Source organism: Hibiscus syriacus, unplaced genomic scaffold (assembly GCF_006381635.1).
Source record: "Hibiscus syriacus cultivar Baekdansim isolate YM2019G1 unplaced genomic scaffold, ASM638163v2 tig00112243_pilon, whole genome shotgun sequence".
Classification (NCBI taxonomy): Eukaryota; Viridiplantae; Streptophyta; class Magnoliopsida; order Malvales; family Malvaceae; genus Hibiscus; species Hibiscus syriacus.
Window position 1 is genome coordinate 108,521 of NW_024063280.1, and position 71,749 is coordinate 180,269.

Consider the following 71,749-nt stretch of genomic DNA (forward strand, 5'->3'; position numbering starts at 1 on the left):
ACTAATTTATGGAAATAACATTCGGATCAATCTAATATTTGAATCGTGGTGTATGAACCACACGGCAATTAATGAAAGATAAAAGCAGCGGTTTATTAACTTCACGTGGTGTATGACCCACACGACTATTAACGAAATATAGGCGAATAATTTAATGATCATCTGATCCGACTATTCGTTATGTTCAAAATTCATTTATTTTCGTTAAAAAATTAATGACAGTCTGAGTTGGATGTTAATCTATCGTCTGAAATATGATAGTCATTTGAGATTTTAAGATAAAATTTTATCATAACTCAAAATGTATATTAACATCTAGCTCGTATTCTCATCCACTGTTTAATAGAAAATGATGAATATTGAACATAATAAATAGTTAAATGATTATTTTATAATTTTTAATAGTCAATACATATATCCGTCTGTATTTACCAATGGCGGATCTAAAATTTATATTAATAGATTCGAGTATATTTAATATTTTTTCTTCTAAATTTTCTTTCTTTTTATTATAATTTTATAGATCCAAATTTGGTAATTTACTTCACATGCTGACAAGGGAAAGCATTAAACTGTACTTCATCGATTACATCAAATTTGGTATTTGTTGGAAATCGGTGGTCAAGAGGAGACAACAGAAATTAATGTTTCGATTGCTGTGCTTTACCCTTCACTGTCAAACAATAATTAATTACATTGCACATCATAAATATATGGGTAAACTATACTAGGGACCATCTAACTATAATTCGTTTTCATTTCAACCATTATTTTTGAATTTTTATCAATCATGTCACCCAACATTTTAAATGTATTTAATCGGACCGCTTGCCGTTAATATTTAACTGAATTGTTGATGTTTCAGTTAATAAAATTAGTATACTTACATATTTAATCCTCAATGTTCATACATTCTATCAATTTGGTCATAATTTTAATTCAATTAAATAAATTTAATCTTCAATTAGATGGTGACACATGTCACTATAAGATTAAATGATATTTTATTATTTTTAATTTTTAATTTATTTATATCCAATCAGATAGTGAAATACGTCACCACCTTATTCGATAAGAGAAAACTTGAAAATATAACCTACTTCCAAGAAGAATTGAAGCTATGACATATAGCGAAGTAAGGCTCGCCCGGACCACTAGAGACAATGCAAACACTTTAACCCTTAAATCAAACTCTATATTCAATTAAATTAACGAAATTAGAAATTAAATTTTAAAAACTATAAAATATAAAAAATATTATATTTATCGATTGATTTAATATATCAAGCACTTTAACCCTATATTCGTCTTGTAAACTCTTAAAAGATATATTTCGTAATATACAACTTTTTATTTCATCAATAAAATTATAAGAATACGTCAATATTAACCGTTTATTTCATGTAGGATAAGAATATACTTAATTATATGTCTTTATTTCATATCATATTAAAAAAATTAATATTTTAAGTTACGTCTCAACCTAAAATAATGTATTTTTATCACATTTTCTGCAATCTACAAGATAATCTAAACTTGGATAGGAAATTATAATAAAGTTTCTCAACCCATAAAAGTTCAAATATTATTGGGTAAATTATACAAACCGTCTCCTAATTATAGAGTATTACATTGTTGAGTCCAAAACTATTAAAAGTTATAAAATAGTCCATGATTATAGGGGTTATTTTGTTGAGTCCATCAATTATTAAAAATTATAAAATGATCACCCAACTATCATATATTCCAAACTCATCATGTTTCGTTAAAAAATTGATGGTCGTCTAAGTTGGATATTAACATGCTGACTCCAATATGATAGCCTTTTGAGATTCTAGAATCATATTTTATTATATCTCAATCAATAGGTTAACGTACAACTCAGATTGTCGTCAAATCTTTAACGAAAAATGACAAGTTTAGAGCATATGAATAGTCGAGTGACCATTTTGTAACTTTTAATAGTTAAGGAACTCAACAAAATAGTGTATTATAGTAGGGGACCATTTGTGTACTTTACCCCGTATTATTATAGATAAAATACAATTCATGAATTTTATTTGACATTTAAAGTTTACTAAAAATAATATAGGCGAAAATACATGATAATTTTTAATTACGTGGGTTGATAAAATCCTTTGAAAATACATAAACTAATTTATGGAAATAATATTCGGATCATTCTAATATTTGAATCGCTTTTTTTTTTAATTAGAATAACCTCTTAACAATATTCTTTTACTATTTTAGTAAAAATACTTCTAAATTCAACAAAGTTGGTTTAAGTGGTAAACAATTTGATATTGTTTAAGGAAGTTTTGAGTTCGGATTTTTTTGTATGCAGAAAATCCCCGCAGAGAAACTCACCAACCAAAATCAGGTGTACGACCTGGGTCGGTCCGAATTAGCTAAGATTAAATGAAATAAATTCATGTATTTGCAAGAAAAGTACAAAGGCGATGATAAATTTTTGGATTAAAATCCATAATTATGGACACATATTTTTAATGTTTATTGTTATCATAAAATATGCCAGTTAAGTGATCAATTATGTTATAAAGTCGTAAAGTATTGGAAGTGTCATGAAAATAAAATTTTAGATACTATTAAAGTTGTATTTATAATTAAATGAGGGGTAGATTTATAACTACAAACAATAACTAATTCTTAAATCAACTATATAAAGGATTTATGGTCCCCAAGAAATATACAATCTCGTATTTACTTTTATCCCCGTCAAAGATTTTGTACTCAAGGGAACTTTATCTTCTTGAAAGATCACAACAAAAAAAGATTCACTCATTTTAACCTATCAATTAATTTAGGTATACTTCCGCATCTAGTATTTTATTGTTGATGATTTGACATGATTATATTCTGGTTTGATTTCATAATTCTTTGATTAATTAACGAGTATATATTTATAAAACTCTATTTAAACACTTTAAAAAACTTATACATAAACCACGTGAAATTTAAAAGAATAATGACAAAAACTTCTTGATCTTTTTGATCAGATTTGAATCGGTACAATAATCAAAAACAATTTTTGATATTGGGGCTTTGAATATTTCATAAGATAACAATTATCTTTGGCACATTCCATGTAATCATCTTGAATGACATAACATATGACTTGTTAATAATTCAACACATGTTGAAATTTTTGATCATTAATTAACTAATAATTTTCTTTCTATAGATAGAGGTTATTTCGATTAAAAATATAAATATTTAGAATTAAAATATGGGTAAAGTGTAGTAATGGTCACTGAATTTTTCTAAAGCTTTTATTTAGGTCCTCTAACTTTTAAAACTTACAATACAATCCCCCAACATTTAGTCCGTTTGCAATATGGTCCCCAACTGTTTGACGCCGTTACACTGTCGTTAGTACATTTGCAATATGGTCACTGAACTTTTCAAGTGCTTGCATTTAGGTCCCCCAACTTTTAAAACTTGCAACACAGTCTTAAATTTTATTATAAACCCTAAATTTCTTTTCGATCTCGAATTTCCTTTTTCGTTTCTCTCTTTTCATTTCCAGCGTAACTTTTCAGTTGGGGATGCATGAGAAATTATAATCTAACTTTGAATTAAGTGGAGGTGTTGACTTGAATAAGGGTTCATTGAGAGAAGACCCGACTAAAGGACTATTGGGACCATCAACGATTCAAGGTGTAATGTTAGATACAGGTCATCTCATGTTAGATACATGTAATCTCAGGTGAAGCATAGATGTTCGATGAAATGCTTGTGAGAAAAAATGGGGTTAGAAATGCAGAGTTGACAAATACTACTAAGATGAACTAAATATCATTGTTGAAAGTCACCAACAGAGTTGGAATTATTTTGTATAAATGGCATATAATAATTTCTTCGTTTAATCATTGTGCTTAAAGATTTTCCAACAGATGATCAAATATAATGTAATCCCAAACAACGCATTCACCTCTCAGTCTCTTTCGCAACTCGAAAGGCATCATGACAGGGTCAAGTAGCTGCTCCAAATATACTATCATGTCATGATGACTTTCGAGTTGCGTGCATGCATAATTTATTCTAAAGCTATAATTCAATACAATTCAACTGTAAAATTTCCAAAACATGTAAAAAAATTAATTCGTTCACGATATATCAGTCTCATAATCAACATGAACTTATTAAAAAGAATACGAGCTCACAGGACGCCAAAAACCACAGGTCAAATCAATACAATTCCCAATAAACTAGTACAAGCAGTCTTTCGGATTGAGCCTGGCGATTTCACTATGTCGCTACCCACAACCAATTCCCTATTTAAAGAAAAACCAAACAAGAATATAAAAAAAATTTAGCCTAGGATCATATTTCACTTCTATTCTGATGGACTGAATATCTTTTTTAAGGAGTACTAAAAGTTTTGATTAAGAAGAAAGAAAGAAAATTAGATAGTTTTGGTTCAAAACTAACACTGTATATCCAGATCATTGACATGCAGTTCTATAAACATAAAAATTTCAACAAAAAACACACAATGTGAGCTTAAAATGAGAAAGTGCGAAAGAGGAAAAGCTTACTTCCGGATAGTGCAAAAGAAAAAATAAATACATTCTTGCAAGTAAAGGAAAGACTAAGAAATAAACGCAATCGGTGTTGCGTTCCATAAATTTTTCATCCATTTTTTCTTTGTAAATAAAAGCTGAAAGACAGAGCACTGCTTGGGTTTATAATTTTACAAGGCGGAAAATTGAAAAACAAAAATCAAACGAGAGGTGGATGCGCTGTTTGAGATTTGATAATATTTGATCATCTGTTGGAAAATATTTAAGCACAAGGATTAAACGAAGAAATTATTATGTCATTTATACAAAATAATTTTAGCTTTGTTGGTGACTTTCAGCAATGATATTTAGTTCATCTTAGTGGTATTTGTCAACTCTGCATTTTTAACCCAATTTTTTTCTCACAAGCATTTCATCGAACATCTATGCTTCACCTGAGATGACATGTATCTAACATTACACCTTGAATTGTTGATGGTTCCGATAGTCCTTTGTTCGAATCTTCTCTCAATGAACCCTTATTCAAATCAACACCTCCACATAATTCAAAGTTAGATTAGAATTTCTCATGCATCCCCTACTGAAAAGTTACGGTGGAAATGAGAAGAAAGAAGCGAAAAAGGAAATTTGAGATCGAAAAGGAATTTAGGGTTTATAATGAAATTTAAGACTGTGTTGCAAGTTTTAAAAGTTGGAGAACCTAAATGCAACCGTCTGAAAAGTTTAGTGACCATATTGCAAACGTACTAACGGCAGTGTAACAACGTCAACCGACCGGGGACTATATTGCAAACAGACTAAATGTTGGGGGATTGTATTGTAAGTTTTAAAAGTTAGGGGACCTAAATGAAAGCTTTAGAAAAGTTCAGTGACCATTACTATACTTTACCCTTAAAATATTGAAAAAAATTAAAATAACCATAGTGGAGCTAATTTTAACATTAAGCTTTTTTGTTATTATTATTAGGTCCATCCAAAACAGCTCCGTTCATCCTTATAAGCGGAAAACAAAGGTGAAATGCGTTCAATGTTGAAGAAAGAATGGGCAATGAATTTGTTTCTTGCAGCTTCCTCCTCCTACTTTTTGTCTCGGTAAGATAGAGTATTTTGGGTCAAAACTTTTAAATTATCGTATAATTTAAATATTTTTTTACAAATTTTATTTTTTGTTACCATGATTCAACTTTTTGACAGCTTGCTCCCCGTGTAACTTCGAATGGGGCCGATGTTCTACGACTTCACAGCATGGATTCCGACGATAACCATAGCGGTGGAGAAAAAAACGGACGCGGTTCATCATCCGGCGGCGGCTGGGCCGTGAGCATGGATGATCCGAATGATCCTGCAGTCCAAGTGTTCGCCCTCATCAAAGATCTTGTTGTTGGGAAAACAATGCCAATCTACTTCCCCTACATAAAGGATCCAACTTCGTTTCAGTTCTTCCCTAAAGAAACAACACAACACATCCCCTTCTCGTCGGAGGCGATCCCGGAGCTTCTCCGGTTCTTCTCCTTCTCACCGGACTCAAAGCAAGCCTTGGGGATGAGGCAAACACTCGAGGTTTGCGAGAAGGAACCGAAAGAAGGAGAGGTCCGAGGGTGTGCGACCAATGTAGAATCACTAGCTGATTTTGCACGAGGCATCTTGGGATCAGACTCGAAAGTCGAAATTCTAAGATCGTCTCTGCTTTCGAACCCATCGACTCCACTAGTCCAAAACTACACCATACTCGAGTTCGCGGAGATGTCGACCGGGGATATCGTGCCGTGCCACAGCGAGCCGTATCCGTATCCAGTGTACTACTGCCACTTCCAACTGGGAGCAGAGAGCAAAGTGTTCAAGGTTCACTTGAGAGGTGAGAACGGTGAGATGATCGACTCGGCGTTTCTGTGTCACATGGATACATCGACATGGCGGCCCGGCCATGTCGCTTTCCGTCTTCTCGGAGTCAAGGCCGGGGACACCGAAGTGTGCCACTTCATGGCGGCACACGATCTAGCTATGTTTCCTGTTCCGAAGTAAGAAAAAAAAGCTTGCATCGCAATGCATGTACTGGAAATAAAATTAAAATAAAAAGTAGTAGTACTACTTAATCTCGAATTAAGTGAAAATATACTCCACATTAGGTAAAAGGTGGTAATTTATCTACTAGGAGAATGGTTAAAGTATCTCTGTCAATATATAAACCTATTATACCTACCAAATGGAAGGGTAAATTTAGTTTTTATTTCTAACTTAAGCTTCAGTAACTTCTACCGGTGGTTCATGAAACAGACGGTTGCTCGAGAAACGCGACCGAGCCAGTGCAGCCAAACCATCCGCCACCCCGTTAAATTCACGCGGTGCATAGCTAAAAATTAAATGCCTACTGCATCTAGTAAACTTAAGGATGTGTGTTGTCACTGACGAAAATCCGCTCGAACCCGGAGAATATTCAAGTATAGATAATGCAGTCCTACAATCCGTTTCCACAATAACCTTATAGAAATTCAAGTCTCCATATAGTCGAGAGTCCTTCAAAAATGGCTCCTTGTTTCGCATCTAGTGGGGAGGAAGCTCCGATGGCTTCGACAAATCCCACGATCCAATTTTCTCCCGAATCTCTTAACAACCCACCACGTCTTCCATCAAAATAAAAACATCTACATAAATTCGTTCATTTCTCCACTTAGTTTCAAAAAGTCGATAAACGAAGATCTAGGAAACCCTCGAAGTAGAAATAATGTGAATGCATCATTTTACTGAATAATTCCCACAAATTAACACAAACTTTGATTGCAGCTTCTGTGATAGAGATTCTCCAGTTCAAGGATTTCAATCACGGTTGTGGCCACGTTTTTTGTTGTTTTTATCGCGATTGCAGACATAATAGATGTTGTTGTACTAATTACGAATACCGCGATCGTGCAATAACAGTTTCAGATGATACCGTTATCGTTATATAAGACCACTATTCTAGTAACGGGCCGCTGTTTAAAAAAAAACTCAAATAATAACCCATGCTATACCCAAGTGTGGCTGGAGCAGATTCTACTTTAATATATGATGCTTTTTTTTAAGAGAATGAGAGGTCTGTTTAATATCAAACTATTACATCTTAGGCTCTAAATTTGTTATTTATTACCTCTTCTGATTTAGGTAGAGAATAACAGTCGATGATTTTAAGAAGAGAGGTGAGTTAAGGACAATAAGTGTTGTTTGGTTCAGGAAGAGATATCCAGAGAAAGAATGTTGGAAAATATACTGTTGTAAAATAAGACATTAGCACTAATCGGAAAATATTAAATAAAATAATCAAATAGGAACATAAGCGTGTCGTGATATTAACCACTGTCTTAGAAGCGAATTCGTCATGATGTATGTAATCGCTACAATGAACGAATGGCCTCTCGAGGTTAGCACGACTCTCCAAAATTCGTACGCCCGAAAGATGAAGTGGACTTTGGTGGTACTACTCTTAACTCAATAAAACAACACTCATAATATGTTTTTGAAACTCAAAGAGAGTGTTTCTAAAGCAAACATTTGCTTAAGGATGATCTCTCAAGAGAGTGAAATTGCCCACTACTTATAAGCTAAATAGTGAGAGCAAAAACATCATTTCTAATGCACAAATTAAAATTATTTAGAATGGAATTAAATGTCATTATGAAATGAATTACATTTAAGAATACTCATTTTGTCTTGCATGGGGTTTATATAAAGACCCTGGTGCTTTTGGTTCACGGAATGTAAGATTACCAGTGGGAATAAAAGATTACCAGAGAATAAGATTACTGCGAATGTTGTATTTTGTGTTTGGTTGGTTTAGCAGGAATGTAAGATTACCGTGTTTGGTTAAAGGAATAAAAGATTATTGGAATGTATATTTGACCAAATTGTCCTTATTATATATTTGTATAATATTACAAATTGTAAAATATTTATATATTTTCTTTAAAAAATTAAATTCATAATATTTATATAATTTTTTTTACAAAATTAAAAATATAAAAAAGGTTTAATGAAAGGGTAACTTTTTTTAACCCCTGAACTTCATATAAAATTTTAATTATAGACTTTTTTTGTAAATTTAAAATAATTTAAGGATAATTTGTAATTTAACATTCGTAGAATTTTTATTATTCAATGACAGAAGAAGGATATTTTTAGAAAAAAATAAAAATTTAAGGGCATTTTAGTCCAAAACGCCGGTAATGTTACAATACCTAAGGGAAGGGAGGTAATGACATTCCCGGTAATATACCCAAAAAAATCTACTATTGGTAATAAAACATTACCGGGAATGAGATTCCCGGCCAACCAAACATGGGAATGTGGGATTCCCATCCCATGAGAATCTCACAATCCTTGAACCAAACACCCTCTTAGAGTTGGTGTCAAACCTAGGATTATGATGATTACTCATAAGTCAATAGGTTGAATAGATATAGCCGTTTGACAATGGATTTGGTTATGACACATCACGTGGATCTGTTGTAAGTCATATCAAAGGATTATGACCAAGTAAATAATATGTGTCTTCGGAAGATTTGATCAACGAAGGAATTCTCCCAGAGGTTTATTTAGGCAAAAGACTGATCACGAAGACGATTTACGAAAGAGATTAGAGAAGATATAACATAACTTAAATATAGAAATTGCAAATGCTGCTCATAATGGGTTGATCTTCTTGGATGCAAGTTTTGGTTGCAAATATTCAGCCATGTCTTGAAGCTTAGCATCTTGTATTGATTAAAAACAAATTGCTACTGCTACAGGGTTATTTCCAAGTTTTGGGAACAGGTTGCATGTGCTGAACTTTGCTAGTAACTTCTTTCATTTTCATCTTTTCTTTGGGGTGCTCATGTCATCTGCTTATCAGCTTGTTCTTCGTATAAATGTCATGATTAAATACATGCCCCCATCCCAAATGATGCAGAGATTTTGTGCTACTTTTTAAAACGAGTCTCCTAAAATATTTTATACTAATAAAGATTAATTTGTTAAATTTAAAATTATGATGAATCTACGAGGTTTTTTTATTTATTAAAATTCATTACGAAAAACGACGAAGATACTGTTAAAATCTTCGTTGATGACTTTTTCTACTATTTTCCTTAGAACTAAACAAAAAGTTTATTTTTCCTTTGAACGAAAATGTCTTTAGGGTACAAATGTTATATATAGACAAACCTAATTGAAATTTATGTTTGAAGTCCCTAAATTTTGAGACCTTACGATGGATCACATGTTACCGTACTTGTCATTGGACAAGCCGAACTAAACAAATTAAGATAATCTCGTTATTCACTTATGTTTAACCTTGTGGTTGTGGGATCGAGTCCCACGGTGGGTAATTCATAATTGCCGGAGATCTTCTACGGAAGTTGCTCTCAACCTAGCATTGAGGGCAGCCTACTACCCTACCTCCCCCTTACCCCATTATATATAAGAATAGGGTCAGCTAATTTTTTTTCCGTTATTCACTCAACTTCTTAATATGATCGTTGTCAATTTTGTTATCAGTTATATATATTATCTGGTAACTATATCTATCCACCTACCAATCCATCAATAGCCACCAACCCTAGTATCGACACCAATCACCCTATCTTCCAGTGTCAAGGACATATATACTGGCATAAGCAAGACTAAAAGAGAGCTTTAATCTCACACCCATTGTTTAGTACGCAGCAAATCGCTACAATAGAATTAGAGTATCTTACAAAAACCGATATTTAGTCAAACAGACTCTATTCTATATAAAGTCTATCTATAAGTGAAGAACATTAGTGAGTGTTATTGTAGTCATTGTCGGTATCACGGTTGTACGCTAATAATATCGAACAACACCTTTATCACTGTATAACGATCGTTATTCCGATATCAGATCTTATTTAAATTCCTATCACCACCCCACTGGTAATCATCCCAAACCGCCACAACCTCCGCTGGTTCCGTCGTAGGGGATCTCTAATGCGACGACGTTCGATCGGAAAAAACTACGCTGGTAAGCAAAAAATCGAATCTTTGAACACCTCAACGGAGCCTCAATACGAAAGAGGCTAAATCAAATATAAATTGGTTAAATGACACCATAAATCTCTCAATTATTAATAACATTAGAAATGATTTATCGAATTTTAAAACGTTATAGAATAATTATTCTATTGATTGATGGTAACAAATAAACCCTTTTTTTCATGAAATATATAACATACGTTAAATTTTTAATTAGACAAGAGTAAAACTAGATTTGATTCAAAAAATAACTCGAATTTCATATATTCGAATTGACTTAAAAAATTTCAAATAAAGTTTGATAAAATATGACTTGTCAACTCGAAAATTTTTAATTTGAATACTCACCCTAATTCTTCGATCATTTTAAGTATATTTTGAACAAATTTGAATCACATACTCCTTTAACACTATATAATATCAATTTAACTTCAATTCTTATTTTTAATAACAAATTTTAATTTTAATTTTTTACGATTACAGTTAGATTTAAGTTTAGTTGTGTAAATTAAAATAAAAATGAGATAAAGTGCACAAATGGTTACCGACCATAAAATGTTACTTTGTTGAGTTTTTCTATTATAAAATGCTACTTTGTTAAGTCTACAACTATTATAAATCATAAAGAGGTCTCTTGACTATAGGGCAATACTTTGTTGACTCCTTTTACTATTAAATGTTATAAAATGGTTACTAACTATTCATATGTTCCAAACTCATCCTTGTTCGTTTAAAAAACCGGTGGCTATCTGACTTGGACGTTAACCTGTGTGACTGAGATATGATAAAATCTTATCAAAGAATCGTTTGAGTTGTACTTTGTGGATCGATTCACTGTTTACATTATATTGTTGAGCCAATGTTTTAAATAATATGTTGCTGAACATTAATATGTTGCCGAGCTAAAGCAATAACAGTGCCAACATACATCATTAAAATATGGTTTTATCATTTCCCAATCAGCGGGTTAATATCCAGTTCAGATGATCGTTAATTTTTAACAGAAAAAGACGAGCTTAGAATATATGAATAGTTAAGTGATCATTTTGTAACTTTTAATAGTTAGAGGACTAAAAAACAAACTACATAATCATACAATTTACATACTTTACGCATAAAAATAAAAAGGTATGATCGATTTAACTTTCGATCTGATTTCTACAAAATTGATGGTAATAAGAAGTGAAAGGCTTAATATAAGAATAGTACTTAAACTATACTTAAAATTGATTTTTGGTGTTTAAATATTTTTTATTAAAAATAAGTGCTTAATGTTACCTCGGTTATACTTTTAGATAAGAACTATTAAGTGATACATGCCATTTATATTTTTTTGAAAAGAGACGTGTCACATAACAATTCTTTTTTGATGGCATGCACCTAAAAGTGTAACTAGAGATGACAATTTAACCCGAATCTAATGTGTTTCGACCCAATCTGATACGTCGATTTTTTTAAATTGGGTTCGGGTCGGTTTAGATTTCTTAAGTAGAAATGTTGGGTGGGTCGAATTCAGGTAGAGGGTGAGAAAATCTGACCCGACCCGACCCAACCTTAAGATAATAATGTAATATTTTTAAAAATTATTATTTAATTAAATTCTTTTTTATTTGGTCGGAATCGGATGAAGTATATATATATTTTCGGGTTGGATTGACCAAAAATCTAACACTAACCCAACCCATTGTTTATTTTTAATAAAAAAATTATTTAAAACAAAAAATTAATTTTAAATATAATTTAAACAATTATTCTTTTATTATGCGAAATTATTTCCTTTCCTAAAATTCCTTTGATATTTTCATGCAAATACATAAAGCCGCTAATAATACCTTTTGGTATTTAATTTCCCAGAAGTTTGTTCCAAGAAAAAAATTCCCAGAAGTCTTCGCTAGCAGTCGTCTCTCTTTAACTTATTACTCCTCAAAGCCCGATCTCTCTTAGTGACTCATCAATGTCGGATGTAATCCCATTTGAAATTATATAGAAAATCGATTGGGAAAACATAGTTTCGGTTTGCCCAGATGGATGCCCTTTTCAGATCTCGCTTTCGCATTCTGTTCATCCTCGCTTGTTTGTTGATTTGTGGTTTCGCTTTCGTTGGAGCTCAAAATCGAAGGCCGAAGAACGTTCAGGTTGCGATTCGGGCTAAATGGTCGGGTACTCCATTGCTCTTGGAAGCCGGGTCGGTTCCCTTTCTTCTTATTATTATAGCTTTAATTTTGGGTTTGTTCTGTTTATGATTCTATTGTTGTGGGATTTGTTTATTTGTTCGTATTCGTATTAAAGTTGCTCTCTTGGGGTAAAAGGATGTATTCTTTAGTGTTAATTTAGTTTCCTTAAGCAATTCTGCATCTGTATTTTTTATGCTTTTCTGATTGTTGCAGTGAATTACTGTCTAAAGAGTCGAAAAATCTTTTTTGGGAGTTCATTGATGGCTGGCTACGTGTTGCGAAAACTGAGGGTGATTCTCATTCGGCTAAAGATTGCCTTGTTAAGATTTTGAAACATGGCAGCTCTGTTTTAAGTGAATCATTGGCATCGTTATTTGAATTCTCCTTGACTCTGAGATCGGCATCCCCTCGATTGGTGCTTTACCGGCAACTAGCGGAGGAGTCTCTTTCTTCTTTTCCGCTGTCTGACGATGGTTATTCACATAATGTGAGTGGGGTTTATGCTAGTGAAGCGGCGGGAACTAAAAAGTTGGACCCCTTTCTTGTTGGCGCAAACCCGAAAAGTCCTGGCGGAAGATGTTGTTGGGTGGACATTGGTGAGGAATTGTTCTTTGATGTTGCAGAACTGCAGTCTTGGCTTCAGGGACCTAATGAAATGTAATGTTTCTCTATATGTATGTGTTTTATTTTTAAATAACATCTTTTAAGTTGGAAATGGCGAAAAATTACTTATGATTGAACACTTGTTACTTTCATTTTTTGGTTGTCAGCAGTGGAGACTCCTTTCAGCAGCCTGAATTATATGAATTTGATCACGTTCATTTTGATTCAAACCTTATGAGCCCTGTTGCTATTCTGTATGGTGCTCTTGGAACAGGATGTTTTAGGGAGTTCCATCTTACTCTAGTTCAAGCTGCCAAAGAGGTCTGTTTGGTGCAGTTGAATTTGTTGCCATCTCATTCTTTACTTTATATTTTTCTTAACTCATAAAACCAAATAACATATCTGAATTTTGCTATAATGATAATTCCTGTCCTTTTTTCCTTTATGAACAATAATTAATAAGCAAGGATCAGATGAAGTAAAGAACCTATTGTAATCAAATTTTGAATTAATGACTTATTTGAGATCCATCTGGTCCGTATTGGGAGCCTTCATCATTGGTTTTGAGCTGACTCAATATTATCTAATTGATTCATTTATATGCTTGGTTTACTGGTCTGTCAGAATACTATTTGCATAAAGTTCCGTTCCCGTACGATGCTTCCTTTCATCTGTTTTTAAGGATTATTATATCACTTTCTTTGATGCAATTTCTGTTATAAATTTTTTGATTTACTTCTTATTTTATGTCCAGGGAAAAGTTAAGTATGTTGTCAGACCAGTATTACCTTACGGTTGTGAAGGGAAAGTTGGTCCATGTGGGGCTGTTGGTGCAATGGATTCCTTAAATTTGGGCGGGTATGGTGTTGAGCTTGCTTTGAAGAATATGGAGTATAAGGCCATGGATGACAGTACTGTAAAGAAAGGTTAGCACTCTTGGTGGAGCAGTTGCAAATTCAAAAGCCACCCCTTTTCTTGACCTTTGTATCAATTTGGCCAATAGGTTTATTTTACCATGTATTTTTTTTTTACTTTTTCCAAGGCTTCTATGTATTATGTGTTTATATTCTATTGCTTTCTTTCAATTGCCATTATGGATCTTTGCATTTGAATTCAGTTGTGATATTTCCTTGGCAGATGTAGCAGTATTTTTGTGGTTGATGTTTTTGGTTTCTTTATATGGCTCTTCTTTAATCATACTGTTCTCTCTAATGCAGACACTTTTGTCTTGGTGTTCTAACTTGTTTGCTCTATGGCTTTTGGAAACTTTCAACCTTGATTAGTCCTTTAATTTTTTAGTGCTATTATTTCTTTTTTGAGGTTTTGCTCCTTATGAATACATTTCATTCTTCTTTATCGTTCTCAATTGTAGTACAACTTATTGGGAATGCCTATGGTGTTCTATTACAAATATGAATATCTTGAAAAAAGTTACGTATTCATGGAAGTTTTATTTTAGAATGTATCTTGTTTGCAGTCATGGAAGTTTTATTTTAGAAAAAAGTTGAGGTATCTAAGGACTTGAGGTTTGAATTGCAGGTGTAACGCTAGAAGATCCTCATACTGAAGATCTTAGCCAAGAAGTTAGAGGGTTTATATTTTCAAAAATTCTGGTTCGCTATAATTCACCTTACCTTTTCCCCCCCTTATTTTCTTCCCATAGAAGTTACAACTGTTTCAAGGAACATTAGTTACATCGACATATATGAATAAACTTAAAGCACTAAACCTTCCACTTTGGACTTTGGAGAGGTGTCAACACTAGTCATAATGATTTTCTAACTGTTAAATGTGAACCATGTCATCCTGAAGTTAATATTTTCTTTCATCTCCTTTTCAGGAACGCAAACCTGACCTTACATCAGAGATAATGGCATTCAGGGATTATCTTTTGTCATCAACAATATCAGACACACTTGATGTTTGGGAGCTGAAAGGTACTGTTTAGTTAAGGTTTTCTTTTTCTTTCTAGTTATGAACGTCTTGTTTCAAATTGCCAAAAATTTCCCCTTCGAACAGATTTAGGACATCAAACTGCACAGAGAATAGTACAAGCCTCTGATCCTTTGCAGTCGATGCAAGAAATCAACCAAAATTTTCCTAGTGTAGTGTCTTCTTTATCTCGAACGAAGGTAACTTCTTGGTGACTCTCTCAATGTTTTAGCAGCTATAGTATTTATAATATAGACTCCAACAATAAGGTTCCCAATTGTGTTTTCTAATCAGTTTATACAAATTCATGCATTTTTCAGCTCAATGATTCAATTAAAGAAGAGATACTTGCAAACCAGAGAATGATCCCTCCTGGCAAGTCCCTGATGGCTCTCAATGGTGCTTTAATCAATATCGAAGATATTGACCTTTATCTGTAATGCTCTTTCACCCTATTTCTTTTGCTCTTCACTGAAAATTTTATCTGCCGAGTGTTGAGAATTCACGAAATTTTTAAATATTTACATTTGGTGATTTGGTCCGTCTATACTTGAAGATTTTGGTAATTGTCTCCAAGCAGTTTTAACCCAAACTTATTTCTTAATATTTAAAATAAACAAACTGAAGTTTATCATGTAAATTTTATACTTCCAGGATTGAAAGAAATTATTGAGTGCTATTATTCTGAGTGCAGGATTTTGAATTCTGTCTCAGAACCCTATCATGAAATGTCAGTTAATTTAAAGAAGACTTCCTTGGAAGTAAAAAGAATTTTTGCAGCTTCATTAGGATTTTTTTATGAAAACCTGATGTTTGATATTGCAATATATTCTTTGAAAGCAATTTTATTGAGTGTTTTAATGTTATCCAGGAATATCACTCTGGAGTTTCTTACAGACAGTTCTGTGGCAATTTGTTTTTATATTAATGCTTTTCACCCTTTCAAATTTTTTTATTAGCTCTTTATTTATTATTACTTGAATGCCTTTATGCAACTTGATTGATGTAGTATCAATTCTGAATCTCTAATATTATGCTTTTGGATTAACTTTTTATAGATTGATTGACCTGGTCCATCAGGAGCTATCCTTGGCCGATCAGTTTTCAAAGTTGAAGGTGAGTTATTCTAGGTTTCATTTTGTTTGACATATCAGTTAAATCCACTAAAAGAGTGTTCCTTTATATCATATCCATTTATCTCAGAATATATAACTTCATCAATGGAATGTCTAAACTAGAAACAGTTTTTGTCCTTTTTATTCTCCTCCTTTCTTTAATTGAACAAATATGATCATTTTCTGCCTTGTTCAAATAAGTTTGAAAATGCACCATTTGGGAACAGAGGATGGTAGTGTAAATACCGAAGCAGTATGTTAGATGTGTGTTTTGTGTCTTCCAGTAAAATAAACAATTAATATCTAATGTTTCTTTCAACCAGGATTTGGATAATTAATTTCATATGAGGAATGTATGTGTATGTAATATATAAGAGCCATTTGTTGCGCTAATTTACTCATTATGAGTCTGTTCAGTCTGATGCATTTAATTTATTGTCAACAATTAAAATCAAATTGATTCTGTCATTGCTTACCATTGGTCTCATGCTTATTTCTGACCAAATTAGCATATAATTGTATATATTTGATGAATTTCTTTCTTTCTAGTTTTTAGAAAACCTTCCATTAAACAAGGGCTTCTTATGAGGTCATTTTGGCATACATCTCATATTCATCAGCCTCTATATACAATTAACTTATGGATTCTATTATTTTCAGCTCCCTGGTAGCACAGTACGGAAACTTCTATCAACTGTGACTCCTCCTGAGTCAGATTCATTCCGAGTTGACTTTCGTTCTTCCCATGTTCATTATCTGAATAACTTGGAGGAGGATGCCATGTACAGGCGTTGGAGGAGTAATATAAATGATGTATGTTAGTTTATCCTAAAATCTCTCTTAAATAGTATGATAATTGTACATGTGTGAGCTTCTGTTAATGATTGCCAGAAAGCATGTCTTCTGATGACATTTTTCTGCAGATCTTAATGCCTGTCTTTCCCGGTCAGTTGCGTTATATCCGTAAGAATCTGTTCCATGCAGTATACGTTCTTGATCCAGCAACAGTTTCTGGTCTTCAGGCATGTTTTCATCTGCCTTCTGGATGTTTGATCTCTCTCTCTCTCTAACACACACACACACACATACACACATATTGAAATATCTTGGTCACATAAGTTTTCTCACCATAGTTTTCAACTGGTATCTTGCAGTCTATCGACATGATTACATCTTTCTATGAGAATAGTTTCCCGATGAGATTTGGCATAATACTGTATTCTACAGAATTGATCAAAAAAATTGAAAGGAGTGGTGGTGAACTTCATTCATCTGATTTTGAGCGTGACAGTGAAATCGAGGATGATAAATCCTGTTTGGTAGTTGCTTAACTTCGTCAAAATGCTTTCTGTTTTACCTTTTGTTTAATTCGATAATATCTATGCCTAGCCATGGTTTCTCTTCAGTTATTTCAATACTTCATTCTGTTGTCAAGTATCATTGAGGTTTCTGTTTTGCGAAGTATGGTTCTTATAAGCATGGTCAACTGTAATTTCTTTGCAGATTATACGACTTTTTATTTATATCAAGGAAAACCACGGGGCTCAAACAGCTTTCCAATTTTTGAGCAATGTAAGGGTTTGATATTCATTCCACCTTTTTTATGCTTGTACCTTCTACTGACGATTTGATGTATACTATATTCCCTTTAGTTTCTTGTTATTGACTTCATTACAGTGTTTCTGTGTTGTTTATCTTCAATATTTTCTGAAAGGTTATATGCTTGGAAGAAAGAGATATTTGAAGTCAAATCATATGCCCTTGGCTCACTTAAACTTGTTATTGTGCTTGTTTTCATCCTATAAAAAACATCTTTTTCTCTTTCAGCTATCAATATACTCATCTTTAAATGTGCATATATAAGATTTTGGCATGCATATTGCAAAAGATGAGAGGATTTATGAGTAGACTTTTCGTATGTGAAATTTTAAATTAATGTGTCTATTTGCAGATTTTTTGGCAGATAACATGTATTTGACGTGATCATTTTATGTTGCTATTCTTATTGTTAGTTTTATCATCTCTACAAAATGCCATGTTATGCCTTGGAATAGGAAATAACTTGTTTCTGTACTTAGTACGCATAAACCAATCCTGTAAGTGGGGAATAATTTCATGAAAGTTGGGGGAGGTTGGGAGAGTGAGCGGAAGACTGAAGCCTACTCTATACTAGGCTGAGATTGCTAGCTTTTCTACCAGGAAGGAGAAAGTTAAAACTATGGATGATTTTGAGAACTATAATGGTTGTATGACACTCCTTGCATGATTCGTTTATTCCTGTAGCTGAGCCTGCTGTATCACTATTTATTGACATGGTGCATTTTAACAGTTTTGACTAAGATTTTTACGTACTTGTAATAGATAAATAGACTACAAACAGAATCCAGCGGCTCTACAGATGAGGCTCTTGAAATGCACCATATTGAAGAGGCATTTGTGGAAACATTATTGTAAGTTTTGAAGTATTATGTTAACTTATGCTACTTATGCATGCTGATCGTGTTTTCCTTATTTGATGCTCCAGTAATCTTCAAATATTTAGATTTGCTTTGTAAATCAATGTGCTGTTCCTGTAGGCCGAAAGTTAAATCTCCACCACAAGAAATACTGTTAAAGCTGGAAAAGGGACAGACTTACAAGGAATTGTCTCAAGAGAGCTCCTTGTTTGTTTTTAAGCTGGGTATCAGCAAGCTGCAGTGCTGCCTCCTGATGAATGGTCTTGTTTCGATTCTAGTGAGGTATCTATATTCCTCATTATTCAGTGCTAACATCTCTTTCCTAACTTGCAGGGTTTTGACTATTTAGTGTGTACCTTTATGTGTTTGAGTTTATTACCTTTTTGGAAAAATTATTAATTGGCACCTATGTTTAATGAATCTGTTTTACCAGGCTGTAGTTTTTTTTCCTCCTGAATGTGTTTTTCCTTGTGGAAATTATAATGGCATGCTAGTTTCTTTTGCATTTAGATTTTGAAGATTACATCCAAGTATTGAGTTCCTTCAATGATTTATATGTAGTACTTAATCGTTTATAAGTATCCTCTTTTGCTTTTTTATGTTCCTCTTTCCAATTATCGACATTTGTGTTTATTTTGCAGGAAGCTCTTATAAATGCCATGAATGATGAGCTTCCCAGAATTCAAGAACAAGTTTACTATGGGCAAATAACCTCTCACACTGACGTGCTGGACAAATTCCTATCTGAAAATGGTGTCAGTCGCTATAATCCCCAGGTAAAGTGCTGATTAGCTATTTTTGCAAAATGTTAGCAATCTATTACTATGATATGCTTGTCATAACTTGATATTTGGTTGGATGTAGTAGATTATTGTTGGTGGCAATGTCAAACCAAGGTTTGTGTCTCTAGATTCATCAATCCTTGGAGGGGAATCTGTGCTGAATGAACTTAATTACTTACATTCTCCTGAAAGTAAGCAGGCGTTATGTTTGTTATTAATTTCATTTTACTATTTTCTCTAGATATTTGCATTCTAACATGTTTAATGACTTGATCAATGCCAGCTGTAGATAATGTGAAGCCTGTAACTCATCTTCTTGCTCTTGATGTCACATCAAAAAAAGGGATAAAGTTACTTCGTGAAGGAATCCGTTATCTGGTATTTTTTATCATGCCTTCTGTTTGATTATTCTTCTCTTATTGGTGTTATTGTTGTCATCACCATCATCATGGATGGCCTACTAATTCTTGCACTATTTCCAGATTCAAGGGTCCAAAAATGCTCGTGTTGGTGTTCTATTTACTGCTAGTCAGGATGCTGATTTGTCTAGCATTCTACTTGTGAAGACCTTTGAGATCACTGCAGCCTCATATAGGTTTCCTAAGTCTAAATGTTTTTATATGCGTTTGTTTCTTGTAAATTTGCTTTAGACTGTCAACTCTGATCTGATATTACTTGCATTATTGCTGCTTTTGCAGTCATAAGAAGAAGGCATTGGAGTTTCTAGATCAAGTATGCTCATTTTATGAGCATAATTACGTTCTTAGATCTCCTGCTGCAGCTGAAAGCTTTCAAGCATTCGTTACTAAGTTCTATGAACTTGCTGAGGCAAATGAACTGTCATCTAAGGCATATAAATCCTCTCTATCTGAAGCTTCCAATCTGAATTTGAGAGAACATCTGTATAAGGTAATATTAGTTGACTTTTCTTTTTCTTTTATAGGATGTTCAAGTTCTCAATGGGTGCTTTTATTTTCTGGTTTTACACATTTTAATCCTGTTCCAGTCCGAGTTTCTCTTGTAAGGGTTGTTAGTGGTGTTGTCTGGATTAATGTTGATTTTTGTTTCTAATTCTCTTATTGACATTAATATGTTATATTGCCATTTATCCAGGTGGCACAATTTTTGTATATGCAATTCGGGATAGCATCTGGTGTTAATGCAGTCATTACCAATGGAAGGGTTTGTCTTCTCTCTCTCTTAAATGTGTCATAAATTTATAGGATTATTGTTTGACCGATTCCTTGTTTTCTGTTCCAACTGCCAATGCTTGTTTTTTTAGATGCTTATGGAACTGATGTAGTTATAGCGTTCTTATTTTTCTATTTGACAGGTTACTTCTCTTGATGCTGGTATATTTCTGGGTGATGATCTGCATCTTCTGGAGTCAGTTGAGTTTAAGCATAGAATAAAACACATTGCAGAGATTGTTGAGGAAGTTAATTGGCATGGAATTGACCCTGACATGCTAACAAGGTCTGTCAGTTTTCTGCTTTCTCTAGCAGTTATCTTCTTCATGTAATCTACATGCTTCCCCCGTTCAATGCAGTAGTATAAATTGGGTACACTCATATGGGTATTTGGGAATTCTTTTTAAATCAAGATTACTATGTATCTTTCCCTTTGCGTGTGGTTTTCTTGGCTCTATAACTTGCACCAGCCACTGATTGTGCTGATTTAGATACTTCTGATTGGCAGTTACCTTTTCAAGTTTGAATGGCAACCTGATTTTCGTTATTTATGGCAGATATAATACTGTGATGTACTTTTCAACATTTCATCTTTTTGGCTAGACATACCGAGTTCTGATTTTATTCATAATTTCAGTAAATATGTTAGTGATATTATCATGTTCGTGACATCTTCAATGGCTACAAGGGAGCGAAGTACTGAAAGTGCACGCTTTGAAATTTTGAATGCACAATATAGGTAGGTACTTCTAAAGTATTTTGTTTCCTATGAGGTTCTCTTCTTTTCTTTCCTTTTATTCTTGGCAGAATTATGTTCTCCTTAAAATCATGTTGCATTTCATGTCTTCTGATTCTCCTTTTGATAGTTATCTATTTTCCTATATCATTTAATAATGTAGTTCCTTTTGATAAATCTCCATAGTTTTGTGCTATATGACTGGGGTGGGATTTACAAAAGAAAAGCATGATGGCCATAGCATTTCTTCAAAAGTTTCATCTACAATTCCATGATTATTTGTTTTTCCTACCGATCTCTAGTCCACCACACTCTTAGATTTAGCATGCCTTTATTTCTGTGTAATTATTCATTATTTGTCAACTGAAGCGAATTGTGATCAACCCAATCAATTTTGAGGAAAGATATGCAGGAAAAAAGTTATCAAGCAAAAGGACGGTGTAGCTTGTATTACCTCCTCACCATGCATTTCATCTTTTAACAATGAGTTTCTTCCTTTTAATCCTTACATAATGTTTTGATGTAATCCTGTTTTAGTCACTTTGAGCTTCTACATGAAAAATGCCCATATTTCCGTTATGTTTCGATACAAAAAGATCCTCTTATGTAACCATATAATAAGATTTAATTCTTTTTGAAACCCTCATCTTATGTTCTTAAAGCTACATCTTGCATACTACTTTTTTTTATATGTTTAAATTTCATTTATCCCATTAAATTCCATATTTATTGATTACCCTGCACTTACTGAAAAAAATAGAGAAAAGAGGAGAGAGTTTACTGGAAGAGAGTTGTTTTTCTCCGCTATTCCTCTGTTATTCGAATAAACAAATAAATCTGGCCTATTAAAATAGGCTGAGTTACTTACAACAGTGGAGTCCTACTAGAGTCCTGCTAGGTGTTTAGTTTCTTATCTAAACAGATAGCTATCTTATCTTTTACTTTGGTAAATCTAAAATACAAGTTTAATACAAAGTAAAATACTAAATACAAAGTAGACGGCTATATCCTACAATTACCCATGTTTGTTGTTGATTTAATTGTGTCTGTTTTGTTCTGTGTTTTTGCTGCTAACTTCTTTGACTTGTCTTCAAATGTCTAACTCGTACCTTTTTTTCTTTGTGAAATGTTCTGTGCAGTGCTGTTGTTCTTAACAATGAGAACTCTAGCATTCATATTGATGCAGTTGTTGATCCCCCTAAGTCCATCAGGACAAAAACTATCATCACTTCTTCGTGTGCTGGCTAAGTATGTCCATCCAAGCATGCGCATTTTATTAAATCCCATGGTGAGTTATGTTTTTAACCTCAATTATTTTTTTCTATCTTGTGTTCTTGAATAGAAATATTATTCTAGAAGGGCACATAAAAACAAAAGCATTCCTTTTAAATCGTATTTTACTAACTCTCGTGGTGAGTCAATATTTGCGGTATTGGTTATGTTTGCGGTGCTTGTGCGTAGAGTCTAATCCGGTATTGACCAAATTAAAATCTGAAATTTAGTGATTATGTTGATTGACTTTTAGGCTAAATTTGGGTGTAATTATCTTGTAATGACTAACGAGGCTGAAAAAAAGATTATTTTCCTAGATAGTTTTCCCCCTCAATTCTTGTATAAATATCCATTCATAGTTCAAAGCTAATACACACAAATGAGAATAATTCTCTTATAATTTTCGCCGTCCTCTCAAATTAACATGGAATAAGAGCCACAAACCCATATTTAAGGGTTGAATTCTTGTTTTTTCCATTTTTTAGATTTTTCTCCCAAATCCTATAAAAATAGATTTGGTACTCACCCCTTACTCAGTTTTTCTTTGAAATCGCCACCTCCAAGAGACTTGGAACACGATCATCAGTGAACCCTTGAAGTCCGATGACCATCTGACTAGCGTGTGGAACCCACAACACCAGTAGCTTTTGTTGATCTTTCCATGCCAATACTCACAAGGGAGGAGTATTCTGTTATGATTTTCATCCTTCTTTCAAATTAGTATGGGGGATGGAACCTAGGGCTAAATAGCATAGGACCTTGGACTCAGTTTATGTAGAGGATGGGGAACCGTCATTCCATGACAGAAATATTGAAAAGAATAATAAGGGATAGAAGCAAAGAGTTCTGAGAGTATTTTGCAATGGCAAATTATGTCCCATGATTAATTTCATTGTTGTGAGAATGTTCTGACTATATCAGTAAACATCACTTGATTTGGGTATATTACCTTGAAATTTTCAGTCTGTATGATGAGGTTACTGCATTCTTTGATTAAGTTTTTTATTAAAGCACGCTGCATGATCACTTTTCTTTCATTTTTTTCCTTGCTTGAAGTCATTTAATTACAAAATTTGTAGGAAAATATTATAAGCAATTACTTTTGTTGCAGAGTTCCCTTGTTGATCTTCCATTGAAGAACTATTACAGATATGTGATCTCAACCATGGTATGCATCTCACTTCAGAAACCACTCAAATTTGAGCACTCAAGAATGGTTTCTTAGCTATGTTAGTACCTTGCAGGAAGATTTTAGCAGTACTGATTATACAGTAAATGGACCAAAAGCCTTTTTTGCAAATATGCCATTGTCCAAAACACTTACCATGAACCTGGATGTTCCCGAGCCTTGGCTTGTTGAGCCCATCATTGCTGTGTATGCTTCTTCCTAATTATTAACATCATGATTTCTTTCTTTGTCTATTGCCTTACCATTTCTTCCTTACAAAATGTTGGAGGATTGCAACATTAAGTACCTTACTGTATTGACTAATCTCTCTCTCTCTCCGTGGATATAAATACCTTAGTCATGACCTGGACAATATTTTGCTTGAGAACCTGGGAGACACAAGGACATTGCAAGCAGTTTTTGAACTTGAAGCTCTGGTTCTGACCGGTGAGTTTGTTTTTGTTTGGAAATAATGTAAAATTTATGAGCTTAACTGTAGTAGTGAGGTACTCTGCGTTTTCTGACTTTTTTGTGTAATTTAGGTCATTGTGCTGAGAAGGATCGTGACCCTCCCAGAGGTCTTCAACTAATTCTTGGAACAAAGAATTCTCCTCATTTGGTTGATACTATTGTGATGGCCAACTTGGGTTATTGGCAGATGAAAGTATCTCCTGGAGTTTGGTACCTGCAACTTGCTCCAGGCAGAAGTTCTGAGTTGTATCTTTTCAGAGATGGTGGCGATAATGGAAACCAAGAGATATCTTTTTCAAAACGAATTACTATAGATGATTTGAGGGGTAAAGTTGTTCGTCTTGAAGTAGTGAAGAAGAAGGGAAAAGAGCAAGAAAAATTGCTTATTTCATCTGATGATGACAGCCGTGGAAAAGAAAAGGTGGGCTTTTTCTTTTTGTTTGAAATGTAATTTGCACTCTTCATTTTTGCGCTCATGGATGACTGAGGAGTCTTTTTGGATGCCTAGCAGGGACATAATGGCTGGAATTCAAACATTCTCAAATGGGCTTCTGGTTTTATTGGTGGCAATGAGAAATCAAAAAGGAGTCATGACAGTTCGGTGGTGAGCTCCCCCCCCCCCCGGCACATGCCGCATAAATCTATATGTTCTTTTTGTGCTGTGTAATACTTCACCTTTATTTAGGATTAATTGTTGCAAGAAATGGATATGAATATGAACCTATGTGAAGGTATAAGAATAAGAAGAAAGATATAAGAAAAGGAAAGAATTATTAGCCGTTAAACCATGGTCAAAATAAGTCTACAGTTGTAGTTGTGAGAGGGATCATATAAGCTGCGTAGTTTTGTTTTCTGCTGATATTAGTTTCTGGGTGCAGCTGTGATACGGACCACATTATCTTGTCCTCACCTTAGCACTAGCAACCCCAAATCAAACCCATCACTTAGGTCTAATAATATGATAAGCAGATCAAAACTGTAAATATAGTAGTAGTACGTAAATATGTTTGTTATAATCGCCGTTCAGTGAGTGGCTCTCAGTTTTATTTTCTAAGATCTTTCATCCTTCTTTCTCCTCATGGTATGATTCATGCTGGCACATCTGTGTATGTTTTATTGTTTGGTATTTATATTTAATTTCATCCTCAAAGTGCTGGAATCACTTATTCATGTTCCACAGGATCATGGGAAGGGTGGTCGACGTGGAAAAACAATCAACATCTTTTCAATTGCTTCAGGGCATTTGTAAGTGTTCAAGTCCATGCTTTGATTTGTAGAGTTATCGGCATTTACATGTTTATATGAATAGATAATTTTAAAACGGTCATACTGTGTAATTCACTTACCAATTTTCTGCTTCTGTATCAGTTCATATATTGATCTATGGCCATTTGCTTTCTCAGGCTCAACTGCTTTAATTCTCTTCCAGATTGTAGTTTCAATATGCCACACTCCTATTATAACTCACTTTTGTCTTCTTGCTTACTTTTTTGTCTCTTTTCTAGCTTTAACCAATTATCGTGACGATGAAGTTGAGGAAATTATTGTTTAGTAAATGCTATTGTTTGCAAAAAAATTGATGATCTGCCTGTGAAATGACAAACATTTTTGGTACGTTCACTTTACTAATTCTCGATCATCTTTTTTGCAGATATGAACGCTTCCTTAAAATTATGATTTTAAGTGTACTGAAGAATACCAATCGTCCGGTGAAGTTCTGGTTTATAAAGAACTACTTGTCTCCTCAGTTCAAGGTCGTATTTTTGGTTTCAAGTGGGAGGTTTTGTGCTGAGTCCTATAGGAATGGTATTTTTAATTTTTGTAGAAGGCTGTATTTTTGTTGATGTTCTATGGACCGAGGGCGTTGTAATTGTGGTTTTTGTTTGGTAATAAAATTTTGAGGCACTCTTTTCCTCCTTCCAATGTCCGTCGAGATACATTCTTGTATTTTGACTGTTATGAAGGGGTTTTTTAATGAGGCCTCCCATTCTTATAAAAAAAGGTCGTATGCAACCTTTTGGCATTCTTTCCATCTTTGTCTACCACTTCTTTCCTTCTGTTCATGTATCATTTGAAAAGTATATGTCTAATGCTTATATACTTTCGGTTTATGCAGGATGTGATTCCGCATATGTCCCGGGAATACGGCTTTGACTACGAACTAATTACCTACAAATGGCCTACATGGCTGCATAAGCAGACAGAAAAGCAGCGAATTATCTGGGCATACAAGATTTTGTTCCTCGATGTTATATTTCCCATTTCATTGGAAAAGGTTTCCCCCCTCCTTTTTTGTCCTTTTCCGGCTCTTCTTAGACATCTGTTCTCTCTACCGCTTTTGTTGCCAATTTCATGGATGATAATGCATGTGCAGGTTATATTTGTTGACGCCGATCAAGTTGTGAGGGCGGATATAGGAGACCTCTATGACATGGATATAAAGGGAAGACCTCTTGCATATACTCCTTTTTGCGATAACAATAAGGACATGGATGGATATCGGTTTTGGAGACAAGTAATGTGCTACCATACCATCTGCAAAATTGACTTTTTCCTTGGTTTCTGTTTCGGTTCTTTTAAAACCTGGAAACTATAACTATAATACAACTGTTTATTCTAGTTTTGCCTCCTCATTCCTCTTTCCTGTACAGGGATTCTGGAGAGAGCATTTGCGGGGCAGACCATACCATATTAGGTTCGCGATTACTATCTAATTGTATAACAGAAAACTGCGTTTCTTCTTGACATGACATAGGCTTAACATATCGTGCTTCTACAGCGCACTGTACGTGGTCGACTTGGTGAAGTTCCGGGAGACAGCAGCAGGTGATAATTTAAGAGTCTTCTATGAAAGTCTTAGCAAAGATCCGAACAGTCTAGCCAATCTGGATCAGGCAAGTTGAATTCATTACGTCATCACCAACTGTTTTCGCTTAGCATACGGTGGTCGTATAAGATATTAAAATAACCGATCGTTATATTTCAGGATCTTCCAAACTATGCTCAGCATAAAGTACCGATCTTTTCATTACCCCAAGAATGGCTGTGGTGTGAATCATGGTGCGGTAATGCCACGAAATCCAAGGCTAAAACCATAGATCTCTGCAACAATCCGATGACAAAAGAACCAAAACTTCAGGTAATCCGTAATCGTACATTATTTTACATCGGCGCGCCATCGACTCCTATCATCTTCATACCACTTTCTCGTCTCAGGGTGCTAGAAGAATAGTTTCCGAGTGGACAGATCTTGATTTTGAGGCTAGAAAATTCACTGCCAAAATATTAGGTGATGAATTGGAAAATCCCGACGCCCCACCACCACCACCGCCACCATCATCCGAAACTTCTTCTAACGACCGATCATCGGAGGATCGAGAATCGAAGGCGGAGTTGTGAAACATTTGGATTAGATAGAGACCAGAGCTCCTTACTATATGGTAAAAACTCCTTCCAATCATCACTAAATTATTATATTTATTTAGTGTAGACTGATAGGACGAAAAGTAACATTTTTTCCTTTCAAAAGTAAAGATTGTTCTCCAATTTTGTTCTTTCGGAAAAACACTTAATAAAGGGAAAATGACTCTTGCTATACCTCAAGTATACTTTTTTTTTGAATAAGGATCATAATTAATGTTTGTTTCGCTCGGTTGCTATTGTTATTGTAATATTTAAGAGTATGTGATTTCAAATACATTTAAATGTGTTATTTTTCAATTTAAGAGTATGTGAATATGGGTAGTTTAGGTATTTTGGATTGTATCAAAACAATTCATCTATTATTGTTTAGGGGAAATTACGCATCTAGTATCTAAACTATCAGTTTTAATTCATTTTAGTACCTAAACTTTTAATTTTAAAAAAAAATCATACTTAACGTTTAGTTTTTGTTTCATTTTAGTATCTCACCGTTAAAATCTTAACTTACTCAGTATTTGATCAATTTTAGTACTTAATTTTCACTTTTTTAAAACTAATGTGTTTAGGATCTCGATTACAGTTTTGGTCCATTTTAGTATCTAAATTTTTACTTTTTTTTAAAAAAAAATCTTAACGTTAAATTTCAAACATTAGTACTAAAATGAAACAAAAATTAAACGTTATGTATAATTTTAAAAAAGTTGAAAGTTTAGGTACTAAAACGGATCAAAATTGATAGTTTGGGTATTAAATTTGTAGTTTCCTATTTTTATTTATTTATTTTGGATTCAAGAAAGAGAGACCCAACTATTATACCCTTCACTGGATTTGATATAATTTTAAGGTTCATTATATCTTAAATTTGATTTGATTTTTAAGATAAAAATTTTAATATATATATATATATTGATTTATATAATATAATTTTTTTAGTTTTATATAAATTTATGACCGTTGGGTTGGTGAAAATAAATGATTGAAACTAACGGTAGGAAATAAGAAGATATTCACTTAAAAAAAAGTCGATCTCAATCACATATTTTCACTCATCCAACGGTCGTAAATCTGTGTAAAATGAAAAAAAATTACATTGTTTAAGTGGATCATATATATATATATCACATTTTTAAAATCGTTGGATGAGAGAAAATAAAAGGCTAAGATTAATAATAAAAAATGAGAATATATTCACTAGAAAAAAAATAAATAGTTAATCTCATCTTTTGATTATACTCATCCCAAATTTTAATTGGGTTTGGATGGCGAATTTCACTGTATAATCTCTTGTTATAAGGCTAATATAAGGCGCGACCTAAAATATTATAAAACAACATAGTATTGTAGGTTGTGCGTAACTAAAATATTAATTTTTCATGCATTTTAAGGTTGCAAACATATTTTAAGTAGCAACCGAAAATGTTAAAAAATATGATTTTTCATGTTGTGCACAATCTAAAATATTATGTTGTTTATAACATTTTAATTAACGTCTTTCCTTAGCTTTGTAATAGGCTGCCGCATCCCAGAACTCTTCGGTTTAAATATATATTTAATCTATTAATTTGTATACTTCAACAAAGATATTTAACGAGAAAATAGTTTGGGTGCTAATGTAAATATTAAATTTATTAAATAAAATCATAAAATTTAATTTTAATGTTATAAATGAAATAAAATGTGTTAGAAAAATAGCTTTTATAATAGATTTTTTCTATACATGATATGAAATAATCATTAATAGATTACATATTAATAATTAAAGCAAAAGTATTTAAGTACTCAATTGAGAGAAGTATATAATTTCAGAAGCTAACCGAATATTTAATCCTTTTAACAAACACAACGTGTTAAAAAGTCAACACCGATCTTCTAGAAATTAGAAGAGAAGAAAAGAGTCGGCTCATGTAAAAAGAAAAGAGTAAACTATGCGTTCAATATCTAAACTATCAGTTTTAATCTATTTAAGTATCTAAATTTTCAATTTTTTTCAAAATCATTCATAACATTTATATTTTGTTTCATTTTAGTAACCCTGTTAAAAAATTAACACGTTTAGTACATAAACTATCATTTTTGTCCATTTTAGTACCTAAACTTTCAATTTTTTAAAAATTTAACGTTAAGTTTTAAACGGATATTAAAATGAAATAAAAACTAAACGTTATGTATGATTTTGAAAAAAATTGAAAGTTTAGGTGCTAAAATGGATCAAAACTGATAGTTTAAGTGTTAAATGCATAATTTAACCAAAATAAAATAAGAATAATAAATAATAAAGGTAAATTACATCAAATGTCACTTTTTCTTTTAATCTGTTTTATTTTGGTCTCCAGTTATTATATAGAACGGTTATTTGTTTGTAGAGTTCTCTATTTTGCTTTAAGAGAAAATAAAAAGAGTGAAGAAAAGTGGAGAGGAAGAAGTAGGGGTGTAAATGAACACAACATTTGGTGAACTATTTGTATAATGTTTGTTTATTAATTTAAATAAATAAATATGAACATAATTTTTATGTCCATTTAATAAATGTACGAACATGAACATAGGTGTGTTTGGTTCGTTTATGTTCATGAACAAACTCGTTTATAAGGTGAAAGTACAGACTAAATTGAAACCATGGTAAAATTTGGAGTTTAAATTGTGAAGCTTGAGGAGTTGAAGCACCAATTAATGATTGAGCACTAAACGAAACATGTTCACGAACCTAAACGACATATAAACGAATGCTAACAAACATGTATGCAAATATTTAAATGAACATATTTGTGATCATCAAACAGACAAAATAAACACCTTCGAAAATAATAAACGAACACAAATATGATCTTATTCTTTCAAGCTTAATTCATTTAAACCCCTAAAAAGAGGAAAGAAATGGTTTGATTTAGTGACAAACATTAAATAAATAGATAATATAGGCGATTGAAATTTAATTTTCTTTAATTAATAACTAAAATAAGTCTGGTTGAAAACAAAAATGACATCGAGTGTAGTTTACCCTTTAATAAACAAAATAGGTTAAACTACATATTTAGTACCGAAACTATCAGTTTTGGTCTGTTTATACCTAAACTTTCAATTTTTTCCAAAATCATACATAAAGTTTAGTTTTCATTTCATTTTAGTACCATTTTGTTAAAAAATTAACGCTTTTAATACCTAAACTATCAGTTTTAGCCCGTTTAGTACCTAAACTTTCATTTTTTTTCAAAACTTAATATTAAATTTTGAACGGGTACTAAAATAAAACAAAAACTAAAGTTTTTAACGTGAAGTATTAAAATGAAACAAAAACTAAACTATAAGTATGATTTTAGAAAACATGAAAGTTTAAGTATTAAAACCGATTAAAACTGACAATTTAGGTACTAAAATCGTAATTTACCCATACAAATAAGGCAGTCTATCCAAAACAACAAACAAGAAAAAGGAGAACTCATCACCATTGTCCTTCGAAATCGGTCTCTTGACCTCTAGATCCGACCATCGCCGGCCATGTCATCCACCGTCCGATCCTCCTCTCTTATTTCATTCCTTCTCTTCGTCTTCCTCTCTCCCGCTTTCGGTTCCGAGTCAGATCACAAGGTAATCTCTCTTATTCTTCCCTCTTTACCTCAACTCAAACATTAAAACTGTTATTATCTTGCGACTATCAGGTGTAAGATATGGATCTATGATGAATAGACTCTTTCTTAATGTAATTTGTCTAAGAATGATTGAAATTGTTTACGTGCATGTCTATTTATTTATTTTAAAGATTTATATACATGCTTGAATTGTATCGTTTCCACGTTAGGTTTTATTGGTGATTTAGGCGTCATTTTTGGTATTCTTTGTTATACAAGTCTCAACGCAAATTATCTATGAAATGGTCGAATGAATGGTATGCACGATTGAGTTGTATCTTCTTCACATTTAGATGAGTCGAGGTAATGTGACGAATCTGGCATGGGGATGTTTTGCCTAATTTCATTCACTTAGGTTTATATATGGATCTTAGCACTTTTAAACTCTCTGTTTTGGTGGATTGATCATGACAGTATTATTTTTTACCATTGGTTGTCAACCATTTACTTTGACCTAGAAATTTGATCTGTAGTCTTGAATCGAATTATGAGTGTAAGGATTATAGCATGGACTAGATGTGCCAAAACTTATCTATCTTATATCTATCCCTTGTTGACTTGATGTATCAGCTAGAAACCAGTTTGCATGTAAAATGTTCTTACTACCTTTTCTTCATTCATATATTTTTACTATCGGCAACTGTTAGAATGAGTTTTTAGTTTTATGTATTTGACTTTTTTGGGATATAGGCTTCACAGGCTTTATCAAAGTATCTTTCTGAATGCCGCTCCTTCTTGAGATCAATGTTACATCATTCTATCCTGTGCATGTACTATATTAAAATCATATTTCTTCTCAATGTGAACTTAAGTTTATAACTTCTCTTTCAATGTGTGTTTGATGTTCAGATTTTTGTTGTTGCATATAGATAGATTTATGTATTATTTTTCTTTTGTTTCTCTACTTCAATAGCTACGGCCAATTCTTATCAACTCCTGTCTTGGTTTTCCTTGCAGTATCAACCAGATGATCCAGTTACCCTATGGGTGAATAAAGTTGGCCCATACAATAATCCACAGGAAACATATAACTATTACATCCTTCCGTTTTGTCATCAGGGTAACAATCCTGCTCACAAGTGGGGTGGTCTTGGTGAGGTCCTTGGTGGAAATGAACTGATCGATAGCGAAATTGATATAAAGTTCCAAAGTACTTTTCTTTTTTCATTCTTGGATTGTTATTTTGATTTCTGTAATTCCTCTAGTAATTGTTTTCCATGTGTATGTCTTCTATATTCTTCCTTATGCTCCTTGTGTTTTATTCTTCAACAGAGAATGTTGACAAAAGTACTATTTGCCAAATGGAACTTGATGAGGTGAAGGTCAGACAGTTCAAGGATGCTATTGAGAACAGTTATTGGTTTGAATTCTTTGTGGGTATGTTTAGCTTTTCATTCTTTTACACAAGAATAGTAAGTGTGTACAAATAGAGCTACAAAGATACTGATACTTGACAGCTTGGTTGAGTACCAAGAATCTCAGGATCTGAAAGCATTAAATTCTTTTGGCGTTGAATGGATGTTCGATGGACTTAGGTATCATTTTGTCTATATGGCTTACCTTGTTGGAGGACTTACTCTATCTTCCTTGCTTTTCTGTTTTTCCATGTTTGTGCTCTTAACAATGCTGAAAACTCAGATGATCTGCCTCTATGGGGTATGCATAACCTGCTTCCTTTTCCTTTTATCTGGTTTATTAATTCTTATGGGTTGTTGCTGAAGAGTTATATCTTTTTAGGCTTTGTTGGTGAGCTGCATCCTGATAAGAATAGTGATAACATCAAGCACGTCCTCTACACGCACAAGAATATTGTTATTAAGTACAATAAGAATCAGGTTTGTGATTCCTGGCATATATACAACTTACACTCACTATTTTTGAATTTGGTATTGTTAGTGACCACATTTAATCTTGCAGATTATTCATGTCAATCTCACTCAGGAGATTCCAAAACCAATGGAAGTAGGTAGAGTATTGGAAATGACATACTCTGTCAAATGGATTCCAACTAATATCACTTTTGCCCGTCGCTTTGATGTTTATTTGGACTATCCTTTCTTTGAGCACCAAGTAAGTACCATTGTTGGTGATAATTTTCTACTTATGTGGATTCTTTATTTTTATTTTTTTTGTTTCTTTTGCAACGATGTATTATTTAATTTTTTTTAACTAGTCTTGTGTTAGGTTGTTCTTTTTCTTTAATTTTTCTGATACATGTTGCAATATGTAGATCCATTGGTTCTCTGTTTTCAATTCATTCATGATGGTTATCTTCCTCACTGGTTTGGTGTCAATGATCTTGATGCGAACTCTGAGAAATGACTATGCAAAGTATGCTAGGGAAGATGATGATCTGGAAAGCTTGGTAATAATACCCGTATCCTTTATCTTTCCTCCTTTAAGGAAAGTTGTCATTTGAAAATTCACGTTCTCCTTGCAATTTCACCTATGCTCTCAGGAAAGGGATGTGAGTGAAGAGTCTGGTTGGAAACTTGTCCATGGTGATGTTTTCCGACCTCCTCGCAGTTTGGCACTGCTTTCTGCTGTTGTTGGCACAGGTGCTCAGCTAGCGTTGCTTGTGCTCCTTGTCATCTTATTGGCAATTGTGGGAACGTTGTATGTCGGGTATGTCGAGAAGCTAGTGAGGTTTCAAAACTCATGAGAGCTGTGAACATTTACATTTATCATAAAACCATTGAGAGCTGGTGGCACTAAAGTGAGACCAACTTAGTTGAGAATTGACAAAGAGCTAAATAAAGTTTTTCTTTCTTTATTTATAAATATATGATTAAAAGTGTTCAAGTGGTTTCTCTTAAAAAATCAATTAACTAATCGTTTGAGAGAAAAATTCTTCTTACTTGAAAATTCTTCCCACTATATTTAAGTACTTGCTAGTTTTATAACGATTAAAAAAAATCATCCTACATGCAGCTCTTAGCGGGATGCCTTTGTAAGAGCACTTATATTTTATGAGCCTTCGTTTATAGACCAAATTGTTCTTTGGTTTTGACATTTCAGCTTTCAGATTTGAGTCGTAACAATTTTATATATTGGTTCAGGAGAGGAGCAATTGTCACAACTTTTATACTGTGTTATGCTTTTACATCATTCATTTCTGGTTATGTGAGTGGTGGAATGTACTCGCGCAATGGGGGTACGTGCTTTATCACTTATCCTTTCTCACTTGCATTTGTTCCTCTACTTGTCCCTAATTCTAAAAAGTTTGATTCTTTCTTCTTCTTCAGGTAAAAATTGGATAAAGGCTATGATCCTCACGGCATCTCTGTTTCCATTTACAGTCTTTGGGATTGGTTTCATCTTGAACACAATTGCAATATTTTATGGATCTCTAGCAGCAATTCCTTTTGGTACAATGGTGGTTGTTTTTGTAATTTGGGCGTTTATTTCATTCCCTCTGGCCCTTCTTGGCACAGTTGTTGGAAGAAATTGGAGTGGTGCTCCAAATAATCCATGCCGTGTAAAGACCATTCCTCGCCCGATTCCAGAAAAGAAATGGTATCTCACACCCTCTGTGATCTCTATGATGGGAGGACTTCTTCCATTTGGCAGCATATTCATTGAAATGTATTTTGTTTTCACATCCTTCTGGAATTACAAGGTGAAATTCTTTTACCTATGTTTTATTTGCGTGATGGTGAACTAAAATCACTGTTGCTATTTTTTATACCAAATAATTTTGGTTGATAATTCTGGACTCGTGTGCACTCGTGAGTCGTCAGTCGTGTCTTGATTGTATATAGAGACTGGCGAAATAGAAATACATCTAATGTGTGTGCCAATTATGTACCATCTGAGAAAAATGGGGAAATAGAAAACTTCAAAACTGATCGGGTAGCCTTCCACTCTTATGCTGTACAAACTGAAAGTTGCTATATATTTTTTAATATGCTAATGAATGCTAGAACATAGTCTTCATTTCTTTTCTGACATGGAAATCATGAACGCAATAAATTGTGTTTTGCAGGTTTATTACGTCTATGGCTTTATGCTGCTGGTCTTCTTGATTCTAATCATCGTAACCATTTGTGTAACAATTGTGGGAACATATTTCCTGCTAAATGCCGAGAACTACCATTGGCAGTGGACGTCCTTCTTCTCCGCTGCCTCAACCGCAATCTATGTGTATTTGTACTCCATTTACTATTACCATGTCAAAACCAAGATGTCAGGCTTCTTTCAGACTAGCTTCTACTTTGGATACACTTTGATGTTTTGTCTTGGTTTGGGAATTCTCTGCGGTGAGTTTTGAAGAAAAAAATCTAAACAATTTATATGGTTATCTTCTCTTTTTATGCATACCTTCCGAATAAGTATTTAGTGTGGACATTTTTAGCTGACCAGGAGGGTTTATTTTCTATTGCTGTCTAGCAGCCTTTGTTTTGTTTCTACATCATGCGAGTTCTTTATCATTTCCATTTTCGAAATGCAGGTGCCGTTGGTTATCTCGGCTCGAACCTGTTCGTAAGGAGGATCTACAGAAACATCAAGTGCGACTAAACCTTTTGTTGTTTGAAAGTATAACCGTCAGTGCTTCCGTGAGGCATCATTAGTTGTCGTCGAGGCAATAAACGATAAGATGAAGGGGTACACGGGTCGAGACCCCAGAGCAAAGCCTAGGGAGGAAATCACATGGTTTTAAGGTAGGTATGTCATAGTATTGTTGGTTTGCAGATTTTGCTTTGTGTCTCTTTCTTTTACACACAAATGTATAATGCGAAGCCTCATTTAGAATGGCAGAAAAACTAGTTATATATATATATATATTTCTTTGGTTATGCTTTTGCGCTTGTTGATGTATGTCTTCTGTAAGAACTGAATGGCTAAACTATGTGCACTTTCTTTTAGGGACAAGGAATTCCCCTAAGAGTACCAATTTGGTGGTTTTTTAAGTATAGGGTAAAGTATAGAAATGATCCCTAAATTATAATGAAATGAACCATTTAAACCCTTAACCTTTCAGAAGTTACAAAATGTTCATTAAACTTTTATTTGGTTATAAAATGATCATGTCATTAGCTGTTGTTATGGAGGTGATGGATCATAAAATTTTTATTCGAGGTGGTGTGAGTTTATCAAATGTTAATCTAATTGGAAAAATTAAAATACCTTTTAAGATTATATTTAATAATATTTTTCTCAAATTTCCATATACTTTTTAAGAAAAACAAGTAAAAATATTTCTTTATAATTCAAACACAAACCTTATTCATTTTTTTGCCCTCTAATGTTTGGGGTTTTGTCCGGATTAATTTGGATTAACATGTGTCGCACATTTTGTTTTGGTGAGTGAATCTTTCAATAAGAGTTTTATGTATACATAAGGACTCAAACTCTAGACTTGTTTAATTAATATCAAACTGGTTGCTACTTGAACATATTTTTGGTACAATCTAATTCAATTTATCACTTTATTTTAATCATTTGTTTGATAATTTTTTAAAGATACTTTATATAAAATATTTTCGTTTGTGAATATAATAAAAGTTGGTCAAATATTAAATATATATATTCATTTGGCACAACTCAGACACGGGTGCGACTGTCGGATATGGATAGGTATCTCATGGGTCTTTCCATGTATTTGGAGGCCTTTGGAGGATCATATTCCTCATATCATGTCCGAATATGCGTCAACTATGAGCGTTGGACATGGATATTTTACGAAAAATGAAGAGTGAATAACTTAGCAGGCTATCGATGCATCGGATCTTCCGAAAGCGTCGAGGCCAATGTGGCTAAGGGTCCATCATTGATCTGTCTTGTGATGAATTGTTATTGTTCTAATTGATTAGATCAAAATTTATTGAATGAAATCTAAGTTATGCAATCATTTTGCTCATTTGAGCAGGAAGTATTGGAGAGGGAGATCGGTCGGCTACGAGTCATGTACCAGCAGCAGCAGCAACAGCCGTCATCTAGCCATCATCGACGCTCTAGCAGTAGAGATCTTGATTCCCGATTCGCGAACCTCTCTCTCTAAAACACAAGGATACTGATTCTGGTCATGACCCCGCCTCCGGTCCACTCCGTATTTAAGTGCTTGAATTTAGCCATGGCTACTTTAACTGGCACCTCTGTTGAATGGATTCTTCTTCAACTCTCGATGTTGTAGGTTGCTCGGCACAACGCGTCCGGTATTCACCACGCAAACAGATGCCGCTTGTCACGGAAGCCGACACGATCTTTTCGATTTCTGCAGGTGGAGGATAAAGAGTAAGAAGAAATTTGGTTCACCATTTCCATGGTTTGATTCATATAATTGGTATTTAGGTTCAAAAACTGATTAAACCGTCGGTTCTTTGATGCTAGCTTTCGGTTTATAAGCGATTTATAATGGTAGATATCTTTTAACCGTCATCATATCACTAAATGATTAAATTTAATGAATAAAATCAAAATTAGGATTAAATTAATAAAATGTATAGATAATAGAGATTAAATATATAAAGGTTTAATATTAAAATAAGTATCCAAACTATACCAAAATCTTGAATAAGTGCCTAAATTATTTTTTAACCCATTTAGGTGCCTAACGTTACAAACGTCACCCATTTAGAAAGAAATTAGGTATATTGAAATAACCCATTAAGTGACATGTGCCACAATATGGTGATTTTAAAATTTTTATTTAAAATTAAAAAATTGAAATTATATATATTTTTAAAGAAAAACATAAACATATTGAAATAACCCCAAAACCCACATCGATCGTTACCTTTTGCTATCGACGAAGGTTCACCTGGCCTCATCACCCCCGACGAATAAAAAACCCATGAAATCGTGATCAATCTACGGTTAATCGACGAAAAATCGAAATTTTATATCCTGCGAACCGTAGGTTGAAAATCGCGATCTCGACGGTCAATCGACGACAACTATAATGACGTATGATTAGGAGAATTGTAGGGACTACATCGGCGGCGGTGATCGTGGTCGGAAAGGGCGGCGAAGGTGGGTTAAGGATATGATTTGAGGGATTTTAGGTATTTTGGGTTTTTTTTTATAATTTAATAGAAATTATGGTTTTTTTTATATATATAATAATATTTCTTTAAAAAATAAATTTCAAATCCACCAGATTGTGACATGTGTCCGGGCACCTAAATGTGTAATGTTTGTAACGTTAGACACATGAATAGGTAAAAAAATAGTTTAAGCACCTATTTGTAATTTTGGGTATATAGTTTAGGTACTTATTTTAGTATTAAATCAATATATAATTATATCTAATATTTTAATTATCATGTCACATTCTTCGTCAAATGTTAACTGTATGTTAACCGTTGGTAGTTTGATTAATATCTTTTATATAATTAAATATTTTGGTAGATAAAATTAAAAGATAATCTATCGATCGATTATAGAGTATTGTTTTGACGAATCTCTTGATTATTAAAAGTTACAAAATGATCCATCAACTATAGAGTATTTTTTATTGAGATTCCCGACCTTACTCCTTAAAACAATTAACCCGATCTGACTCGAATTTGTTTTTTTTTTTAAATCTGATTCAATCGAGTCAAATCGAGTTTAACCTAAATGATTAGAGTTAAACTGTGATCCCTAGGTGCAACATTCAAGAAAGAAAAAAGAAGGGGGCGCGCGCGACTGAAAGTGAATCCGTCTGGCAGCCATTAATATAGTGAAGTCTCGAGCGAGAGAATTAAATCCTTTTCTTTTTCTACAACAAAGACCTCTCTCACCCATCAAAACGACATGAAAACGACCCCTTTCCAATAACAATCATTGACTCTTTCTTCTTTCTCAAATGTACTTTTCCATGGGCCCTCCATAGCCAGAGACCTTCTTTAATCAACTCGACAAAACCCCATACTCGCACGATAACTCGTGCTCAACGAGGTGATACATACATATATATATATATATATCAGCTCAATCCTGTTGTTTTATCACTACTCCATAACCAAATCCAACAGAAAACCATCTCTCTTCTATCTATGGCGCTTTTCTTCAAAGTTCTTACGAAAATCGACGTGGAGAGAACATTATCGTTACCAGACGGTTGCTTAAAAGCTCTACCGGAGTCCCGCGGTGGGCATGGCAAAGAGTTGCAGGTCATGGATGATGTGGGCATCTTATGGAACTTCCGTTGCGTGATTCGAGCCGGGGTCGTCCCGAAACTAGACATCGTTTACGGTTGGGTACAATTTGTTCGGTTCAAACAGCTCAATTCCGGTGATACGATCGTCGTTTACAGGGACGATGATTCGCTTACGGGTGCACTTTACAAGATCGAAGTTCTCAGGAGCCATGAATCTTCGAGTTTTGTTCATACAAAAGAAATTTAGGATTGAAGTTAACATTTCTTTTAGATTTTACATTCGTTTGTTTTAATTGTATGAAATGGAAGAGAAGACAATGTTTTTTTCGAATGGTTTGATCATTCAAGGCTGCTCTGTTTTCCCCTGTTTTTGTGTTCTTCCATGGATGAAAAGCGAGAGTTTTGGTGCTAAATTATCAATTTTGATCTCCTTCGGTACCTAAATTTTTATTTTTTTTAAAATCATACTTAACGTTTAGCTTTTATTTTATTTTAGTACATAGTTAAAATTTAACGCATTTAGTACCTAAACTTTTTATTTTTTCAAAACTTAAAGTTAGATTTGGAACGGTATACTAAAATGAAACAAAAACAAAAAATTTTAACGACGGGTACGAAAATGAAATAAAAACTAAACTTTAAATATGATTTTAAAAATAATTAAATGTTTAAGTACTAAAACAAATCAAAATTGATAATTTAAATACTAAACTCGCAATTTACCCTAAAAATTATGAACTGAAAAAACTAAATTCGAATTCATATGAAGAGTGAATTGATCATTTTTAGTGGCATTCAAGAAGAAAATTAAGGGAAAATCAATAGAAACAAAGGAATGTAGGCTTTATGAGAGATGAATTTAACGATTCCACGTAGGGAACTCGCGATTATCCTTTTAGTCAGCCGCTCGGTTCGAGATCGCGTGATTTCCACCGCAGTGTCTATAGTCAAACTACATTAAGTTTTAGGCTAAACTACACAAATGGTCATTGATGGTTGAACAAATGTTTATTTTCTACATTTATATTTCAAAAGTAACGACTTAATTATTTATATTATCAATTTATAATAAATCGGCCACTCAATCGTTAGCCGTCATTACTATATGACACGTTAAATCGATGGTGTTGAAAACATTTTGATATTTCGATATAACAAATTAAGTTAAATGAATTTTAAGATTTTCCAAAAAGATTTTCTAAGTATGTTCGATATAATTATTAGAATATCAAAATATTACTCCAAATCTTTCAAATGTCATTTTTAATCCTTACTCAATTGTAAAATTAAGTTTTAATCTTAAAATAATTTCAAAACAATTTTACAAAATATTTCGAACCATTTCAAAGCCAAAAATTCCAGATTGCTCAGAGGGAACCGATTCCCCCCTGAATGGTTTGGCTCCGAGAAAAACAGAATGCTCGGAGGGAACCGATTCCCCCTTGTTTAACGGTCGAAATATTTGAATTTTACACTTAGAGAACCGATTCCCTATGAGGGGGAACCGATTCCCCTCACGCTCCAAGCAGAAATATTAATTGTTTTCACACTTAAACGGCTCCAATAACTTCATTAATGATCAAGGTGTATTTAAACAAGCTTAGAAGCCATTGATCAATAACAAGAAACATCAAGCAACTAGAATCAAGAGAGAATCAAAGAGAAAGCATCAAACCTCAAGTTTGAGCATTTCAAGCCTATTTTTCATTCAATATTCATTTTGCTTTCAAGAACACTACTTGTACTCAATTGTATTCATTCTTGAGTGTTCTTTTCTTTGTTCTAGAATTGTGCAAACAATCTACCTTGTGGGGATTTCCTTGTAAGTTTGCAAATTTGTATTGTTCTCTTTGGGAGAGAGTGTTCTCAAGAATTTGGGGTATAATTCTTGAGGGTTTATAAGGTTACTCTTTGTCCTCAAAAGAAAGACAAATTAGTGAATTTGTGGAAAATCCTTAGTGTGGATAGCTAAGGTAGTGGACGTAGACTTTGGTTGAGAAAGTCGAACCACTCTAAATCGTTGTGCAATTTCCTTCAATTTTTTGCAAAAGCTTCCACCAAATTTTTAATTGCCAATTCAACCCCCTCTTGACCGATTCCGTCAATCGATTAACTCAACAGAAGGACCTTAAACTGTTTGACCACATGATACAATCATTTTAATTGCTCATTTAACTCTTCTCTTTGTGATTCCAATGGCCATTGTTCTTATCATCATAAGAATTAAAGGAACCAATGTGGATGTGCACTCTTTAAGGCATTCCAAAAGTCATACTATAACCAATATGGAGGAGGTGCCAACAACCTTTCCAAAGGATACACCACCGAAACTATTATATTTTTAAAAAAAATTACACATAACCTTACGTTTTGGTTCTGTTTTGAACACTTTTTTTATTATAAAAAAACTAACATTGATGCTAACGTAATATTTTTTTAATTATATTTCAATTCTGATGTGATTTTATCTTATGATGACACGTCAACATCACTGTTAACTTTTTAAAGTTGAGTGACCAAAATAGAACCAGAATGTAACGTTAGGTATGATTTAAAATAAATAATAGTTAGAGGACTAAAACAAAAAGTAAATAAAAAGGGAGTGACTAAATAAGTAATTTACCTTTTCTGGGCATGGGATGGCCATAGTCTAAGTAGGCCTAGGCCTAAATAAGCCTCATAGGTTAATTAGTTTAATGTGTCACATCAGCATTACGTTATCCCAATAACGATTGTTAACAGTTGAATGATCAATTTGTTATAAATAAATTATGTTAATGACTAAATCTTTACTTCTAAAACACCAGTGGAGAAAATAAAAATTTACTCAAAAATCAATGATCATTTATGTAATTTACTCTAAATTTAAGGCTTTAATAGAAATTAAATTCATTTTTATTTTATATTTAGGATAAACTGAATATGAACTTTATGTTGTGAATCATTTTAATTATGGAACTTTAAATTGCTTCAATTTTAGCATCGAGTTTTAGTTTTAGGTTCAATTTGGGCATTGGGTCTTTAATCGTTAACGGTGATGTGATGACGTAGTCGATTTTTACCTTTGAACTTTAATTTGTACATCAATTTTGTTTCTAAACTTTAGAAAGTTTCAATTTTAGGTATTAGATTTGGGTTTGTGTATCAATTTGGTCTCCATAAAAAACCATTAACTCATTCGAATATCAATATCATGCAATTACCATATGTTAGAAGTCAATGCAAATCCTAAAGAAATATATACAAGTGTCATTTAGTGTGTGTATATATATATATATTAAGAATGTTCTAGAATAATATGGAAATAATATATATGTGTAGAAGTATCATAAAATAATTTAGATATTTGTAATATTTAATATTATATCTAGAATTACCTATTAGAAGAATTTTATATTTATAATATTAAATGGCTAAGAAGTTGATATGTGTCAACAATCCAATGACCATCAGAATCTATAAATAGGAATGAGTTTTTATCGTTATAGTAAGTGTGAGAAAGTGTAAAAAAATAACAAAGTGTGAGTTAGGGGGAGAGCTTAGAGGTAGAGAAGAGAAAGTTAGTGGGGTAAGGGTGTAATATTGTAATTGTCTTTTTGTATTAATAAAAGTATTCTCTTCTCTTAAGTTTTCCAATTAAGCCTTAGTTTGACTTAAGTTCTTAGTGCACTTGTTAAGTTTTATTATATGGTCGGCTCTGCTGCCTGATTGATATATGGTTGGTTATACCTTCTGATTGATATATGATCAACTTTGCTGTTTGAATGATATATGGTCGGCTCTGCCACCTAAGTATTATTGAGCACTAATAATTTATAGGAAAAAAGGCTAATGAATGTCAAAAGAGTTGGTAAATGGTCACCGAAGATTGTTGGTCTAATATTTTTCCGATTAGATTTTACTTTCCTTAGATTGTTAACAGTACAATTATTGTTGTCGGTGGCATATAAAACTTGGCTGAATATGTCTTTTTTCCCCTTTTCACCTTTAATTCATTTAAAGTGTCAGTCAAACTCTTTAACGTAGCGATCAATGGTCCAGATAAGAGATTAACGTGCCATGTAAGCTTTCCGTCAGTCATATTAACAGTCGTTAATTTCGCCTGACCGATTTGTAACAAATCGACAACTTTAGTGACTAAATTGTTACTTTTAAAATTTTAGTGGGGAAAATGAAAACTTACTCAAACCTTTATGACTATTTTTATAGTTTACCCTTTATATAATTATATGATCACATATATATAACATTTTACTTCAAAATAAAATGCTAGAAGCTAAAATGCTCCAAAAACAAAAACAAAAATAAATACTTGATCAAAACATTAACAATATTTTTTTAGGTTAAAGTATATAAATGGTCCTCAAATATAAGATACTACTTTGTTGAGTCCACGACTATTAAAAGTTATAAAATGATCCTCTAACTATAAGATGTTACTTTGTTAAGTCTCTCGAATATTACAAGTTACAAAATGGCCACTCAATTATTCATTATGTTCCAAACTTATCATTTTCCATTAAAAATTAATGGTAATATGAATTGGATGTTAATCTATCATATGAGATAAGATAGTTGTTTAAGATTCTAGGATCAAATTCTATCATATCTCAAACAACAAATTAACATCTAGCTCAAACTATCATTATTTTTAATGAAAAATGATGAATTTAGAACATAATGAATAGGCGAGTGACCATTTTGTAACTTTTTATAATTAGAGGACACAACAAAGTAACATCCTATAGTCGAGGGACCATTTTGTAACTGTTAATAGTCAGAGGACTCAACAAAACAACTCCTTATAATCAAGAGATCATTTGTATACTTTACCCTTTTTTATTGTCATCTGTAAATTATTCCAATACACACAAAACAAATTCGAAAATTCACAATTATTTTTCAAATCCAAAGTCATACAACTATGGTGTAAGATTAGGGATGACTACGGTTTAGGTTTTTGGTTAATCCGACTAGAAGGATATGTATTCTCTACTTGAACTCAACCTGACCTAAAAATTATATATCATCTACTCGATCTTATCCAACTCGAAAAATATATATCTTTCACCCGACTTTGATCCGATTCAAATTTTTAGAGTATGAATCCGACCTGAGTATAAACTAAGATTTAATTAAAAAATAATTTTTAAAGAAATTACATTATTATATCAGGGTCGATTCGGATTAGAATTTTTTCACCCTTCATCTTAACCCGACTTGACCCGACCTCATTTCCTTAAACTCCCTTAAAAAATTCGTCTTAACCTAATCTGAACTTAATTTTTTTTTTTAAAAAAAATCTAATTCTACCGGATTAGGTCAAATCAAAATTCGTCGGTTTTGAATTAAATCACCATCCCTAAGTAAGATTCAAGGAGAAAAAAAAAGAAAAGAATGGGGCGCGCGCGACAGCAAGTGAACCCGTTTGCGTCTGGTAGCTTAAAATGGTGGTCTCGAGCGAAAGCATGAAATCCTTTTCTTTTTCAGTTTTCCTACAAGTCCCCTCTCACCCATGAAGACGACATGAAAAGAAAAACCTTTTCTAAAACCAATCTTTGATTCTTTCTTCTTTTTCAAATGATTTTTTTCCCATGGGCCCTCCATAGCCGAGACCTTTAATAATCTCGACAAAACCCCGTACTCGCACGATAACTCGTTCTGGACGAGCTGACACACAGGCATATATATCAAGCTCAATCCTGTTGTTTTCTCACTACTCCAAAGCCAAAACCAACAAAAAAAAAATCATCTTCTATGGCGCTTTTCTTCAAAGTTCTTACAAAAATGGACGTGGAGAGAACATTATCGTTACCAGACGGTTGCTTAAAAGCTCTACCGGAGTCCCACGGTGGGCATGGCAAAGAGTTGCAGGTCATGGATGATGTGGGCATCTTATGGAACTTCCGTTGCGTGATTCGAGCCGGGGTCGTCCCGAAACTCGACATCGTTTACGGTTGGGTCCAATTTGTTCGGTTCAGACAGCTCAACTCCGGTGATACGATCGTCGTTTACAGGGACGATGATGCGCTTACGGGTGCACTTTACAAGATCGAAGTTCTCAGGTGCCATGAGTCTTCGAGTTTCGTTCACACAAAAGAAATTTATGATTAAAGAGATTATTTTTTGGATTGTACATTTCGTCTGTTTTAATTGTATGAAATGGAAGAGAAGACGATATTTTCCCCTGTTTTTGTGTTCTTCCATGGCTGAAAGGTGAGAGCTTTGGGTATCTGAATCTGTACAGAAAGTGAAGAGTGATTGATGGTATCAACATTCTTCAAAAACCCATTTTCAGGTTTCAATTGCTAATGAAAATTATGAACTGAAAAAACTAAATTCGAATTCATATGAAGAGTGGATTGATTGTTATCAGTGGCATTCAAGAAGAGAAAGGGGAAAATCAATAAAAACAAGGGAAAGTAAGTTCACGAGAGATGAATTTAACGATTCCGATCTACACCGGACCCGAATTTGAATCCGATCTAATCTTATTGAATCCGATTTTTTTTTTTAAAAAATAGGTTCAGATTCTTAAGAATTCAAATTTAAGGTGAAAAATATTCGACCTGATATAGAGAATTGCAACAAAACTTTTATGATTTTTTTCAATTAAATTTCTATTTTTTATTAAATAGAAGTAATATTTTCTTCTAAATATATTATTTCAGATAGAATCAATCGAATTCAAATTTTATTTTAAAAGGACGAATTAAATACTAGAGGGTATATAAATTTTAAATTAAATTCAGGTTGAATAAATTCGATTCAATCCGATTCATTCCCATCCTAATTCCACGTAGGGAACTCTCGATTATCGTTTTAGTCGGCCGCTCGATAAAAACGAAGTATCACCCGAGATCGCGCGATAGGACCAACCGTGTTTTAAGCTAGAACAATCCTTGATTTTATGGGTAAACTACAAATTTGATAACTAAATTTTCATGCGATTCTTATTTTACTCATCATATTTTCAAAAATTTTAATTTATTCACTCAACTTTAAATATTAAATTTTTTATCGCCCTACCGTTAAATCACTAACATTTAGTTGACGTGACTTGTTTTAATATTAAAACCCAACCACGTAAGATTTTTATATAATAAAATAAAAATTAATCATAAAACAAATCCAACATAAAACCCTAACCCCCATGTCCCAGCAAATTCCGGTGATACAGTGGTCGTTTACAGGGACGATGATGCGCTTACGGGTGACCTTTACAAGATCGAAGTTTTCAGGTGCCATGCATCTTATGTAAGGGTAAAGTATTTTTTTAACCATCGAATTTTCAAATGTTACAAAATGGTTATTAAACTTATCAAACTATTACAAATGATCCTTTTAATGTAATAAATAGTACTAACACATTTTGATAAATTTAATGATTTCGGACGTCTAAATGTGTTCAATTGGTTTTGCTTGTTTTCTATTAAGGGCTTACAGTATTTGTCTCTAAAATCAAGGGTGACCTCCAAAATTTGTATGGTGTCTAAATGAAACCAACAATTTCGGACATAAAACAAGACCAAACATCCCATAAACTTCTCAATGGTCGTTGAAACCATACCCTATTATGTTCCCTCAATATAAACCTCCTCCCATCAATGGGTCCTCTCATCAATCTTCCAAGGCCATCCTAGTACATCAAGGATGGCTAGCCTTCATAGATTGTATGCCTTTGGCGGCTTTCTCTTATTTTCTTGTATTTTCTATTCGTTATCTACATCCGTCCTCGCATTGACCGACGACGAGGTAGCTTTCATCGTTCACCGTCAGCTTAATAGCCTTCCCCCGAACGATGAGCTACCGGACGAAGTCGAGTACGAGGTTAAAGTAACGGAGACTTTTGCAAACCATAGGCTTAAGAGAGCTTTCATTGGCCTTCAAGCCTTGAAAAATGCTATATACTCGGATCCTCTAAATAAAACCGGCAACTGGGTTGGACCCGACGTGTGCGCTTACAACGGCGTATTTTGCGCACAAGCGTTGGATGACAAGAACTTGACGACCGTAGCGGGGGTCGATCTCAACCATGCCGATATCGCCGGGCACCTCCCGGCCGAACTGGCAATGTTGGCCGATGTTGCGTTGATCCATCTAAATAGCAATAGGTTTTGTGGGATTGTGCCCAAGACATTGTCTAAGATGACAATTATGTACGAGTTTGACATAAGTAACAACTGGTTCGTTGGCCCTTTCCCTGAAGTTGTACTCACATGGCCCTCGATAAGGTACATTGACCTAAGGTTCAATAACTTTGAAGGACAACTACCACCGGAGCTCTTCGAGAAACCATTGGACGCCTTGTTTTTGAACAACAATCGGTTCACGTCGACCATCCCCGACACGATTGGCACGTCGACGGTGTCGGTCGTGGTGTTCGCTAATAACAAATTCGAAGGTTGCATTCCGCGTAGCATCGGTAATATGAAGAACTTGAATCAGATATTGTTTTTGAATAATAACCTCGGCGGTTGCTTCCCACCGGAATTAGGGATGCTAAAGGAAGTGACGGTCTTTGATGTAAGCTCGAACAATTTCGTCGGCTCGTTGCCGGAGACAATTTCCGGCATGGAGAGCATAGAATTCCTGGATATTTCCGGTAATAAGCTTACCGGAACGGTGCCTGAAGCTGTTTGCAAGTTGCCAAAGTTGGAGAATTTCACATATTCTCGCAACTATTTCCAAGATGAAGCCGATGCCTGCCGAGCGGCACCGGGGAAGAACATCGTATTCGACGGCGCCGTTAATTGTTTGGCTGATCAGCCGCAACAGAAATCGGCCGAAGAGTGCCAACCGGTTGTGAGTAATCCGGTGGATTGCAGTAAAGATAAGTGCAGCAAAGTGTCTTCACCACCAAAGCCACCGGTATTTCCGCCACCTCCGCCCGTGCCTGTCGCCTCTCCACCACCACCAGTTTACTCTCCACCTCCTCCAGTCTACTCACCACCTCCGCCTGTCTACTCACCACCACCACCCGTCTACTCTCCACCCCCACCACCTCCAGTTCTCTCACCCCCACCACCAGTCTACTCTCCACCACCACCTCCTCCAGTCCTCTCACCCCCACCACCCGTCTACTCACCACCACCACCCCCGCCAGTTCGCTCCCCACCACCACCCGTCCATTCTCCTCCACCCCCAGTTCTCTCACCACCACCACTGGTTCACTCACAACCGCCACCCGTCCACTCACCACCTCCACCTAAACCGGACATTACCCTCCCTCCAAACTTGGGATTCCAGTATTCATCGCCACCTCCGCCAATGTTTCCGGGATACTAAATAATATAACTCATTGCATCCTTAGTTATATTATACTGCATATTCTTCCTTTCGTGTATAACAAAAAAAAGAGGCCATGTAAACAAGTTCAATTTTCATTAAAAAAATGAAATCTAATTGCGAGGGATGTTCTTATATATATGAATCTCCATTAAAAAAATGAACTTTGAAAGGCATAAATATTTAGTTAGTGTCGTAAACGAGTCCAGTTGAATTTGTGTATTGTTGAACTCGATTAGATTCAAAAATTTCAAAATTAAGTTGGAATTAACTCGAAAACTTGCGATCTTAAAATTATCAAACTCGAAATAAAAAATTGAAGCTCGACTCGAAAGCTCGCGAGCTTACAATTTCCAAGCATCATTCGAAATAAAAAAAAATTGAAACTCAACTCGAACTCGAACATGAACCTTAAGTACATGAAAATCCTCTATAATATCTTTGTCCTCTTGATTTCTCAGGGCTTTGTCCCGACTATTTCATACCGGCTCATGTTACACAACTGGTTTTGGTGGATGAATCTTCCAGAGGGTATTTACTATGTATTTTTATATTTGGTTACGCTAGTGTCATGATTCTAGGTTTATGCATTTAAGCTATATGTGCTTGATGTAAGGTTGGTAAGATATTACACGTAAATGGTTTAACAAGCATGTTTTAGGTTTCAAAACGAGTAATGGTTATTGAAATGCATGGTGATTGAAGCTTTAGAAGCCTAAACTACGTGAATTATTAACTACATTTGATAACCTTTTAAAATGTTCTAAAATGATAAGTTCGAATGTTTTTTTTAGTTTGTATGTGGATCAATTAGATGTATACCTTCTTGTATGTTGAGGATTTGATGCATGTTTGACGCTGAAGATTACCCATTTGAGTTGCTTGTTGAATAAGAAACGTTTTAGGGTTTTTTTGGGCTAAAGGAAGCTACTTTTTTGAAAATTGGTATTGAGTTTTGTTTTTTTATTATAGAAAATCATTGGTTTTATTAAAAATAGAAAATGTTTAAAATTACAATGAAGATTTACAAGTATAACCGTAAATCTAAAATATAATTATGACATTTTCTTATTACCATTGAGACAAAAACTAGCCACTTAGATCACATAAGGGCCAAAGAAGAAGGAAAATGTTAAAAATGCCTAACCAAAAAGTTAGAACAAAATAAAGATACAAACAAATATGACTGCATCGGAAACAAACCACAAAAGAGGATGAAGCTATTGAAAGGCCACCAACACATCGCAAATCTGAGTTGAGCGACGTGAGAAAATTATCCACGAACGCAAAACGCGTATCCAAATCAATCTCGAGGGTCAAAAGTAGGGAATATCAGCATGATAACAAATAAGTGTCATCTTGATCAGTCGTGACCATGTCAAATCCAACTCTGAGAAAAAAGATAAATGAAAACAACGGCCAAAAAATCGAAAATTACCAAAAGGTATAAATAAATGTGTCACAAAGACAGAGATATTCTTATTAAAAAACTAAAAAAAATAAACAAAGAAAAAAGATAATTGACGGTCGGTAACTAATATCAAAACTGGAGTCGTCACCGGATAAACAAAATCAAAAAAGAAAAAGTTAATTCAATCTATAGAAAATGATACAAATTGTAAAGAAAAAGAAAAGGAGAGGGTGAAGAGCGGTTAGGGTTTTTCCTCTGCATAGTTTTGAAAATTAAAACTAAAGTTTTTGGTATGTTTCCATATGAAATTCCAATGATGTATTAAATTCGAGCATGTTAGCATACGTAAAGAATATGTGAAAATTGACAGCTTTATGAAATAATGTGAAATCTCATGTTTAACAAGTATGAACGAGCATGCTAGTACTATAGATTGCAATATTAATAATGCATATCGTCACATTTATATTGTAACGATCAAAGATGACTGTTGTTAATCAAAGCATGTTAGTGAAATCATACCTAGCATTTAGTTTTAAATTTCTTTATAGTACATCGCCGTTAAAAACTTGACACATTTAATATCTAAACTATCAGTTTTGGTCCGTTTTAGTATCTAAACTTTCAATTTTTTTCCAAAACTTAATGTTAAATCTTGTAGGGGTACTAAAACGAAACAAAAACTGAAGTTTTTAACGGCAAGTACTAAAATGAAACAAAAACATAGGTATGATTTTGAAAAAATAGAAAGTTTAGGTACTAAAATGAAATAAAATTGATAGTTTAAGTATTAAACGTGTCATTTACCCAAAATTTAAATTTCTTTATAGTACATCGCCGTTAAAAACTTAACACATTTAGTATCTAAACTATCAGTTTTGGTCCGTTTTAGTATCTAAACTTTCAATTTTTTTTCAAAAGTTAACGTTAAATCTTGTAGGGGTACTAAAACAAAACAAAAACTGAAGTTTTTAACGGCAAGTACTAAAATGAAACAAAAACATAGGTATGATTTTGAAAAAATAGAAAGTTTAGGTACTAAAATGAAATAAAATTGATAGAGTAAGTACTAAACGTGTCATTTAACCAAAATTTAAATATCCGTTTGAATAGTAGAGAGAGAAAAAAATATCGATACACTCAAATGATAAATTTTACAAACTAAGCCCTAAATCCAAAATAACTTGCATTAACACCCTCAAATTCCAAAACCTACCTCGCTTACAAAGAAATTAAGAACAGCATATTACAAATACCATTTGTTTCCACCCAGAAAAAAAATGGAGCACTTCAAACAAAATCAAAGACGGATTCAAGATTTTATATTAGGGAAACGAACATAAACTTATAAAACTTCAAGGGTGAACTTGAACTTATAAAATTTTAGGGGGCGAAAACATAATTTCAATGATATTACATAGAAAAAAATTTAAAATATACAATAATTTTAAAATTTTAGAGTGTGACCGCCCCTACTCATCCTGCCTAAGCCCATCGAACAAGGCCAACCAGGCCAAAGCGAACCGGAACTGGGAAAGACCGGCCACCCGTCGTCCTCATGACCGCTCGTCGGCTACCGCTTTCACTAAACGCTCTCCCGACGGCTTCGGCCACGGCAATGACGAGCTTTATGGCGAGTTCCACTAACTCCATGCAAAACTCTAATCTCTGCACCACCATTGCTGCAAACCTGCAAGGTCTTTGCCTTCTTCTCTTTGATATTTGTTTCTCTTTCCCTTTTGAGGGGGGAAGATATAAATGATTGCTTGTTGTGGATAAATTCGGCCTTTTTGAAACATCCATGGCCGTGTTCTCTCTCTTTTATTTATGGGATGATGAACTATTTAGTCCTTGAACTTGACAATTATTCTCGGCCTGGTCCTTAATTTTTTTTTCAGTTCACATTAGTCCGCTAAAACTTCTCTCCTCTTTGATCCTTTTGATGAACCGACACTCATAGGTTGTGCCATAACCAAAAATTCAAGTTCAAAAACTAATGTGAACAAAAACAAATTGAGTGTATTTAAGTACGTGTAATTATTTTTTATTTGAGAGCTGAAGATTGTATTAATTTTTAACGACGTGATAATAGTAACGAACTTTAATTTCATCCAATGTTTCGATACTTTAAGTAATAGCATTAGTCTTTAACGACGTGATAATATAAGATTGTATCGCATATTAATGATGATGTCATCATGTTTTAAAAAAAAATAGATTTCGAAATGAACTATTAAAAATACCAAACAGAGTATGAAATTAAAAGATTGATGCCAACATGAGAATAAAAATTCTTTAAATACCAATTTAAAAAGATATATTTAAGTCAAGTACTAAATATATATTTAAAATTAAATTTAAAATTTGAATTCATTGAATTCCGTCTAAAGTCGTTTTCGAGTTAAATTATTGCTTGAAAATTCAGTTATCTCAAACTGAAAATCAGGTTTCGTACGTACAGGGGAGAAGTTAAAGCACATCATTTTGAGGAGGCTTAATATATTTTCAGGCGTCTAAATTATAATTTAAATTTATTTTTGGTGTCTAAATATTATTTTTGTTAAAATTAGGTATTTAATGTTTTCTCTGTAGTATTTTTAGGTGTCTATTGTTAGAAAGCCGTTAAGTGACACGTGTTACATTCAATTTTTTTTTTAAAAATATTTTTAAATGATATTTTATTTTTTAAAAAAATTAAAAAAATATAAATGTGACACGCGTCATTTAATTTTGTTTAATGATAGACACTTAAAATTATAACAGAGAAAACATTAGACATATATTTTTAATAAAAAAAATTCTTTAGACACCAAAAATTAATTTTAAAGTATAGTTTAGGCCCCTAAAAATATATTAAACCTTTTCAAGACGTGGATGACTAAGATAATACATCATGCATATTCATTGCTTTTTATAGGGTAATGTTTTTCTACTTTTCTTGAAGTTAAATTGACTTTTTTTTTGGGTAAAGAACGCAAATGAACTCCGATTATAGGATAATATTTTATTAAATTTTTTGACTATTAAAAGTTATAAAATACTATTCATGTTAAGAATTTTCATTCTCATCTCCATCTCGTGATACATTGTGGCACAAAACTTGAAATCATCCTCGCCTTGCGACTCACAAGATTAAACCCGACCGCTAACGAAATATATACTCATTTTTATCCAATTGGGTGTAAAGTGGGCTGGATCGCTACGAAATACGCCCCACTGACGTCTTTATGTTCGAGACTAACACTAGGAAATAAGAATCTTTATAAGTTAAAAACTTTAATCACATCCATTAAACTAAGTTAATACAACGATTTAAAAAACGTGTAAAACTTAAGAATTTAAAATACCTAAGTGGATCTTAACTCATATATATATATATATATATATATATATATATATTGTTGATGAAAAAAATTATCTCTTCGATCATTGACGATTCACTCCTTTTAGTTTAGATAGAGAATCGCAAATCAGTGAAGATTAAATAATTGATCAGTCTTTTTTTATAGGGGATATGAAGATATTAGGGGGAATAAGAATTCAGAAGAAGAAAATGGAGAAGATATCCCATTCAGTCATGGTTGAGGGATATGAAGCCCTTTAAGTGATGGTACTAGAGATAGGATCATTGTGCCTATTTGTAGGTCAGTAGGTTAAATGGATATGGTGATCATATCTCAAATTTTATTCTAATAGATCATGTGAACCTGTAAGAGATCTCATCTATATTTGTAGCTATTGTAGTTGTCTCGGAGGTTATGATATTGTTAGAAAAATATGAGTTCAGACTCTAGTAAACTGAGGAGTCTTTCCAAAGGTCTTGTCTCACAGAAAAATGATAATTTTTTAAGGTCTTCATGATCCACTTGTATCAATATGACATAAAACTCATTAATTTTATACGAAAATATAATCATCGAATGAATTTAAATAATAGATTTTTCATTAAGAAAATGAAATTCTAAAATTTTAGTCACATCTATACATTTGAGATGGTATGTTGCATCAAACTTAAATAATATATTTTTCGTTGTATATACATAATAAAATTTATCAAATTAAATTGAATTAAATCAAATTTAAATTTATAGATGAAAAAAAAATCAAATTTGGTTATAACCTTGCTTTATTAAGCCAATTATAATTTAATCTTTATCATAGCAAAAACATGGAACAAAATTACGTGTGAAGGTCAGACGCTGATCATTCATTCGGTCAGCATTAGGACAGCATTAGATATAAGGTTAAATTACTTATTTAGTCATCCATCTATTTTTGTAATTCTGTTCTGATCCTGATCATATTTAACGTTATGTTTTAATTATGTTTTGATCATCCGCCGTTAAAAAATAAACAAAATTATTGATATGTTATTTTTTTTTATTTTTTAGTAATGATGTGGTATTATCTTATGATGATATGTTAGGTATGATTTTAAAAAAAGGTAAACTACATCATATACCACCAAACTTTAGGTATTGTGTTGTTTATACCATTGAACTTTCAATTTTACCAATTATAACGCTGAACTTTGATTTTCGTTTCAATTATACCACTGAATCGTTAACAAAATAATGAAGTGGTTGACGACTGTTGACGTAGATACCTCACTAATATGACATCGTTTTGATATGGCTGTTAATGATTTAACAATACAGTGGTAATATTGAAATAAAAATCAAAGTTTAATGCTATAATTTGTAAAATTGAAAGTTCAGTGGTAAAAACGATACAATGACTAAAGTTCATTGGTATCTAGTGTAGTTTACCCTTTAAAAATAGTTGGATGATCAAAACAAAACTATAAAAATAGGTGAATGACCAAATACGTAGTTTGCCCTAAAAGTAATAGGAAGAAAGACTAGGTCAAATCATTTGCTTTTGCTTGATTTCCATCTAGGGGCTTACAACGTTTGTCTAAAATCGTAGGTGACCCCCCAAACATTGTGCGATGTCCAAATGAGACCAACAATTCCGGTCCTAATACAAGACCAAACATCCCCATCAACTTCGATGGTTGTTGGAACTATACCTCTAATGTCGCTCAACACCAATCCTCCCACTTATCAATGGTCCTCTCCACTATCCTCTAAGCATGGCTAAGCTTCAAAGATTACAGTCCCTTGGCTGCTTTCTTGTGTTCTCTTGTCTCTTTACTTCGTTATTGTTGATAAATCGGGCAAAGTAAACGAAAGAACACAAGAATTTTAACGAGGTTCGGCAATGTGCTTATGTCCTCGGTGCCTAGGCGGCGCTAGAAAATTTTATTCAATTCTCATAGGTTTAGGTTACATCTCTATTTATAATAGAAAACCCTGGTACATAATTACAAAATTAACCCTGTACCGTACCGCGAGGGCACAGCCCCCGCACCCCCAACCCACATAATCGTAACCCCCTCTACGAGACTTTCTTTGTAAGGATAGTTGATGTTCACTCCGCTCCATCCCCTGTCCTCTTTACCAATATATTTATGAGCCATACCTTACAAATCTCCACCTTGGCAAATATCCTGCCCCTTAGGAAACATTCAATGTGGGGGGTTACCTTAGTTCTTTAACAACTTGAAACATTCAACAAGTCCAAGCAATGCTTGAACTTGTCTATCGTAACTGGCTTGGTAAACATATCAGCGGCATTCTCATCAGTGTGTACCTTCTGAAACAAAATCTCTTCAAATGCAACCAACTCTCTGATCTTGTGAAAACGTACATCAATGTGCTTAGTTCTAGCACGATATACCTGATTCTTAGCTAAGTGAATAGCACTTTGATTGTCGCAAAGCAGTTGAACACCCAACTCCTTCACTAAACCAGTAAGCCATAAAAGCTTCTTTTGCAGCTTCAGCCGCTGCCATGTACTCAGCTTCAGTTGTAGATAGTGCCACTACAGATTGAACAGTAGACTTCCAACAAATAGGTCCTCCACCAAGAGTAAAAACATACCCTGTCGTAGATCGTCTATTATCCAAGTCACCTGCATAGTCTGAATCCACATATCATACAACCAAAGGATTATCTCGTTGACTACCAAAAACAATTCCATGTCCCACAATACCCTTTAAGTATCGAAAGATCCACTTGACTGCTTCCCAATGTTGCTTACCAGGTTTAGACATGTACTTAAAAACTTGACTAACAGCATGAGCTAAATCAGGACGAGTACATACCATTGCATATATCAAGCAGCCAACAGCATTAGAATACGAAACCTTTGCCATATCTTCAGCTTCCTTATCTGTCTTAGGGCACTGTTCTGATGAGAGCTTAAAGTGGTTCGCCAATGGAGTGCTAACAGGTTTTGCGCTGCTCATCGCAAACCTTTCTAGCATTTTTTCAACATAACCCCGTTGAGATAGCCACAGTCTCCTTGAGTCTCTGTCCCAGCAAATTTCCATTCCAAGAATTTTCTTTGCAGCACCTAAATCTTTCATATCAAATTCCTGACTCAATAAAGTTTTCAAACCGATAACATCATCCATGTTCTTCACAGCAATCAACATATCATCAACATACAGTAATAGAAAAATAAAAGAACCATCATCAAGGCTCTTAACATAGCCACAACAATCATACTCGCATCGGTTGTAGCCAATCTTGATCATATAGGAGTCAAACCGTTTATACCACTGTCTCGGAGACTGTTTCAACCCGTACAAAGATTTCTTCAATTTGCAAACTAAATACTCGTTTCCAGGTTGAGTGAAACCTTCTGGTTGCCGCATGTAGATCTGCTCCTCTAAATCACCATGCAAAAAAGCAGTTTTAACATCCATGTGCTCTAAATGCAAATCCCAACTGGCCACCAATGCAAGTACTGCTCGGATTGAAGTGTGCCTGACCACAGGAGAAAAAATTTCATCATAATCAACTCCTTTCTACTGTGAAAAACCTTTGCTACCAAATGAGCCTTGAACTTCTCCCCCTCTTTTTCTGTTACTGCTGGTTTCTTCTTATACACCCATTTGCAACCAATCAGCTTTTTACCCTCAGGAAGGCGAACCAACTCCCATGTATGATTGTGATTGAAAGACTCCATCTCCTCAACCATGGCTGCCATCCACTTGTCGTTTTCCTGACTAGTAACAGCATCATGAAAATTAACCGGATCATCACTGCTAACAATAAGTGCAAAAGAGACCAAGTCTTCAAAACCCAATCTACTCGGAGGCTTTATATTCGTCCGTCTCACCCTATCTTTGGTGAGACTATAATCCTGCAAATCATCCGTAGTGGAACCACCAGAAGTCGGTTTTTCTCAACTGGAAACTGCTCGAAATCCACCACTGTCGTGTCTTTCTTCTGTTGCAACATGGATTGTTCATCAAAAACAACATCTCTACTGATCACAATTTTCTTCGCAACTGGATCCCAGAACTTGAATCCTTTGACACCTTTCTTGTAACCCAGAAAAATGCACTCCTTCGATTTTGCATCAAGTTTGGATCTCTCATCAGCAGGTACATGCACATAAGCAGGACAACTAAAAATCCGTAAGTTATCAAAACTAACATCATGACCAGTCCATACCTCTTCTGCAACTTTCCCAGCCAATGATGCCCTTGGCGATCTGTTGATAAGATAACACGCCATGTTAACAGCCTCGGCCCAAAAGTGTTTGGGAAGCCCCGCATTCAACCGTAAACATCTGGCTCTTTCATTCAACGACCTGTTCATCCGTTCCGCAACACCATTTTGTTGTGGTGTCTTGCGCACTGTAAAATGTCTCTTAATTCCGTGCTCCTTACAGAAGTGTAAGAACTATGAATATGTGTACTCCGTACCATTGTCAGACCGCAAACACTTGATTTTTCATCCCCTGTCCTCTTTACCGGTATATTTATGAGCCATACCTTACAGTTATCGACGTCTACCCTCGCATTGATCGATGCCCAAGTCGACAACATCGTCCGTCGACATCTTATGACCCTTCCTCCGAATGATGAACTTCCCGACGAAGTCAAATACGAGGTTAGAGTAGTCGAAACATTTGCGAACAATAGGCTTAAGAGAGCTTACATTGGGCTTCAAGCGTTGAAAAAGGCTATATACTCTGACCTTTATGATAACACCAGTAACTGGGTCAGACCCGATGTGTGCGGTTACAACGGTGTGTTTTTGTGCCAAGGCGTTGGACAATAAGAACTTGAGTACGGTGGCGGGAATCGATCTTAACGAGGCTGATATCGCTGGACATCTCCCGGCCGAATTAGGGATGATGACCGATCTTCACTGTTCCATTTAAATAGTAACAGATTCTGTGGGATTGTGCCCAAAACGTTATCTAGGTTTACACTTATGCATGAGTTTGATATAAGTAACAACCATTTCGTAGGCCCTTTCCCAGAAGTTGTCCTCACATAGTCGTCGGTAAAATTCATCGATCTCCGGTACAACGATTTCGAAGGCAGAGTTCCGCCGGAGATCTTCGAGAAACCGTTGGACGTGTTGTTCTTGAACAACAATCGGTTCAAGTACACCATCCCCGAAACGATCTAAAAATCGACGGTCTCGGTCGTGACGTTCGCCAACAACAAGCTCGAAGGCTGCATTCTGCATAGCATTGGCAAGATGAAGAACCTGAACGAGATCTCGTTGACAAATAACAACCTTCTCGATTGCTTTCCATCGGACATCGGGAAGCTGAAGAACGTGACGTTCTTCGATGCTAGTTCGAACTATTTCCTCGGTTCGTTCCCGGACACCATTGCAGGCATGGAGAACGTTGAATACTTGGATGTTTCGCATAACAAGCTCAATGGAATGGTGCCTGAAAATGTCTGCAAGCTGCCCAAGTTGACCAATTTCAAGTTTTCTCGCAACTATTTCTATGTCGAGCCCGATGCTTGCCGAGCACCATCGACGAAGAACATCGTGTTCGACGATGCCGATAATTGCTTCACTGATCGTATAATATAAAAATACAAAAAAACCATAGGATTTTCATCTCTTTGGATTAAGAAATTCCACGTGTTGTCATCAAACCAAAATGTAGCCGTCCATAAAACAAGACAAAAGCAACGCTATACGCATTATACATATGATCCTATTATTATTTTGGACAAAGTACATTTTAAATTATTAAAATACTTGAATGATTATTTTAATTACAAAATTACGAAATATTTATTAAAATTGTCAAAGTAGCATAAAATTTTAATAATTACTTTATATGATGATTTGATTAAACTTAGTGATTATTTATAATAATTTAATAATTTTTAAAATATAATAATTACGATATTTTAATTAATTATTGATATTTGATTTATTGATCGATTAAATTAGAATTTATAGAGATCTATTAAAAAATTCTATTATAATTAAAATAATTATTTAAGTATAATTTAATGACTATAATGTATTTATCCTATTATTTTTCCTCTTGGAATGGTTTGGTAAAAGTTTAATACCAAAATAAGTGTCTAAACTATATCTAAATTCTCGTATAAGTGCCTAAATTATTTTTGACTCATCTAGGTTCCTAACGTTACAAACGTTACCCATTTAAATGTTCGGGCCGTCAACGATGTTAATTTATCTCGTTAAGTGACAACTGTTATAATTTTTTTTAAAAATATTATTATATTTATAAAATAAAAACCTAATTTCTCTTAAATTATATAAAAAACCAAAATACCTAATATTTCCCATATTCGATCCTTAAACCGCCACTGTCCCTTTTTCAGCCATAACTATCACCATCGATGTAGTCTTTGTCATCCTCATAGTCATACGTCATCGTAGTTGTCATCGATTAGCGAGCGAGATCGTGCGGGATTATAGTTTTCATCCTAGGGATTGAGGGGTATAAAACGTCGATTCGTCGTTGATAGGTCACGATTTCATGGGGGTTTTAGTCGCGGGAGATATGAGGTCGGGTGGAGCTTTGTCGTCGACAATGGTCGATGGTCGTTGTGGATTTAGGGGTTGAAATGAAGGTTTTCAAAGTTTTTGAGGTTATTTCAAAATGTTTTTGTTTTAGAAATATATAATTTTTTTTTAAAAAAAATTAAATAAAAAATTTAAAATCACTAGATATTAACACGTGCCGTTGACGGTTCGGACACCTAAATATGGAATATTTGTAACGTTAAAAATCTAGATAAATAAAAAATATTTAAGCCACCTGTTAAAAAAATTAGGTAAAGTTTTGACAATTATTTTGGTATTAAGCCTTTGGTAAATGCATTTCCACTTCGAGAAACAAAGAGAAAGCAAAGCAAATCCACTTATGAACAAAGCCCAGACATTTATTCTTGATGCAGAAAAAGAGTAGCTTTGCTTAAAGAAAAAGAAACCATTTCCTTCAAAACCATCAGGCAAAATACCTTCCTCTAACCACAGGTTTCCTTCCTTCTTCTCTCCTCAACTTCAACCTATTTTGTTATTCAATCTCCTCTGGGTTTGAAACAAAGATTCCTTCTTTTCAGTAAAAATTGGGTTTTTTTTTTTCATTTGTTTTGGGTTCACACTCTCGGGATCTGAGATTGTTGGTCCTCACATAAGGTACCCTTTTCTTCTCCTTCTCTATATTTGGTGTTAATTTCTTGATTTGTTTCTGTTTCTTTTGATTGAATGATCATTGGGTATTTTGTATTTTGTATGTTTGTCGCTTTGTTTCATGGGGGAAATGGGATTTAAGTAGATATTGAAGGGGTTTTTTTTTCAATTAGTCATTGTTTTAGCTCATTCTAGCTATGAACTTTACTGTTTTAGTGATTGGATTTATGAACTTATGCTTCGGTTTACCCTTTTATTCATGGTTTTATACATAATTTGCAACTCCATCGTTGGGTGCTTGATGCTTTCTCGATATTCAATCGGTTCGATACTTGTTGCAATTTGTGTTCTTGCACTGTTAAATGTATAAATATTGGATAATCCACTTTGTGCAATTTGTGTTCTTGTTCAGATATTGGATTGGATTGGACTGGACTGGAACGAACTGACGATTGTACACCATGGCCAATCTAAATGCTTCGGAATCCATGGAACAAAAGGGAACTCTTATGGTGGATTCAAATGTGAATGTGCTTCAACCTTCTATGAACCAGCCAAAGCGAACCTCATTGGACGGTCCCGTGGCTATCCTTTGGGATATAGAGAACTGCCCTGTCCCAAGTGATGTCCGCCCTGAAGATGTGGCCGGGAATATAAGAATGGCTCTCCGAGTGCATCCTGTAATTACGGGAGCTGTTATGATGTTTTCTGCATATGGGGATTTTAATGCCTTCCCCAGGAGACTCAGGGAGGGCTGTCAGAGAACTGGTGTCAAACTCATAGATGTACCGAATGGAAGGAAGGACGCCGCTGACAAGGCTATCTTGGTCGACATGTTTTTATTTGCCCTCGATAACCCTCCGCCTTCATCTATCATGCTGATTTCGGGGGATGTTGATTTTGCACCGGCTCTTCACATACTTGGTCAACGTGGCTATATAGTCATTCTTGTTATTCCTGCCGGGAGTGTTTCATCTGCACTGTGCAGTGCTGGTAAGTTCGTTTGGGATTGGCCTAGCGTTGCTCGTGGGGAAGGCTTTGTGCCTCCTTCAAAGGCCTTAATGCCTTATCGAGGAGGGCCGGCTGATATTTCTGGGTGTTTCATGGGGTGCCATATTGGTGACTATCAAGATGGCCAAAATGAGGAAGAAGCGATAATTTATAAGAGTGTTTCACAAAGCTGTTACAACTCGAGAGATTTCACAGTAGCATCGAGGTCTTTGTCTGAATATACTAGTAATCCTTCAGTTGCCATACCTTCTTTCCCTGCAACTTCGAGATCGCAAAGTCTCCCATCTGGTTTGAATGAAGTGCCGGGATGTCCCGGTGTTTATGATCAGAATGATGTCATGTGGGTTCAGCCCGGAGACATAAATGGTTTGAAGGGACAACTGGTGAAATTGCTTGAACTTTCAGGAGGATGCATGCCTCTTATCCGCATTCCTGCCGAGTATAATAAGTTTTTCGGGAGGCCTCTTTACGTGGCAGAGTATGGGGCATGCAAACTCGTTAATCTTTTCAGAAAGATGGGGGACACTCTAGCTATTGAAGGAAAAGGTCACAAGAGATTTGTCTACCTTAGAAACTGGAGATCGAGCCCAAGCGCACCGCCTTTGGCTCTGGGGGCTGGCTCTTCTAACAGGTTTTCCGATGAGGAAAGAGTGGTAGTCGAAGAATGCGATGAGAGGAATAATGGAGCAGCAAGTTATGATGTTGATGACCATAATCTCGATCAATTTAAATACGAGTTGCAGGAAATTCTGGTGAGTTATTCCTGCCGAATTTTCTTGGGTTGCTTCGAAGAAGTATACCATCAACGCTATAAGAAGATGCTGGACTATCGGAAGCTCGGTGTGGAGAAGCTAGAGGACTTGTTTGACAAGGTGAGGGATGTTGCTGTCTTGCATGAAGAACCGGTAAGCAAGAGGAAGTTTCTTTTGCAGTATGGATCTAGAAAAATCCGAAAGACTCGTACTTGTAAACTCGAATAAGATCAGACAATCGAGTTATGTTGATCAATGCTTCGTCTCTTTGATCCGTCTCTAGTTTTTTTCGTTTTCTTTTTTCTGTGCCAAGGTTTCATAATTGGCAGATAAAACATAGGAGGTGTAATTCATGCATGGATGTGGGAAGTTTATGGATTGTCAACTTCTAATTTGCAACCTCTTGTAAATTTAAAATCCCAGAAATGATGAACTATATTTACATTCTTAAAGCTTGTTAACAATGTCACAAGCATTATTTCAAATATGTATGTATCATTGTCATGATGCTTTATGCAAGTGATTCCACAAGCTCGTTCTGCAATTCATAACACTAATGGCTACTCCACCGCCTCGAAAAGTTTACAGTTTATGATCAAGAACGGCAGCTTAACTAGAAGAAAATTGAAGTTCTCGCTTTTATAACAACTTTTGATCTTCACTTGAGCAAGCCTGTTGTCTTGCAAACAGGACATATGTTTTTCAGCATTAACCACTGTTTGATGCAGTTAGTGTGGAAGTCGTGCTCGCAATCGAGTGTGCCGGTATTGTCCCCATCCACATATTCTTCCTGCCATAGTTAAAGTTCAAACAGGGTAAACAAAACGAAAACTAAACAGGTAAGATGAACAAAGATATTTTAAAGCAGCTTGTCTCTGCTATACTAGCATCGTACCTGACAGATACAACAGGGTTCCGATTCTTGTGTGGATTCTGTCGTAATGGAAGAATATTTATGCTGTTTCATCAACTTCAGAATTGTTTCCTCATTCAGTCCGGTACTCACGTCTCCTATGCGTTCTCCTAAAGCCAGCAGTTCCTGGGGTTCCGGTTGCGATTTGATAAGAATAACCTCCAATGTTAAGTGATAAAACATTAAACATCGATCCTTTTTTACCTCGTACGACATGTTATCAACATCAAGGCGCATATCTCTGTGCCTGTCGTGTGTTTGAGCCATGCCATGATATATGAATGGATCGAACATCGTATAATCCTGAAAGGGTATCACATAAAGATCTAATGTCACCCAACATCATATAATGCAGAAAAGGAGCAAGAAATATTCTCAGGCAACATAGAACTGATGATCAAGAAAAATGTAAATAGATCTCTCAACCTTATCCAGCAAAATCATTGTAGTCAACGTAGGGAAAGCCAAAAAAATTGTTACAGCAAGCAAACAACCTATTTATGTAAATGTAATGGCAACATAATCGAAAACCGAACCTCGATTAGTAAGTTCTCCCCCCTACGCATGGCAGTCAAAACTTGACGGATCTGATGCGTGGAGAAGGAAATAAATTTGAGATGAACATCAAATATGACATGCAAAAGAAAATAAGAATATCAACAGCAATTTATAAACAAAACCATGTCTTCTTAGAATCTACAAATGTGAAGAAACGATGTAAGTTAATAATTAGCAAAAAGTTTTCTCGGAACACAAACCTCGGATATTAGCCGGTGTCTCCCTTCAATATCAGAAGCCAAAGCTCGCAATGAGTGAGGCATCCCATGATCATTATCACCTTGTCTCTCCAACATGAGTGCTGACCTTGGGTATGTTCGACTATTACCTTGGCTGTTAGATCGAGATAGCACTCTTGTTTCTTGTGAGGAAGCAGAAGGACCACCTGAAGATAACGACAGAAAATAACCAGTATTGTTACCAGATTCAGAATCAAATGGAGGAAACAAAGACCAAGGTGCAAATTCTGATAGTCGTTGTTGATATTGTAGTGAAGGGTTCTGAGGAGGAATCCAGGAAGGAGTGGGCACAGATGGGATGCTTGAACTAGGACCAGGCCGATTAGACGATGGAATACTTCCAGAAGTGCTAATATTATTTTCAGTTGCCAAACTCCAACCTGTAGGATTTTGTGCTACATGTCTCATCTCAGTTTCCGCTTCAAACATGGGATGCTCTACATTGCTTCTCGAGATATTTCTTATGTTCGGTTCCTCCCTGTAGGCAGCAGCAGCTCTCTCAACAGGATTAGTAGATCCTGATGGGTTGCCAGCTCTTGAACTAGAAGTCCCATTCCAAGGGAAAGGATTCATATTGCTTGGCGCAACAGAAACAATCCTTGTACAAGGTTGAGATGAGGGAGAGCAAGAATTTTCAGCTATTGCTGCTGTTGATCTCAGATCTCTAGAGTCACCAAATAGGGCAGCTCTAGGGTGACTTGGAGAGCCGAAACTAGACTGCACACCAACCCCAGTTGATGATAAGCTATATGGTGAACATTCTTGTCGGCTTCCTTGATTTGCACTTCTTGCACTAGAAGGAAATTCATTACTAACTACTCCTGTCATACCAAGCTGGTCAGGAGGGCTAGCATTAAGTAAATTCCGAGACGGTGTCGGTAAACCCATGTGACTAGATGCATCATTACGAGCAGGAATAGCATGCATTGCAACATCTTCAATTTGTTCAGAATAGCTCGAAGAACTAGCAGAATAAGACTGTCTGGAAGTACCTTCAAGGGCCTTCCTCTTGCAGGATAAACCCCAACTCCCCAAAGAAGAGCCAGAGCCATCATCAATTTCCTCCCCCTCATAATTAGAGATTCCAGAAGAACTACCAACATTATAAGACACACTGGCATTAGATACCCGCTCTCTTTCTGATCCAATTGAATTGTGCGGATTAGGATCCATACCAGATCCAACACCCGATCCCCCAGTACCCCTGCGGCTAATAAATCCTTCAGTTAGATTCACACTCAGTGGGCCATGATTAGAGCTGGAACCTTCAAAATATAAATGCGCATTTCTAATCTGATTGACATTATGGCCGTTATTCAATCTCCCATGGGAAAAGACATTTGGTGGTTCAACCCGCCTTTCTTCTGACCTTTGAGCATCACCAGCACGAGTACCATATGTAGACCAGCCATGTTCTACTTTTGTTCCATCATCATCAAGCTGGTGATTCAGCATACCCTGATTCGACTGGTTTTGCAGCCTAGCTCTAGAGCTTGGTTCACCAGAATTCCAGCCACTTAAGATCCGAACATCAGGAGTAAGAGAGTTTCCATGCATTTCACCATAAGGGACTGTATAATTGGATGAACGGGTTTCCAAAGGATTCAACAAGTTACCCAAAGAATTTGGTTGACCGATACTAGCATTATCAGGACTAGGTCCCTCTTCAATGTTAAAAGTTTCAGGGAAGGAATTAATGGTGTCCCCTTGATGTTGCATCAGGGACGATATCTTTCACCCAGAAATATTTCAGAGATGCTTAAATAACCCTTGAATTTTTCAGCTTCCCATGGTCATGTAAGATTGACCAGTTGCATTTCATGTTTCACGTATGTCAGCAAGGGAAAACTCGAGACAATAAACATCTTGAACCAAAAGAACGACCTACCATACTGATTGGACATGCAGGCAAGAATAACTTTATATAACACAGAATGCAACACGAAATCTGAATAGGTAAAGTACATCAAAACTAAGTTAAAATACTGAAAAATCGGTGTATCAAAAGAAAACATGATCGAGTAGAAAAAACAATTATTAAACTATTACTGAATATAATGTGCTCATGATTTAACACCTAGCTTCAGCTCAAAGATGGGAAAAGTTCAAAATCTTTAGGTGAAAAACATTCAAGCTTTTGCACCACATCAAAAGGATTACAATGCTGCCACACCCAAATTCAAGATGTCGATTTTTTAAGCATCAAATCATAATATCGATAAAATGTAATTTGCAAAAGCAGGATCTCGGCCATCTGATATGCAAAATTAAGCATCCACATCAACAGAAACACACAAACTTTATCATATTGACAAAACCATTAACCTAAATGTAAACAACCCAGGCCTATCTTGTAAAGCTTTAAATTTTGGACAAAGGTGTAACAAAACAATGAAACCCAAATATTTTTTTATTTATTTGGTAAAAAGTAATACAAAATTTAGCATCAAATGAATGAATTGAAGAATGCCAATACCCAATACCCCAGATAATTTACCAATTTTTTTATTAAAAATAAAATAAAATCGGAAATGTCTGTAGATAAACACCCCAATCAACATAAAAACTGTAGCAAATAACCCAACGTAATCAAATTAAAAAAAAAACCATAAAATAAGCAAAAATTGTGACATCCATAAGGGGTGGAATTAAACGATCTTAGAATTTTAGATCACTAAAGCAAATATATCAAATTTAGAAAGAAAAGGGGAAAACAGCACAGATTAAGAGAAAATACCTGGAAAATATATCTGATTATCTGAGACGATGAAACGCGAAGCGATCAAAAACTGGGTCTTTGAGATTAATAGGGTATTAAGAAACAGTGTTGAAGTAAGGAATCAGATGAGTTTCTTCGATTTTTACTTGTATTTTATTATTTTTGGGGGGAGACTTTTCTCTTGCTCTCTTTCTCGTTGTTATTTTGCTATGTGGTCTGTTTTCTCTTTTTATTTCTGATTATTAAATAAATAAATAAAGTGATTGTTATGATAAAAAAAATTGTTATTCTTTTAGTATTTTTCGGATTCAAACAATTATATATATTATATTTCTAAATTTCAAAAAAAATATTATTTGTAAAGTATGTGTTATGAATAATTAAAATATTATAAATAAATACTATTTTATATTTTACCACTTAAAAATAATCATAACATACTTAAACGATCTCTTAAATATAAAAAATTATAAAATGATCCTCTGACTATAAAGTGTTATTTTGTTAAGTCTCTCGATTATTAAAAGTTACAAAATGATATTTTAGCTGAACATTAACCTGATAATTGTAATATGATAAAATTTGATCTCATAATTTTAAATGACTATCATATACCTAGTCATCATTGTTAATGTCCAGCTTAAATTTATTTTTTCGCTAAAAATATGTGTCTAACGTTTTTTTTATGTTATACTTTTAGGTGTCTATCATTTATTTTTAAAATTTTTAATAATAAAAATTTATTTTTAATTAAAAAAAGAAGAAAAAGTTTAATTTATTTATAAAAATCCCCCACTTTTTATTAAAATTGTAAAAAAAACTAAAATTTCTCATTTCAATCCTCATTTTCAATTTCTTAATCCAAATGGTCACTGACCTTCTCCAATCATCGTCGTCGTCGCCGAACAGTTAGGTTTTGATCGAAATAGCATGGTGCTTCGAATGGTGGCGGCGATGTGGCTTATGGATCTCGAAATCGACCAAAATCGACGAAGAACGACGACGGTGGCTTAAAATTCGACGAACCTTAGAACGCTTATCCGCGGTAAACGATAGCATATTATGACGAAAAGCTAATTGGATTTGATCGGGGGTCGACGCCGGTGACGGTGACGATCACCGCTAGCCGATCGACGACTTTTGAAAGGGGAAAGAGAAATAGGTACCTAACGTTTTCTTGGTTATACTTTTAGGTGCATACCATTTATTCTTTTAATTTTTTAATAATAAAAAATATTTCTAATTAAAAAAATAAAAAAGTTTAATTGATTTATAAAAATCCCCCAACTTTTTAACAAAATTGTAAAAAAACCTAAAAAACTAAAATCTCTCATTTCAATCCCCGTTTTTAATTTCTTAACCCAAACGGTCGCTAGCCATCTCCGATCATCATCGTCGTCGCCGAACGGTTAGGTTTTGATCGAAATAGTATGGTGGTTCGAATGGTGGCGGTGATTTGACTTATGGACGTCGAAATCGACCAGAATCAACGAAGAATGAAGACGGTGGCTTAAAATCCGACGAACCTTTGAACGCTTCTCCACGGCAAACGGTAACATATTATGACGAAAGGCCCTTCGGGTTTGATCAAGGGTCGACGTCGATGATGATATAAAAGCATATTATTATATCAATTATATCAATTTAAATATAGTAAAAATATAAAATATAAAAATAAAATAAAATATAATTATAATAAAAATATATTTTATATAACTCACTATTAATATTTTAATATATAAATAATGAATTTTATTTTTTAAAATATTTAAAATAAATTATTAAAAGTAATAAATTATTTTTTATGTTGTTAGTATTAAATTATTAAAATAAAATGTAAAAACATAATTAAGTGGAGTTCATGCATTAGTAAGGATAAAATTATAATTTGCTTCCAAACGCAAAGTTCAAAATGAAAAAATTAGAAATCCTAGTTTTTACGATTGGTTTGAAACCACTGTTTTTACAATAATTTTTTTCTTCAATTTTTAGCCGTTTAACATTAATTTTATAGTTAAAACGAACTTTTTAACTAAAAATGCTTTTTTTGAAAGCATTACCAAACGGACCTAACTCTTAAAGAATGAGAATTCAACGACGAAACATATTTTAAATCAGTTAATTTTTTTTTTGCTTAACCTCATTTCTCAAGTTTGGTCAAATGACCTAACTTTTGGAGAAATATGCTTATTTTTAAATCAAATTTATATATAATTACAAATATAATCAACTCATCTAGCGATTTTAATGGTTAAAAAAAGTATTTTTTTAACAGAAAATTATCAGTAGGTTAACGTTCAGTCGGTAGGTTAACGTCAAACTCAAATTGTCATTAGTTTTTTAATAGAAAATGACGAGTTTGGAAAACAATGAATAGTCGGGTGACCATTTTGTAACTTTTAATAGTCATGGGACTTAAAAAACAATGCCTTATAGTCAGGAAACTATTTTATAACATTTAATATTCGAAGGAATTAATAAAGTAACACCCTATAATTGAGGGATCATCTATGTACTTTACCTTAAAAATAATAATTCGATTCTTAAATAGATCTTATTTGAAGAGAAAAGTCCACTGGATCATACAAATGATTACAAGTTACAAAATAGTTCCATGACTATAAGATTTTACTTATTTAAGTCTCTCGGCTATTAAAAGTTACAAATTGGTCACCCGACTATTTATCGTGTTTTAAACTCGTTCTTTTTCGTTAAAAAATTGATGGTAGTTTGAGCTGGACGTTAACCTACTGACTGAGATATAATAGTTGTTTGAGATTATGTGATCATATTATATATCATGTCTCAATCAGCAGGTTAATGTCTGGCTCAAATTGCCATTAGTTTTTTAACGGAAAAAGACGAGTTTGGAACACAATGAATAATCAGGTGACTATTTAGTAACTTTTAATAGTCATGAGACTTAAAAAAATAATGTCTTATAATTAGAACGCCATTTTATAATTTTTAATATTTAAATAACTCAATAAAATAATATTATATAGTCGAAAACCATTTACATACTTTACCTAAAAAAATAATAATTCGATCCTTAAATAGATCTCATTTGAAGAGAAAAGCCCATTGGATCATACAAATGATTACAAAATCTCAACCCAAAACAAAATGAAAAAGGGTACAAACTCCAAAGAGAAACCACACTGAATTAGGCCAGGTGGTGTCAAATGATTGGTCCTTTCTTCCCCTCTGATTCACCAACAACAATCTCTGACACAAAAACCTCGAATCCCAAAACCTCGAATCCCAAATCCCCGACAAAAATTCCTATGGATCCTCGAAAATTGTCAGCCCTGCTCTCTTCCCTCGTCTCTCAGCTCCTCCTGATAATCATCACCCTCTTCGATTCCAACAAAAACGACGACAACAATCGTCATTTCATCTCCCATGGCAACAACGCCTTTGCCATCGTCCACCATTTGCTCTCCTCGCAACAAATCGCCGCCTCGCTTTCATTCGTATCGGTTTCTCGAAAACGGAAGAGGACCCATTGCTCGGAATCCGATTCCGAGTCCGCCGCCGATGAAATCGCCGACCGACGACTCGACCGAGTCGGGCTCGGGTTGACTCGGGACCCCGACTCGTTCAAACCGTTCTTCAGGATGAAATCATCCACCTTCGAGTGGCTTGCCGGGCTGCTGGAGCCGCTGTTGGAGTGCCGGGACCCGGTTGGTTCCCCGTTGAATCTCTCCGCCGAATTACGTTTGGGGATTGGTTTGTTCCGGTTAGCCACTGGTTCGAGTTACACCGAGATCGCTCGACGATTTGGGGTATCCGAGTCCGTGACTCGTTTCTGCGCCAAGCATCTCTGCCGCGTCCTTTGCACTAATTTCCGATTTTGGGTTGCGTTTCCGAGTCCCAAGGAGCTTAACTCAGTATCATTAGAATTCCAACAACTCACTGGGTTACCGAATTGTTGCGGTGTGATTGATTGTACTAGATTCAATATCGTGAATGAAATCAATGGCAGCATTGATAGCATTGCTGCTCAAATAGTGGTGGATTCATCATCAAGAATTTTGAGCATAATTGCAGGTTTCAAGGGTGATAAAAGTGATTCCAAGATCCTCAAATGTTCAACTTTTTGTGAAGATATTGAAGAAGGAAAGTTATTAAATTCAACCCCACTGATCGTCAATGGAGTGGCTGTAAATCAGTATTTTGTAGGTGATTGTGATTACCCTTTGCTTCCATGGTTAATGGTGCCTTTCGTCGACGATGTCGTTCCGGGTTCGTTCCGAGGGGAGTTCAACGCTGCCCACCGAGCGATGCGTGCTTCAGCATGGAAGACAGTGGCTAGTTTGAAGAACTGGGGGATTTTGGACCGACCAATGTGCGAGGAGTCCAAGGCTTCTGTCGCGGTCATCGGGGCTTGTTCGATCTTGCATAATGTTCTGCTCATGAGGGAAGATGATTCATCCTTGTGTGAAGGCATGGGAGATTACTCGGTGCTGCATGATCAAAGCTCCCAGCAGCAGCAGCACCATGAGGAAGCCAGCATAGAGGCTTGTGGCATTCGAGATGCATTGGCGAAACAAGCTCGTGTTTCGAGTTAGGCACGATCGTAGCTCAATTAGATCGATTGATTCAGTTGCAGAGTCGGAAATACTATCGGATTTGGACCGTTTTCTGATTGCATATTATTTTGCTCATTTTGAAGCAACAAATAATTTCATATTGGATTATACATTCTTTTCCTCCATGACATTATCCAATGTCATGTAAGTAAGTTATCCTTCACTTTTTGTGTTTTTGAATAT

The 71,749-nt window shown here is 34.4% G+C and overlaps 7 protein-coding genes across 8 annotated transcripts; 6 read left to right on the plus strand and 1 right to left on the minus strand.

Moving 5' to 3' along the window:
* Positions 1-5,526: 5,526 nt before the first annotated feature.
* Positions 5,527-6,702, plus strand: LOC120176424 (BURP domain-containing protein 3-like). Of its 2 annotated transcripts, XR_005521325.1 has the most exons (3): positions 5,527-5,636; positions 5,739-6,620; positions 6,678-6,702. XR_005521325.1 is itself a non-coding variant. In XM_039182854.1 (2 exons), the coding sequence occupies exons 1-2, from the start codon at positions 5,586-5,588 to the stop codon at positions 6,564-6,566; spliced, it is 879 nt and encodes a 292-aa protein (XP_039038785.1). In that variant the 5' UTR covers positions 5,527-5,585; the 3' UTR covers positions 6,567-6,655. The 2 variants fall into 2 exon arrangements, 1 of the variants encoding a protein (XP_039038785.1); XM_039182854.1 differs by lacking the exon at positions 6,678-6,702 and having other exon boundaries at positions 5,739-6,655.
* A 5,749-nt stretch (positions 6,703-12,451) lies between these two features.
* Positions 12,452-28,049, plus strand: LOC120176414 (UDP-glucose:glycoprotein glucosyltransferase-like). The gene is given in 38 exon segments (XM_039182842.1): positions 12,452-12,732; positions 12,935-13,378; positions 13,495-13,645; positions 14,079-14,250; positions 14,864-14,937; positions 15,165-15,261; positions 15,344-15,456; positions 15,577-15,692; positions 16,315-16,372; positions 17,032-17,184; positions 17,295-17,393; positions 17,526-17,690; positions 17,875-17,943; positions 18,733-18,821; positions 18,948-19,094; positions 19,450-19,603; positions 19,695-19,800; positions 19,893-19,987; positions 20,092-20,204; positions 20,308-20,518; positions 20,723-20,791; positions 20,943-21,085; positions 21,437-21,538; positions 22,675-22,729; positions 22,731-22,823; positions 23,919-23,975; positions 24,052-24,182; positions 24,334-24,422; positions 24,518-24,867; positions 24,958-25,050; positions 25,627-25,691; positions 26,098-26,200; positions 26,563-26,721; positions 26,821-26,961; positions 27,098-27,141; positions 27,226-27,340; positions 27,433-27,585; positions 27,663-28,049. Coding segments are annotated over 38 exon segments (4,932 nt in total). The 5' UTR covers positions 12,452-12,571; the 3' UTR covers positions 27,846-28,049.
* A 3,269-nt stretch (positions 28,050-31,318) lies between these two features.
* On the plus strand, positions 31,319-36,130 carry LOC120176423 (transmembrane 9 superfamily member 1-like). Its single transcript, XM_039182853.1, has 12 exons — positions 31,319-31,454; positions 32,453-32,645; positions 32,768-32,872; positions 33,134-33,151; positions 33,233-33,330; positions 33,413-33,565; positions 33,726-33,860; positions 33,954-34,120; positions 34,555-34,649; positions 34,741-35,114; positions 35,481-35,754; positions 35,946-36,130. Exons 1-12 carry the CDS (start codon positions 31,365-31,367, stop codon positions 36,011-36,013), a joined length of 1,770 nt encoding a protein of 589 aa, XP_039038784.1. The 5' UTR covers positions 31,319-31,364; the 3' UTR covers positions 36,014-36,130.
* Positions 36,131-47,219: 11,089 nt separating this feature from the next.
* LOC120176389 (pollen-specific leucine-rich repeat extensin-like protein 3) lies at positions 47,220-48,937 on the plus strand. The gene has a single exon (XM_039182817.1). The coding sequence runs from the start codon at positions 47,232-47,234 to the stop codon at positions 48,864-48,866; it is 1,635 nt and encodes a 544-aa protein (XP_039038748.1). The 5' UTR covers positions 47,220-47,231; the 3' UTR covers positions 48,867-48,937.
* An 11,586-nt stretch (positions 48,938-60,523) lies between these two features.
* Positions 60,524-62,958, plus strand: LOC120176391. Its single transcript, XM_039182819.1, has 2 exons — positions 60,524-60,785; positions 61,192-62,958. The coding sequence occupies exon 2, from the start codon at positions 61,241-61,243 to the stop codon at positions 62,768-62,770; it is 1,530 nt and encodes a 509-aa protein (XP_039038750.1). The 5' UTR covers positions 60,524-60,785; positions 61,192-61,240; the 3' UTR covers positions 62,771-62,958.
* A 198-nt stretch (positions 62,959-63,156) lies between these two features.
* On the minus strand, positions 63,157-66,214 carry LOC120176390 (E3 ubiquitin-protein ligase MBR2-like). The gene is made up of 5 exons (XM_039182818.1): positions 64,214-66,214; positions 63,992-64,042; positions 63,660-63,758; positions 63,438-63,581; positions 63,157-63,332 (listed from the first exon to the last, which is right to left on the minus strand). Exons 1-5 carry the CDS (start codon positions 65,969-65,971, stop codon positions 63,201-63,203), a joined length of 2,184 nt encoding a protein of 727 aa, XP_039038749.1. The 5' UTR covers positions 65,972-66,214; the 3' UTR covers positions 63,157-63,200.
* Positions 66,215-70,147: 3,933 nt separating this feature from the next.
* LOC120176398 (protein ANTAGONIST OF LIKE HETEROCHROMATIN PROTEIN 1-like) lies at positions 70,148-71,582 on the plus strand. The gene has a single exon (XM_039182825.1). It carries the CDS (start codon positions 70,157-70,159, stop codon positions 71,543-71,545), a length of 1,389 nt encoding a protein of 462 aa, XP_039038756.1. The 5' UTR covers positions 70,148-70,156; the 3' UTR covers positions 71,546-71,582.
* Positions 71,583-71,749: the final 167 nt, after the last annotated feature.

Excerpts from the sequence above, each read along its gene's own strand:
- LOC120176424 (XM_039182854.1), top strand. The coding sequence starts at position 5,586 with ATGGGCAATGAATTTGTTTCTTGCAGCTTCCTCCTCCTACTTTTTGTC. Across the intron at positions 5,637-5,738 it reads TCCTCCTACTTTTTGTCTCG|CTTGCTCCCCGTGTAACTTC; the intron begins GTAAGATAGAGT and ends ACTTTTTGACAG.
- LOC120176423 (XM_039182853.1), top strand. The coding sequence starts at position 31,365 with ATGTCATCCACCGTCCGATCCTCCTCTCTTATTTCATTCCTTCTCTTC. Across the intron at positions 33,566-33,725 it reads ATCCTTTCTTTGAGCACCAA|ATCCATTGGTTCTCTGTTTT; the intron begins GTAAGTACCATT and ends TGCAATATGTAG. Across the intron at positions 34,650-34,740 it reads AATGTACTCGCGCAATGGGG|GTAAAAATTGGATAAAGGCT; the intron begins GTACGTGCTTTA and ends CTTCTTCTTCAG.
- LOC120176389 (XM_039182817.1), top strand. The coding sequence starts at position 47,232 with ATGGCTAGCCTTCATAGATTGTATGCCTTTGGCGGCTTTCTCTTATTT.
- LOC120176391 (XM_039182819.1), top strand. The coding sequence starts at position 61,241 with ATGGCCAATCTAAATGCTTCGGAATCCATGGAACAAAAGGGAACTCTT.
- LOC120176390 (XM_039182818.1), bottom strand. The coding sequence starts at position 65,971 with ATGCAACATCAAGGGGACACCATTAATTCCTTCCCTGAAACTTTTAAC. Across the intron at positions 63,759-63,991 it reads GGGAGAACTTACTAATCGAG|GATTATACGATGTTCGATCC; the intron begins GTTCGGTTTTCG and ends ATACCCTTTCAG. Across the intron at positions 63,582-63,659 it reads TTGATAACATGTCGTACGAG|GAACTGCTGGCTTTAGGAGA; the intron begins GTAAAAAAGGAT and ends CCGGAACCCCAG.
- LOC120176398 (XM_039182825.1), top strand. The coding sequence starts at position 70,157 with ATGATTGGTCCTTTCTTCCCCTCTGATTCACCAACAACAATCTCTGAC.